This window comes from Artibeus jamaicensis, unplaced genomic scaffold (genome assembly GCF_021234435.1).
Source record: "Artibeus jamaicensis isolate MK-2021 breed Jamaican fruit bat unplaced genomic scaffold, CSHL_Jam_final contig_64, whole genome shotgun sequence".
Taxonomy (NCBI): Eukaryota; Metazoa; Chordata; class Mammalia; order Chiroptera; family Phyllostomidae; genus Artibeus; species Artibeus jamaicensis.
In genome coordinates this window covers 13,709,473-13,781,118 of record NW_026521911.1, presented here as the reverse complement: position 1 = coordinate 13,781,118, position 71,646 = coordinate 13,709,473, and the positions used below count along the sequence as shown (strand labels likewise).

General features: G+C 44.6%; 1 protein-coding gene and 2 long non-coding RNA genes across 3 annotated transcripts; 1 reads left to right on the top strand and 2 right to left on the bottom strand.

Moving 5' to 3' along the window:
* Positions 1–33,207: 33,207 nt before the first annotated feature.
* Positions 33,208–34,964, bottom strand: LOC128628258 (uncharacterized). Its single transcript, XR_008392575.1, has 3 exons — positions 34,668–34,964; positions 34,308–34,393; positions 33,208–33,513 (listed from the first exon to the last, which is right to left on the bottom strand). It is a non-coding gene; the product is annotated as an uncharacterized LOC128628258 (long non-coding RNA).
* Positions 34,965–35,100: 136 nt separating this feature from the next.
* On the top strand, positions 35,101–44,445 carry FZD4 (frizzled class receptor 4). Its single transcript, XM_037142829.2, has 2 exons — positions 35,101–35,778; positions 38,097–44,445. Exons 1-2 carry the CDS (start codon positions 35,494–35,496, stop codon positions 39,423–39,425), a joined length of 1,614 nt encoding a protein of 537 aa, XP_036998724.2. The 5' UTR covers positions 35,101–35,493; the 3' UTR covers positions 39,426–44,445.
* A 1,026-nt stretch (positions 44,446–45,471) lies between these two features.
* On the bottom strand, positions 45,472–63,788 carry LOC128628263 (uncharacterized). The gene is made up of 5 exons (XR_008392581.1): positions 63,699–63,788; positions 60,546–61,984; positions 58,383–58,504; positions 55,641–56,102; positions 45,472–45,634 (listed from the first exon to the last, which is right to left on the bottom strand). It is a non-coding gene; the product is annotated as an uncharacterized LOC128628263 (long non-coding RNA).
* Between the last annotated feature and the right edge of the window lie 7,858 nt (positions 63,789–71,646).

Below are 71,646 nucleotides of genomic sequence, written 5' to 3'. Positions count from 1 at the left end.
TGTGTCCCAATAAAGCCTTATTTACAAAATTAGGTGGTGGTGTGAATTTGGCCCATGGGTCCTGGTTTTCCCCTCCCTGCTCTGGACCATGTGCACCCCTGAGAGTGCCTCCTGGAACTGCAGCAGCCATGGTGTGGCCGGCCCGAGGATGGAGACAGACAGGCACAGAAAGAAACCTGGTTCCTTGACAGGTGTCTCTAATTGTGACACACCTGGAACCCACCGTTACCCTGCGCTTCTTGTCTTGTGAGATAGACAGTTTCCTCTATATTGTGTCCATTTGAGTGAGTTTTTCACTTATTCGTAGCCAAGAGCATCTTAACTGCCATACTTTCTTAAGAGGAAATACTCCCTCTGGTCCATTTCCCTCACTAGCTTGAAGTAGAACACAAGTGGTCTGAAGGCTGGGAAAAAGACAAAAAGAATAATGCCTCCTTGCTGAAGATTTCCTAAAGCAAGAATTTGCTGTTGTAAATTTTGAAACTCTTTAGTAATTGCTATACTGTGAAACACTATCATCAATAGTGTTCCAGGCACGTGTACAGGGGTGTGGAGGCGATTGGGATGTGGCCCCTGCCCTTTCAGAGTGGGATGACTTTACTGAGCCACTCATTTTTAATGTCTTTCATTAGTCTCTTATTGTACGATATGTGTGAATCTTACCTCTACTGCTTTAAAGAACAGCTCTTTTATGGCAGGACGCTTTCTGTAGATATTACAGAACTGGACACTTAACAGTATACAATACATGCATGATTAGCTGACTATCTGAAGGGGTCATCTCATGAACGCATTACAGAAATAAGAACAATTTGGGGTCATTTTAAATAGCCCCAGGATGGCTTAAGATACCTATTTCTCCCCAAGAATTGTGTGGATTCTACCTGGGAAATGTATTTTTTTTCAATTTAGCTAATTTTGAACTTTTATACATTTTTCATTTCTAAGGAGAATATTTTCCCTGTAGAGAACCTTGGACAGTACGGACTTGCAGCAGAGGCACCCACCCTTTCGGCATGTGGTCGCTGCAATCAACCCGTATGCACAGGTTTACCGTTTCCTTCTAAGTTTAACCAGACACTTGTTATCAGAAGTTGGCCTGTAACTTAGGACCTGGGGCAGTGTTCAAACACAGTTGAGTAACATACATAAAAGTAGTAGGCAAGGAGATGAAATTAGATTGTCATGGGGAACAAGGAAAAAGAAAGAAAAACGTCAGTCTAGTTTGGACTTGCCTTAATCACAGCCTACACGCAATGAAACGTGATAATTTCATCCTCGTTGCTTTAATGGTATAATCCCTCTTTTGCCTTAGTAAATAGGCCCCAATTGCCTTTTGTGTGGATTGTTACAAGAAATGTGTAATTCTATCAGAGAGTCTGGTTAAACAAAAGAAGTAGAATTTTAAAGGTAATCTTTAAAAAATGGGTTTTAGAAAAAATTGAAATTCCTAACAAACTCTAAGCACCTTTTAAACAATTACAGATTTATTTTCCTGACTGCGTAAATAATATGCACATACCATAGAAAGTACAAAGAAAAAACTAGACATTATGCACAAGCTCAAAATTCAGAGATAATCACTGTAAAAATTCTGGGGTAGTTCCTTCTATTTCGCTCTGTCTTGAACAGAGAAAATGATAGATGTATTTTAAGATCCACGGTCAAGATCATATTGTACATCATAATCATTTTCCCAGATCATTAAGAATTTTTCACTAAGCTTTGTAGATGATCTTTTTTCTTTTTAATTTTTCTTTTATTTTTTAAATATATTTTATTGATTATGCCATTACAGTTGTTCTATTCCCCCCTTCATTCCCCTCCACCCTGCATACCCCTCCCCCACCATTCCCCCCTTTAGTTTATGTCCACATGTCTCACGTATTTTAGATTCTTTATTTCCCATACTATTCTTGCCCTCCCCCCTATCTATTTTCTACCTACCATCTATGCTACTTATTCTCTGTCCCTTCTCCCCCCTTATTCTTCTCCCAATCCCCTGTTGCTAACCCTTCATGTAATCTTCCTTTCTATAGTTTGCTCCTGATCTAGCTGTCCTCTTAGTTTGCTTTTGTTTTAGGTGTGGTTCTTAATAACTGTGAGTTTGCTGTCCTTTCACTGCTCACCTTTTTTATCTTCTTTTTCTTAGATGAGTCTCTTTAACATTTCATATAATAAGGGCTTGGTGATGATGAACTCCTTGAATTTGATCTTATCTGAGAAGCACTCTATCTGCCTTTCCATTATAAATGAAAGCTTTGCTGGATTGAGCAATCTTGGATGTAGGTCTTTGGATTTCATGACTTGGAATACTTCTTTCCAGCCCCTTCTTGCCTGTAAGGTCTCTTTTGAGAAATCCACTGACAGTCTGATGGGAACTCCTTTGTAGATGATTTCCCACTTATCTCTTGCTGCTTCTAGGATTCTCTCCTTCATTTTAATCTTGGCTAATATAATTATGATGTGCCTTGGTGTGTTCCTTCTTGGGTCCAACTTCTTTGGGACTCTCTGAGCTTCCTGGATTTCCTGGAAGTCTATTTCCTTTGCCAGATTGGGAAAGTTCTCTTTTATTATTTGCCCAAATAAGTTTTCCACTTGTTGCTCTTCCTCTTTCCCTTCTGGTACCCCTATAATTCAGATGTTGGAGCGTTTAAAGATGTCCTGGAGGTTCCTAAGCCTCTCCTCATTTTTTTTGAATTCTTGTTTCTTCATTCTTTTCTGTTTGGTCATTTTTTTTCTTTATTCTGGTCCACTCCCTTGATTTGAGTCCCAGTTTCCTTTCCATCACTATTGGTTCTCTATGCATTTTGCTTCATTTCACTTAGTGTAGCCTTCATTTTTTTCATCTAATTTGCGACTAAAATCAACCAGTTCTGTGAGCATTCTGATCACCAGTGCTTTGAACTGTGCACCTGATAGGTTGGCAATTTCTTGGTCACTTAGAGTTATCGGCTCTGGGGGTTTGAGTTCTTCTTGAGCCATGTTTTGGTCTGTTCGTGCCCCTTACGTCTGAGGAGGGGAGCCTTAGGTGTTCACTGGGGCGGGGCCACCCAGGTCGCTGGTTTGTGACGCTGCATGTGGGGGCAGGGTCAGAGAGGGAGCAATAGCAATCCCCTCTGCTGCTTCCCTCCACTGGGGCCTGCATGGTCTTTCTCACTGCTTGCTCCTTCGCTGGTTTATCTGCGCACAGACTTATGACCACGGTCAGACCATGGGTCAGACCCACGGTCAGGGCTGCCTTGAGCCCTCAGTGGGTCTGCCCATCACAACCCCAAACCTGGGATCCACCCACGGCTGCCTGCGCTTCTGGGTCAAGGGATCTTTTTTGCCCAACCCATTCGGCTGCTGGCTCCGCCCCTCTTACCAGTCTGGCTGAGTGGTTCGTTGTTGTCAGACTTTCGTATAGTTCAATTTTCTGTGGTTTGGCTGCATTTTTTGTTGCCAAAACTTTGTTGTTTTTAAACTTGATTGTGCAAGAAGGTACAGTGTTTCCACCTACGCCTCCATCTTGGCGGAAGTCTGTAGATGATCTTTTTACTTATTTTTCAGTATATTATATCCTCTTCCTCCACTTAGTTTAAAAGATAAGGCACTCATAGCATTTTAAAAGATTTTTAAAATAAAATTATTCACAATCCTAACATTTTAGTAGAAGTAGTCTTGTGTTTCCTATTCCTCCCCTTACAGAGCAGGAGCTCTTTGTATTCTATCACCTCTCAATCTGACCATGGGGTCCTTTCTTCAGACCCCCTTCTATGATAATGGTTCTCAACATGTGGATACTGACCAGCAGCAGCAGCAGCACTTAGGAATTTGTCAGAAGTGTAAATTCTTGGGCTTCACCCAAGACCAACTGAATCAGCCACTGTGTACATGTGTGTGGTACAGGGGTTGACAGGGGAATGGGAGGATGGGGGGGAGGGGGGTGTTGCTGGTGGAAAAAGAAGGAGGGGGAGGAGAAGGAGGGGCAGCAATCTGTGTTGTTGTTGTTTTTACAAGCCATCTGAGCAGTGCTGATGCACACACTACAGTTTAAAAACCACTGTCCTGTGGCATCAACAATCTGCAGAACATCCTCTGGGAAACAATTTGCAAAACTGCCTTTCTGATATGTCTCTGTATTTCCTGCAAGGAAGATACAAACTGCTGGCTGCCTCTGTTTTCTCGGGGGTTAGATAGGGATATTATCTGTCTCCCAGGATAAGAGTTAAATATAATAATGATTAAAAGTGTTTTGTAAACTATTAAGTGGGAAAGTGATAGCTAGATGTTAATTATTGTAATGGTGACCTTGAATTTAAGCCGAAAGATTTGTATTACTAAACTGTGGGGAAGGCCAAGTGGAATGTGGACACAGATGGTTCTTAACTTTCACATATTCAAATTTTATGCAACCCGATTTCACACATTACACAGGCCACCCCTAACATGCCTTTCCCACACCGAATCTGGAATTTCCTACACTTGCGGTTTCGTGAGCAGTCTGAGGAATCCCACGGCTGCACCACCTGCCAGCCCGCAGCTCTGCCTTGGCAGGGCCACATCTTTTTCTACTTCACAGCTTTTGTGCACATTTTATTGCATCTTGCCATCATCGCTTACAAAGAAAACAAGAAAGAAATAGTAAAAGACACAGTCCTCAGCCATGTTCAGTTTCTGTTACATTTCTTTGGCAGTCTTGGGCTAAGGTTGTTTGTGTTTTCATTTTATTCTCACGATAGCCTCTCAAATATATCCTAGCATACAAATTAGTGTTTCTTCCCTGTTCTCCTCTACTTTCTGAGTTATCCCTGCTTCCTCTGGCCGGTTTGTTCTCCTCGGCTCTTCCTAGTCTTGATGTCTGGTGCTCCTTAGATGCCTGGTAATCCCTAGTTGTCTGTTCATATTTTTATGAGTTTAGATGCCTGGTATGGGCTCCCTCTGCAGGTCTTTCCCCTAAAAGAAAGGGCAGCTGTGATCTCTGAGTAGCTAGGGCTTTGACCAAGACATTCCACTGTAAGGACTTGGACATGGGACAGACAGGCAGGCTGAAGACCTCTTACCTCTCCACCCCCAGACAGGGAGGGCTCTCCTCGGCATTGGAGGACGTCAATGAATTTTTTACTTACGCAAAGATGGCTTACACTGTTTATCCCTCCCGAGTCCATTTTGGAAGTTTCAATTTCTCTCTCTCAGCCCTCCACTCCCACACATCATTTTCCCTCCCCAGGTAGAAAGTTCACATCACTTGGAGGGATATTCTCTTGGGTTAACCCAGGGACTATGGCTACTGCTATTTAACCACTCGGTGGTGGCAATGTGGGGAAGTCAGGGACAGGGCTGGCTTTACTCCTCTGGATGTGAGTCTGTAATTAATTATCTGGATAATTAATTATCTGAGGGCCTCTGACTGCTCTTGGCCTCCTACTGCTCAGTCACCCTGGCTGAGCTGGCAGTTTCTTTTCATCTTTTATCTTTCTTTCTGATCCAATCTATTTTTATAGCTTCTTCTAGAACAATAGTTTTTAAGTATAGTGCTTGAACCAGCAGCATTAGCACACCTAGGAACTTGTTAGAAATACAAATTGCTTATCCATAATATAGCTGTAAGCATTTGATTATTCCTAGATTTTTGCATATTACAAATAAAGCTGCTGTAAGCATTCTTGTAGGTGTTTCTGTGGACATATCTTTTTGTTTTATTTTTATCTAAATACAGAACTAGAATTACAGGACCTATCCAACTTGGTACAATCAAAATTCTTCATAATTATGATCTGCTGATGATAGTGTTATAGATTTATTCTTTTTGTTGTTGCCAGATAAATATAACAAGTCCAAAAACACTACATTGGAAACATACTAAAAACATATATTCATTATTTACCTGAAATCCAAATCTGATTGGGTCTCATGTATTGTTTATTCTTATTTTTTGCGAAATAGGCCAACCCTAATTTCTTTTTATTATCATTTACATTATGTTAAGGATATTGAAGGGTGGAAAAAGCAAAACTGACCTGTATAAGCATTCTACCACCGTGATCCAAGATAGAAATTTAGCAAAAACTGATAGCATCATAATCTATTTATCAGGCTGCGGTTCCTGTGTGAAATACCCTGTCCGCACCAGTGATTTTGCAGTCTCATCAGAAAGTCCTCCTTCTTAACACTAAATCAATATCTTGTGCCTAAAAAATGTCATTTCAAGGTGGTTAAGAAAAGAATTTGAGATAAGAAATCAGTTTTAAAAAGAAATATTTTGTCTGTATTTAATGTTTAACTGTTTTCAATTTTTTGAAGTTAATTGCCTTCTTTATTTATTTATTTTTTAATATATATATTTTTATTTAGTTATTTTTCAAGTACAGTTTTTTCAAAATTTTTAATAATCATATATATCATATAAAAAGGGTTTCTATTTTTAATCCAAGATTAAAACACTTATGACATCTCCTAGGTACTTTATAATTTGTCTTAGCTCTTGGGGATAAAATTCCTCACATAAAGTGTAAAGCTATTGCTTGATTTTTATATATTAAATTTTTCATATATATTTTCAGAAACTCATTAAACACAAAAATAGAACTGCTTCCAAAAAGATATAATGAGCAGGAAAACTAATTCAATGTAAGCATTAGGTCCTTGGGCTAGAAAAATAAATATCGAGGTGTTTTATTAGCTTTCTAGCAAGCTTAACCAATTTTCTCAGCCTGCTGTAAGTTTTTACGAGGCGAAGTGTCCTACCTAGTGTAGTTGGTTCCCTCTGAGCAGTTGTGGACGTTATGAGATTATCGTCCATTCTGCCTGTGAGTATTTTGGACTTGTGTCTCTCTGTCCTGTAATTTTTAAAATGTGGGCTCCTTCTACCCCACGGTTTTGGTACAGTTTCTTGTGGTGAGTTGTGGCAGGATACCACCCTGGTTTTGAGGCTTCTGGCAGAACATTCTTCTCGTAGGGCTGTGGTTGCTACTAGGTTATTGCTCAGGAATCATGTCCAAGGCCTAGCTCCAGTTTGGGTTTTGCCTATGTATTAAACACTGCTAGTGGTTTTAGTTCCTTCATTGTTCCTATTTGAGTAAAATGAAACAGGATTTCCGAGGGTGGTGGGAAAAGTTCTAGGTCCAGTAAAGTCCAGGTTACTTGCATAAACTGAAGTGACTTCTCTTCTTTAGAGAGGCAAGAAAAATTCTGCCTCAAAATGTTTTTTTCATATCTGGTAGATACATTAATGATGATAATCAGCATTTACCATTACCAGGTGAAGCATTAGTCTAAAAACTTAGCATGTGCCATGTATAATGTGTACTTTTTTGCCCAAATTTTTGAGGGAAAAATAAGGATGTACATTACACATGGGTATAATAATGGGTATGATAATCCCATGTATAATGCACACAAAAATGTGGGTATGCATTATACACGGCAAAATATGTATTTCTTGCTTGATATGAGTCATAGTCATAAGCACTATAATTTATCACCCCATCTATAAGCGAGATGTTTTACATACATTATTTTAAAGAGAGTCTTCAGAACTCTCTGAGAGGAGTATTTAGAGGTCAGAAAAATGAGGCACTGACAAGTTCAGAAGCATACCCAAGATTAGGCAGTAAGTCATAGAACAGAGGTTTAAACCCAGGCTCTCAACCCTCTTTCATGTAATGCAACCGAATCACTTCTCATACATAAGTACTTGATCATTTACTATCTTATTTCACTTTGACAACAACCTCCCTGGGAAGAACAGAAAGTACTATTATCTTCACCTTAAAGGGAAGAAAAATGACGCATAGAGGTCAAACGGCTTGCTCACTTAACAGTAAAGTCTGCATTAACCTGGCAGAGTCAGCCCAGAGTCCCCACTTTCTGGCCATTCATGTAATACCTTTCTGCTGTCCATCCACCCTGTGCCTGTGTGACATTACATTGACAGAACATAGTTTTCAATCCTTCTACTCAAAGCATACCTTAAGATGGTCATCATCCTTGAATTCTTAGTTCCTACAGTCACTGTTTATACCTAATCTAATCACAATGAGGAAAGAGGGTGTTGTCAAATATCCAAGAACTCAGAGAGCCTTGGAGTTTGTGCCAGCAAACACTGATGTTCAAAGAGTCAGTGTCCTCAACAGTTTTACATTCCAAGCCACACTTTCCAATAAAAATAGTCCTCCGTAACAAGTTCCAAAGTGAGCTCCAGGCCTGAACCCCAGGCCACCAGTTCCATGGGAGACTGTCATCCATAATCCCATGGAAATTCGGCAAGTTGTTCAGACAACCCATGGAGCAGTTGCTCCATCAAGCTGCCTTTGATGGCAAAGCCAGATAGGCTTCTCTGGGCACCAGCTGATCTCCAGCTCACCTGTGCAGGGCTCTCCTCTTCTTTTTCCCTTCCTCTCCTGGTCACCAGTTCCATGCACAAATGCTTCTCCTTGCCAAAAAGATACATTGACTGAAATGGATAAATATGCTGATAATTTATCTTGGCAAATCACTGTTATGTCACTTCAGGTCTCTACAAAATTTCCTCCAACTACTTCCAGTCTTATCCACTTAAAATCAGAATCTTAAAGCCTCTGGATGCAGGTTGAGCCCAGATTCTAATTTCAAATCTCTACTGGCTCACACTTGGGACACGTTCTGTCTTCCATCTCCATCTGGCCCATTCTTGTGCCCTTTCTGCTGGAATAAATGCCTCCCCACGTTCGTCTCCACATTCTTCACACTTGCACTAGTAGAATTTATAGCTTGAATTACAGACTTGCCCCAAGAACAAGCAAAAGGTAATTGGGTTCAAGGCCTGCCTACTGGGCAGGAAATAGCCAAAGCCCCCATGTTTTACATTTTTCCCTCCTTTGCCCTCCTTCTCCATTTGATAGACTTGCCTTCTAGTGGTCTCTGCTTAACTTTTCCGGCACCCAGAATTTGATCACTGCCTGGTCAAGGCTCAACAAAAAATGTCTAAATGAGATTTTGGCAGCAAGCAGCCAGCCTTGGCCAGGGCTGCTGACTTTACTAAAGGCTCCCAGGGAGGCAGCTGGCCTCAGCTTGCTGTTTGTGATTTGTTGAGCAGCCCCAGGCCCAGCACTGGCACCAAATGTGAGTCTGCACTAACCTAGTAGACACTGCTCATCCCAGCACAATGACTCCCCGGGACTCTGTCACACCCAGTTCACATGCTACCCAGGGATCTTTTGGCAGCTGTACCTTGCAGGTGGCTGGCCTCAGCCCATGCTTCAGACTTTCCTGGTAATTCTCAGGGTCTATGGGCCCTAAGCACATAGCAGCCAGCCTCAGTATGCCTTGTGCCTCTTATTGGGCCACGCTGGCCCAGTGCTGGTGGCAACTGGCCAGCATGGTCTCTTCTACATGCCTCTGGGCCCAGCACAGGCAGCTACTAACCACAGATCGCTTTGTAGCTCTAACCAGGTGACCCTACGTTGGGCACAAGCAATGGCTGGCCTTGGCCTGCACCAGAGCCCATTCCAACACACCCAGTGGCTGACTTCAGACCACAAGTATAACACCTGATTAGTTCTACATATGGCATCCCCAAAGAGTGGTCTCAGCAGGCACCAGAATCTTGTTGGAGCAAACCCTTCTCAGTGGGGTCAGTACCCACACACTAGCTCATATGATGTGTGTTTGTGGCCAATCCTCAGCCAGTCAGCCTGAGAGTGAACCCTACCCTCTGGTGTGCCAACAGCAATCAAGGCTTGACTGCAACAGGAGGGCACACGCAACACACACAGGGACACTCCAGGAGCACCCAGTTCAGATGATCAGGGAGACAGAACCATTCAGTCTCCCACAGAATACCTACCATATAAAGACCACTCTGCCAAGACTGAGAGAAGTAGCAGATCTACCTAGTACAGAGAAACAAACACAGAGGCAGCTGAAATGAGGAGGCAAAGAAACACGTCCCAAATGAAAGTACAGGAGAAAAACTCCAGGAAAACAAGTAAACAAAATGAAGGCAAGCAATCTATGGATGTAGAGTTCAAAATACTAGTTATAAGAATGCTTGTTGAACTTAAAGGAAAAATAAATGAACTCAGTGGGAACTTCAACAAGGAGACAGTAAACATAAAAAAGACATAGAAACTGTAAAAAAGAACAAGTCAGAAATGAAGAATATAATGACTGAAAAAAATTATACTAGAAGGATTCAACATCAGATTAGATCAAGGGTGTCCAACACATTTTCACTGGGGGCCACATCAGCTTCACAGTTGCCTTCAAAAGGCTGAATGTAATTTCAATTCCTTAACAGTTAAGGAGTAGTTACATTTATACAATCCTAAAATTACTTCAGTCTTTTGAAGGCAACTGCAAGACTAATGTAGCCCCCAGTGAAAATGAGCTTGACATCCCTAGGTTAGATGAAGCAGAGGACTGAATCAGTGATTTGGCAGACAAGGTAGAGGAAGACACTCAATCAGTACAGCAAAAAGTAAAAAGAATTTTAAAAAATTAGGATGGTTTAAGGGACCTCTGGAACAACCTCAAGCATAACAACATCTACATCATAGGGGTACCACAGGGACAAGACAGAGAGCAAAGGATTGAGAACCTATTTGAAGAAAAAAGACATACAAATCTAGGAAGCATAGACAGTGCCAAACATGATAAACCCAAAGAGACCAACACCAAGACACATCATAATTAAAATGCCAAAGATGAAAGACAAAGAGAGAATCTTAAAAGCACCAAGAAAAAGTATTCAGATATCTACAAGAGAATTCCCATATGACTGATAACTGATTTCTCAATAGAAACTTTACAGGCCAGAAGGGAGTGGCAAGAAATATTCAAAGCGATAAAAATCAAGGACCTACAACCAAGATTACTCCACCCAGCAAATGATTCTATCATTTAGAATCAAAGGAGAGATAAAGAACTTTTCAGAAAAGAAAAAGCTAAAAAAGTTCACCACCACCAAACTAGTATTACAAGAATGTTAAAGGAGCTTCCTTAAGAAAAAGGGCAGGGGAAGAACATAAATATGAATAAAATGGCAATAACTACATATCTATTAATAATCACTTTAATTGTAAATGGATTAAAAGCTCCAATCAAAAGACATATGGAGGCTGAACGAATATGGAAACAAGACATATGCACATTCTGTCTACAAGAGACCCACCTCAGATAGAAAGACAGACACAGACTAAACACAAAGAGATGGAAAAGAATTTCATGTAAATGAAAATGAAAAATAAAGCTGGGGTAGCAACACTATATGAGACAAAGTAGACTATAAGAAAGGACTATAATAAGAACAAAGAAGGACATTTCATAATGGTAAAGGGATCAACCCAACATGATGATATAACCCTTGTGAACACTTATGCATGCAACATAGATGTACCTAAACATATAAAGCAAATATTGATGGACAGAGAAAGTGACAGTAGTGCGGTAATAGTAGGGGAATTTAACACCTCATTGTATTCAAGGAATATATATCTTCCAGACAGAAAATCATCAAGGAAACAGCAGCCTTATATGACACATTAGACCAGATGGATTTAATTGATATTTTTAGAGCATTTAATCCCAAAGCAACATAATATACATTCTTTTCAAGTGGAACATTTTCCAGGATAAACCACATGTTAAGCCACAAAACAAATCTCAATAAATTTAAAAAGATTGAAATTATATCAAGCATCTTCTCCAACCACAATGATATAAAACTGCAAATCAATTACAAGAAAAATATTGAAAAACACAAACACATGGAGGCTAAATAACACTCTACAAAATAATGAGCGGGTTAGCAATGAGATCAAGGAAAAAATTAAAAGATACCTTGAGACGAATGAAAATGAAAACACAATGACCCAAAACCTATGGGACAGAGAGAAAGCAGTCCTAAGAGGGAAATTCATAGCCATACAGGCCTGCCTCAGAAACAAGAAAAATCTCAGATAAAGAATCTTGCTTTACCTAAAAAAAAAAAAAAAGAAAAAGAAAAAGAATAGCAAACAAAGCCCAAAGTGAGTAGAAAAGGAAATGATGAAGATCAGAGCACAAATAAACAAAATATAGTATAAAAATAACACAAAAGATCAATTAAATCAACAATTGGTTCTTTGAAAAGATAAACAAAATAGATAAACCTGTAGTCATATTCATTAATAAAAAAAAAAAGAAAGGGCCCAAATAAATAAAATCAGAAATGAAAGAGAAGTGATAACTGACACCACAGAAGGATGGTAAGAAAATACTTTGAACAATTATATGTCAAGAAATCCGGAAGAAATGCACAAATTCCCATGCTTTCCAAAAATTCCAAAAGCATATACTTTTCCAAGACTGAATCAAGAAAAAAAATCTAAACAGACCAGTTACTATAACAATATCAAATAAGTATTCAAAAAACTCCAAACAAACAAAAGTCCTGAACTGAATGTCTTCACAAGTGAACTTTACCAAGCATTCAAAGAATTAACACTTATTCTTTCAAACTATTTCAAAAAAAATTGGAGCACAGCATTACCCTGATTCCAAAAACATACAAAGGCATTACAAAAAAAAAAAAAAAGGAAAGAAAAGAAAATTGTAGGCCAATATACCTGATGAACATATATGCAAAAATCTTCAAAAAATATTAGCAAACTGAATTCAGCAATACATTAAAAAAATCAGCCTTCCGCCAAGATGGAGGCATAGGTGGAGACGCTGTGCTTCCTCACACAACCAAGTTTAGAGACAACTAAATATTAGCAACAGAAAACACAGCCAGAACACAGAAAATTGAACTTTTCAGAAGTCTGATAACAACAAATTCTTCAGCCTGACCGGTAAGATGGGCGAAACCAGCAGCTGGCAGAGCAGGGTTGCACAGGAAAACTCAGTCAGACGGACTCAGGCACACAAAATCCAGGTGCAGGGTTGGACCTGGTGGGCAACTCAGCAAGCGACCGCGGGGAAACAGCGAGGGAGCAGGGCTGCGGGTTCACTGTGGTCGCACATTCATGCGTGGATAGACAAGCGAGGGAGTGGGCGATTGGACAAGAGCCAGCAGCCCCAGCAGCAAGTGGCTGTGGAGGACGCTGCCATTTCCCAGCTGTAACCCCGCCTCCACGTACAGCGTCATAACCCAGCGACCTAAGTGGCCCTGCCCCGGGGAAAAACCTAAGGCTCTGCTCTTCACCCACCTGCGAGAAACAGCAGAGGGGGCTGCCATTTCCCCGCTTTGACCCCGCCTCCACATGCAGAGTCACAACCCAGCAACCTGGGAGTCCAAGGCTCTGCTCCTCAGACTTGACAGGCGCAAACAGACCAAAAATGGCTCAAGAAGATCTCAAAGCCCCAGAGCCTATAAATCTAAGCGATGAAGAAATAGCAAAACTCTCAGACGCACAGTTTAAAACACTGGTGATCAGAATCCTCACAGAACTGGTTGATTATAGCCACAAATTAGACAAACATATGAAGGCGAAACTAACTGAAATGAATGGAATTGCACAGGAAACCAATAGCGATGAAAAGGAAACTGGGACTCAAATCAATGGAGTGGACCAGAAGAAAGCAAATAATGGCCAAACAGAAAAGAGTCAAGAAGCATGAATTTAAAAAAATGAGGAGAGTCTTAGGAACCTCCAGGACATCTTTAAATGCTCCAACATCTGAATTATAGGGGTACCAGAAGGGGAAGAGAAAGAGCACGTGGAAAACTTATTTGAACAAATAATAAAGGAGAACTTCCCCATTCTGGCAAAGTAAATAGACTTCCAGGAAAGCCAGGAAGCTCAGAGAGTCCCAAAGAAGTTGGACCCAAGAAGGAACACACCAAGGCACATCATCGTTACATTAGCCAAGATTAAAATGAAGGAGAGAATCCTAGGAGCAGCAAGAGCTAAGGGGACAGTCACCTACAAAGGAGTCCCCATCAGACTGTTAGCAGATTTCTCAAAAGAGACCTTACAGGAAAGAAGGGGCTGGAAAGAAGTATTCCAAGTCATGAAATCCAAAGACCTACAACCAAGATTGCTCTATCCAGCAAAACTTTCATTTAGAATGGAAGGACAGATAAAGTGTTTCTTAGATAAGATCAAATTCAAGGAGTTCATCATCACCAAGCCCTTATTATATGAAATGTTAAAGGGACTTATCTAAGAAAAAGAAGTTAAAAAAACATGAACAGTGAAAGGACAGCAAACTCACAGTTATTAACAACCACACCTAAAACAAAAGCAAACTAAAAGGACAGCTAGATCAGGAGTGGAAACATAGAAATGAAGATCTCAAGGAGGGTTAGCAACAGGGGAGTGGGAGGAGGAGAAGGGGGGTGAAGGTACAGAAAATAAGTAGCATAGACAGTAGATAGAAAATAGATGGGGGGGCAAGAATAGTATGGGAAATATAGAATCTAAAGAACTTGAGACACATGGTCATAAACTAAAGGGGGGGTAATGGTGAGGACGGGGGGGTAGGGTGGAGGGGAATGAAGGGGGGAATAGAACAACTGTAACAGCATAATCAATAAAAAATAAATTAAAAAAAAGAAAAAAATCATACACCATGATCAAATATGATTTACTCCAGGGATGCAAGCCTAGGTCAATATCTGCAAATCAAGTAACCACATTACACCACATAAACAAAATGAAGGATAAAAACCATATGATCATATCAATAGATAGAAAAAACATTTGACAAAGTCAAGCATCCATATGCCAAAAAAAAACTCTCAGAAAGTGGGACTAGAGGGAATATAACTCAACATAATAAAGGCCATATATGACAAACCCACAGCTAACATCATACTCAACGGGAAAAAGCTAAAAGCATTTTTCTTAAGATCAGGAACAAGACAAGGATGTCCACTGTTGCTGCTTTTATTAAAAATAGTATGGAAAGTTTTAGCCACAGCAATCAGGAAGGAAGGAAGAGATGAAGGAAGGAAGAAAAAGCATCCAAATTGAAAAGGAAGAAGTAGAACTGCCAATATTTGTGGAAGACATGATACTTATATAGAAAGAACCCTAAAGATGCCACACACACACACACACACACACAAACTATCAGAACTGGTAAATGAATTTAGTAAAGTAGCAGGATATAAAAGTAATGTTCAGAAATCAGTTGCGTATTTTTACACCAATAATGAACTATCAGAAAGAGACATTAAGAAAACAATCCCATTGATAGTTATGTAAAAAAAAAAAATACATGGGAATAAATGCAACCAAAGAGGTAAAAAACCTGTACTCAGAAAATTATGAGACAGTAAGGAAAGTATATACCGTATTCATGGACAGGAAGCATTAACATTGTTAAAATGTCCATATTACCCAAGGCAATCTGTACAGTTAATGCAATCATTATCGAAATACCCAGGGCATTTTTCACAGAACTAGAACACATTTATTTGGAACCACCAAAGACTCCATATAGCTAAAGAAAGACTCCCTGAGTTTGTCAGGTTTCATATGTGGCCCCTTTTTTCATCCATAGACGTATTAATTCTTTTAGGGCACTAGGGTGTAATTAGGTAAATCGCTGCTTATAAAATGAGCTGTGAAATTGAGTAAGTCTCCACTCCATCACACTAAATGGCAGTGTAGATATCCATTAGAGTTCACATGACTTCTAAGACTTCTGGAAAGTAACCTGAGCAAAGAGAGAACCTCATCAAGTCAGTGGCCCCTCAGCCATTTCCTATTTTATAAAAGCAGATGCTTTGGACTCATTTACTCATTCTCTTCAAAATCCTTTGTGCTCTGCTCAGGGCCAAAGGATGAGTTAGATGATGAGGGTACACCGGGTAAACACAAAATAAAATTTCCTACCATAAGACTCCCAGAGCCTCAGCCAGGATTCAAGCCTCAGGCTCCATGTCTATTTCTGGCGACTTGACCTGCCTCTACATTACTAAGGCTGGAAAAGTGCTGTCCCTCTCTTCCCATTTAATTCCCCACCCCCTATGACAGTGAGGTAGAAATGAGACAGACTGGGAGCAAATTCTCCTTCCCACCTAGTATTTGTCATTTCTTAACTCATAATCATCTCATTTACCTTGTTTGTAAAATTGCAGGCAATATTTAATGTCCATTTTCCCTGGGGCAGAAAGAGTAGCTATTTTAATAAATTGAATGAGATACAATAGTTGTCTAATAAGCAGTACCTATTAAAATGGTAGTTCTTTGTGTTCAATCCCAGACTCATAGGGCTTGATAAATCAAAGTGAGGGTTAATGGATGTGAAGAATCATTTTCCCTGGCTCCATTCTCTGTATCATGCAAACCCTGTTTCTGCAAGCCCTTCTGTTCTGTCTTAGGGAGTTCAGGGTGTGTCTGCTCCTCAGCCTGGCCAGCTTCTACCTGCTGAAGCTTCCTGTGCAGCCAGAGGTCAAGCAGTTGGCAAAGTCAAGCCAGCCAGCTGCTGCGAAGTGATACTTCTGAAGGAAATCCTGGATCGGTCCCGCAAGGGAGTAGCAAACTGCAGCCTGGATTAATGCAGGCTGTTCATCAGTGCACTTCAGCTGCTCATCCACTCTCTGCCGGGCAGCTGGGCAAGAAGCTCCAAGACTGCCACTCCCCACTGGCCAGAATAGCCAGAGGGAACTCTGGGAATTCCTAATCAGTGCATGCTGTCTTTCCCAGAAAAGGGATTAAGCGTGCCCTGATGGAGCTTACTCTTTCATCAATCTGTCTTGGGGAGTGCAGTGGAAGAGAGAAGGGACCCGAGCAGTCCATTCCTCACCTCCTTAAAAATTCTTTCAAGCCACTCCAATCTGCCATCAACACTGGCTTTGAGCAAGCAGTCTATGGCATCCACTGTGTCCGTGTGCTTGTAAAATGAGGGAGATAATGCCAACCTCAGAGGGTTGCTATGAGTAAATGAGAGATCACACATGAAAGCTATTACCAAGCTGCCTGGGTTGTGGTCATACACAATACATGCTAGTTTTCCCTTCTTAATAATTTTTTGTGAGGTAGTATTACATAATGTGCAGAAAACAAGCCCATTAGTCTCTATCGGAACTCTCTCATTGTAGGTGCCTGAAAACTGACTCGAACTAGATTAGGAAAATGTTTTAAAAAGGAATTTGTTGGCTCATGGAACTCATGGGCATGGCTAGATCAAGAGACTCGCGGATGAAGTTTTCAGGACTCTGTTCCTCTTTCTCTGTCTCTTAACCGGCTCTACTTGGTGCTCATTCTTCTTGCTATTGACTTCCTTCACTCCGGGCACAGACAGCCTCTCCCCACGTGGGAAGGAAGACAGGCATGAGAATCGTGATCCAAAGAAAGAGGTCACACTATCTCTCAGTGTCTACGAATTCAGTCTCATGGCAGGACTTTGACCCTGTGTGGGTCACATGCTCATCCCTGAGACCAGGAGTCAACAAACTATCCAACAACAAACCAGGGCCCACAGGCCAAGTCCAGTCGATGTCTCCTGCTTTAGGCCTGTACATGGGCTAATAATAAGTGGTCCTGCCATTTTTTAAATGCTCAGGAAAAAAATTTAAAAGACGGTCATATTTTTAACACTTAAAAATTCAAATTTCAGTGCCCATAAATTTCCCTCTTATGGGACACACAACACCCATTCATGTATGTATCTCTGTCTGGTTTTGGCTACAAAGGTAGAACTGAGTAATGGTGATAGGGACTATATAGCTCACCAAGCCTAAAATACTGCTATCTTGTCTTTACAGAAAAATTTTGCTGACCCTACTCCAGACCAATTGTGGTAAACTCGAAGGCAGGGCACCCTGGCCAGATGTGAGTCATGTGCCCACCCCGGCAGCTAGGAGACCGGTAAGGTAAAAAGCACAATACTGCTGTAATCACTTCATTTGAATTAGTTTATTTAATTTTTGCAGGAACCTTTATAGTCCTCACTTGATAGACAAAGAAACGAAGGCACAAAAGGCTAAGGAGTCTGTCCAAAGTTATACAGCTAATAAGTGGTGAATCCGAGATTTGAATCGAGCTGTCTGGCTCCAGAGTTCACTCTCTGACTGCTATAGGGTCAGTTCTAGCAAATTGTTGGGGGTCAGGGGGTGGGCAGGATGGGTTTTCCTGGGGAAAGAGGGTGCTGGGGAAAATAAACAACAGATATCCATAACACTGTCAGATCAACATGAGTCTGAAAATCTTTTACTTAATTTCTTAGGACCTTAATTTGTTTCATCCAGTGTGAAATAGATAAGATCTGCCCTTCGGGGTGGTAGTAATAATAATGGCTAACATTCATCGAGCGAACAAACTCGGGGCTAATACTAAATACCTTATGTACATTGTCTCACTAAGGAAACCAACCAAAGGTTACACAGATTGCCCACAGTTGCATGGTGAGCTCTGCCAGGGCCTTGGTCAGACGCCAGGTCTGTCCACTACAGAGCACTGTCTCGCATCAGAGAGGATGAAGAGAGATAAGATGTCAGAGGGACTTAACAGAGAGCCTGACACATTGTAGGCACTCATTTAAGCTTAGTTTCCTTTCTCCTTTGCTGACTTTTCCCGTTCACATTATAAAGATTTAAGTGAGGAATCTGTGTGTCTCCTTGAAGAGTCCTATTGCCTTTATCTTTTATGTAAAACAATGTTTAAAAATCTCCGTTTAATCAGTCTTGCTGTCAGAAAGGCAGAGCAAAAAATAGTAAAGCTTCAGAGGAGGGCACAGGGAAAAGAATTTGCGCCATCCATGGCAGAAGAGTGTGCCATGCAAAGAGGAATTCCAAACCCCGGGACATTTCATTTGGAAAGGAAAGCTCCCAGAGACATGATGTTTACAGTATAATACGCTGACGACAGGTATAGGAAAGGCTAATCAAGACTCGGTATTTACTTTTGCCCCCCCAAAACACAAGAGCCAGACTGTTGAACTCATTGTGTGATAGCCATGTCACCTTCCACTTTGGAACACTATCAAAGTGAGTTCTCCCCTCCCTTCCTACTGACTGTGGGCCAAACCACACCTTCAGTCCCTGTCAGTACACAAGTCGCTGCACTCTATATGTACCGTTCAGAACCTGACGGTTTTCAGCTGGAAGGTGCAGTGGGGCCCCGCAGTCCAGCCTCTTGGCGTGTACATTAAACTAAAGCCCCGCAAGGTGAAATGATTTGTCCAAATCTGCATGATAAACTCATGGAATATCTAGATTTAATTTGGCCATGGGGTCAGAGGAACTAGATTAAGGTTCTGCTTAGACCTAAAAGACCTTTCTAAGACTCAGCACTCCCCCTTTTTTCTGAAATTTTTTAATTTAAGCTATTGTGGCGATACTGGTCAATAAAACCGTGCTGGTGTAGTTGGAGAGTCAAGTAATAAAAGTGGCCTGATTCTCAGTCCAGGGCTCTGTCCTCTTAAGTCACTCTGTTCCTTGGAATAACCGATGTAGGAAAAAAGTGCAATGCTCAATTGTAGACTAAAAAAAAGAAGAAAAGAAGGAAGATGCTGCATCCCTCCCCCTTTCCTTCCCTTCACCAACAATAAAGTACAAAGTTCAAAAGAAAGCAACTTGAAAATGGTGAATGCTGGACTTGGAGAGCTTGCCTGGAGTGAAACCTGTGGTCAGATACTGGCCAGGGCAATCCTTGAACAACTTGGTTGCCATCCAAGTCTGTTTTCAGTGGGGAATAAAGTTCATGTTTTGGAGGCAGTATCCTTGACTTTTTATCCTGTTATTCAAATATTTCCTAATAATCTTCGGCATTTATACACTCAAGAGACCTTGAAGGAAAAGGATGCAGGGCTCCAACTTTTTTTCCTTCCTTTTGCTAATGAATAGATGTTTTCTTTCTGACTTCACTGGCCCGATCACCCTATTTTTTTCATACCCGAATAACCCTACAAACAGGAGGTCAAACGGCAAGCAAAGAACTGTAAGTGACAAAGTTTTAGGTTGGATTTAATGCTGCGAGTGCCTTGCAACCTGAAAAACATCTAAGTAAAGAGGAATTGAAATGTTAGCAAATACATACATGAGGCATAAATTTCTTAGGATAACTATGGGTGTTTCTGGTGCCACCTATTGGTCACACTGTAAGGTTGAGCTACATGCAGTATTGTTGGTCGTGAAAATGAAAATATGCTGTAGCAGTCACAGTGATAAATTTCAGCAGGCGGACTGAATGTTGAAAGAGGGTGACTGTTGTTGTAACATGATCTTCAATCACAGCTATTTAAACATGCAGGACCATTTCCCCCCTGATTTTTCGCTTTGATTTGCTCACTGGTTAAATGTGTAGAAAGGAATGTATAAAGAGGCATGGGATCTCTGAGATTAAGGAACCACTCAATGATCAGATTCAAGTGACTTTTGTGCCTTAGGGTTCAGAACTGGTGTGGTGGGTGCCCTGCCCAGTCTTTGGAGCTGTTGCAAGAGTTGGCCAGTACAACTCCCAGCTACACCCTTTGCTGGAGAATTGCCCTTGTCTCAGAGGAAGCCACTTTGACCAGGAGGCTACCTGCCACAGCCGGTGGCCAGTAACTGCAGCGGTGGGTACAAATGGCCAGTCCTCCTAACCTTAAGGCCAGATTAACTCTGTGGTGTAATTTGTGCTCCAGAACTCCCCACGGGATCAAGCTAAAGCTTGATCTTTGCTTCCTGCTACAGCCAAAATCTTGTGGAGTGCCCTTTCCCTGCCCTATCGCCTTTCTCTTACTCTTCTTGAAACCACTCAGTAAGTCACTGAAACACAACTCATGTCAGGCTCTGCTTCTAAGGAATCTGACCTGAGATAAGAATGATCCTATGGAAAACTGTATCTTCGGAATGAGGAAAGCCACTGGAGCAAAACAGCCCTTGCATGTGGGGGTCTGTGAATGTGGGGGTCTGTGAATGTGGTTTCCTCGGCATGCTTGGGGGGAGGCAAACACTGGGCGAAGCAAATTTTCTCCATAGGTAACAAGGCCCAGACTGAAGGAGAGCAGCAGTCGTACCACATTATGGGCCCGCAGACCTGGGTGATGATATAAAATAGATCCTTGAAATGGCATTATGCCTGAGTTTTCTGAGAAATGCATTTAGCTTCAAAATAGAATATCCGTGCTGGCATTAGACCTAGTACTCCCAGGGGCAATGAAAAACAACCTGGAGTTGGAGGGCTTGAGGCTTTACACATTTCTACATCAGCTAGAGGAGCCAGGCCTTTGTAGCTTATGCCAAAGGAGAACCCAGGGGAAAGAAAAAAACTCTGCCAGAGGACAATTCTGGAAATCTCATGAGGATTGTTAGTTGATTTAATTGGGTTTTGATCGTAGAAGTTCCAGCTGGTTCTCTAGGAGTAGCAGCGCCAAGTAAGAAAATGGGAGCTTTGGGTCTAGTCAGGCCTGGGTTTGAATTCTCCTCCACTTACTCAGTTTCCTTATCTTCAAAATGGGGATCATAATATCCACCTCCCAGAGTTGTTGGGGGATGTTGTTTGGGGGATGGCAGTGGTTCCAAAGCAGTGTCGGTTCAGCCCCTGGTATATACGAGTCAGTGAATAAAGGGTAACTGTTTTTCTGCACTAGAGCTATAGCATCTACTGATCAGTCTAATCTCTGTCACTCATAAAGGTAATATTTTTGGCTAGTACATTCATTCATTCATTCATTTAGAATCCAGTGAGAAAAAGGATGCTGTTTAATTAGGACTTTATTGGGGACCCCAAAAAAGCAATTTTAATTTTTTATTAATATGCAAAGTACTATGATGCTCACTTGGTAAAAACCAACGGACAGGTGAATATAATGTAAGGCCATCCTATATGGTTGAGCAGATTGTATTGTATACAAAGGTGTCCCACTGTGGGTAAGTGGGGCTAAAATATAGCCTTGCTTCTCTCACCTAGCCATGAGCCCTATGGTCAGTGTCCACCTAGAGGGGACGATTTTACTAGTTCTCACAGAAAATGGGCTAGAAGGAGCCCTGACATTGTACATGCCCTTTTGTTGAGGTTTAAGGTCCCTCTTACAGGCAGAGGGGATTATGAGTGAGAACCTGCTACAGAGAACACCTAGGCATCATGCTCTCTAGACCTAAATTCTCCCAACCACATGCCCTACTTTTCACAGACAAAGCCTGACAAAGGCATTTTAGGCCCCAGAAATTAGCTGGCAGGGGTATCCTCAAAATATACCCAGCTCAGACATTCTGATATCACCAACACTCAGAGTGGGGTCTGAAAAATTACCGACACTATTACTTGGGGTACTAGATGGAAAATGCATTTCTTGAGCCATACACCTGATCTTGTAGATTCTGCAATCTCTGGAGGTTAAATTAAGGAATAGCTGTTGAAATGATGTTTATCACTTCCTCACAGGCTTGCTGACCATAAAGAAGAGTTTCTTGGTCAAGGGTTCCCTTCATTTACAAAGTCTGCATGGGAGCCATGGTAGGTGTCCACTGTTCCTCAGAAAGGCTCTTCCTCTTGAAAGAAGCTCAAAGGCACACATGGCTGTGAACTTCCTTTCCCTTTATAACTTCCTTCCACTCCACACCCCATTCTTCCAACATATCACAAAAAAATTATGTCTCATAGGGATTCTCCTCATCTTTCCCTTTCTTGGTTCTGGTCTATGGTACATAGACAACCATGTCCTCCAGCAGGCAGAGGCAAATAGGTGATGGCTGTCTATTCTTAAAAGTCTTGTTTACTTTTTAGAATCACATTTAGCATTTTCTACTGCTCTTCCCAGCATCCTGGGTTACCCAAGCCCTTCCAAGCAGCCTAATTCTGTCCTTGGTGGCAATCCTGACCATCAGGAAATGTCCACGTGATAGATTAGTCATTAACTTAATGATGCCTTCAATGTAGCATAGTCTTTAGATAATAGTAGTTCATATACAAGCACATCACCCTCAACATAAGGTTTCTCAATCAAAGAACCAATTGAGGTTTCCTATTACCAATAACTATGCTATGAGGTACATCTAGAGTGTGTCAAGTTCAGTTTGCCCACTTTCAAGTTAACACCCAAATCTATTAAAAGATATAGTCTAAGTCACATTACCTGAGCTAGAGATTAATTAAATAGGGTCTCAATCTTCAAGAAATTCACAGTGTAGAAAAATGCCTATGGAAGCACTCCGTGACAAACAGACTAAAGCACTTAACAGATCATCCTTACTAAGAAGAAAGTCTTGTTCTACAATTTAGATGCTGAGAAGAGAACTAATATTTACTTCCCACCACTAAATTTTCACAGCTAGCCTACTGGCTTGATGGCTGGGTCAGTTATAAGGCCTCCAGATGCAAGAAATAGGAAATCCAAGTGAAAGCGGCTTAAACAAGAAGAACAATGCATTATTTCACTTAACCACAAGTCCAAACATAAGGACTACTGGGGTCAATTAATTGAGTAGCTCGATCATATCTGCAAAAAACCAGACTGTTTCTGTTTTTCCAGTCTCTCATTGTATGTATGTGTGTATGTGTGTGTGTGTGTGTGTGTGTGTGTGTGAGAGAGAGAGAGAGAGAGGGAGAGAAAATGATGAATTAGTATGGAGCCTGACCGCAGAGTAAGTTGGCAAACTGATGGTGTAGTTCCAGTCTGAAGGCTGACAGTCTTGAGACCCAGGAAGAGCTAACAGTTCGGTACAAACATGAAGGCAGGGGAAAGAAAAGACCAACCAATGCCCCGGCTCGAATGCAGTAGGCAGGAGGAGTTTCCTCATCTCAGGTGAGGATCATCTTTGTTCTATTCAGGCCTTCAACTGGTAGGATGAGGCCTATCGACATTAGGGAGGGCAATCTGCCTTCCTTGGTCTATTGATTCAAATGTTAAATTCAACCAAAAAAATATCCTCCCCGAAATACTCAGAATAACATTTGACCAAATATCTGGGTGCCGTGTGGCCCAGTCAAGCTGACAACAAAATTAATCATACATTCATCCCCAGCATTGGGTAGTGAGAAGGCACCAACAGTTCCAGTTGTCATATCTTCATACAACCGAGAGCTGCAGGAAGAAGAGGTAAATCTTAGGGAGAACATGCCAAAAGATGAGCTTTTCAAACCTACACCCCATTTCCACTTCATCTCTTGGCTGGAATTGTGTCCTATGCCCACTCCTAAACCAATCAATTGCAAAGGGAAAGATTCATCCCTTTGCCCTAGGACCGTGAAAGAGCTCATCTTCCTCTGAAGCATTGGACATTGATACATTGTTGTTACGAAGGAATAATGTTTGGATTGGGCAAGTAGGGTGGAAGGAGGCTATTGGCTAAACAACTGAGTGTCTGTCATTATTTGTGTTATCCTCATTTTAGAGATATAGACACTGAGGCTCAAAGAGACAGAGTTGGTCAGCATCACATGGCTAGTAAACTGTCAAGTTAGAATGTCCAATCAGATCTCTCTGGCTTAATCTGTTTGCTCCATTTGCAGGTCTATTTGTGGCTAGACCTAACTGCACCCTGTACTGTTACCTTGGGCAAGCGCCTGAGTCTCTCCACTTCTTTTCTGTCACTGATAAATAGACATAAGAATAGTCCTCCCCTTTTAGAGTATCATATTGACTTAGGTAGTGTATGCAAAGCACTTTTGCTGTTATTTGCTGCCCTACTACAGTATAGTACAGCTCCAGAGGGCACTATCCACCTAGAATATAAAATGAATTTGTGCCCAGGAATTTCACCATAGCATCACCCTTACTAAGAGGCACAAAAATAACCTCTAGAGAAATCTTGGATTTAAGCACCACAACACAGGCAAGTTTTAACTCAATGCCACAACAGGTGAAGGAAAGTTAATAGAATTTTCCATGCCCAGTGGTGAAGACCTTCATATCTGTATCTCTTTAATCCTCACAAATGCCCTAGGATAATAAAGAAATTGTCAGTGCTTTTGTTTTTCCAAGGGAGAGTTACTATGGTAGGGCTCAGTTCTAAGAAGGAAACAGAATTTCCTGATTTACTTGCTGGAAAGACGTTGTCCATCAGTCAGCACCCTTTCCTGGCTCACTGTGTGTTCTGAGTGCCCAGGCCTCAGCATGACGGAGTAAGTACTGATCTGCCAAGTCAGAGGCCTGTGCTCCAGTCTTGCTTCGGTGTCTTCATGTGTAGCTAGTATTGTCAAAGTGGAAAGTCAACTAACATTCCCTTTTCTCTCTGCATCCACATGTATCTGCAAATGAAGCGATGAGGCAGACTCTTTGGTCCTTGAGACTATCTTTCAGCTCCGACTTTCCCTGAGCCCCATAATCCCACCGCTCCAGCCTGGTGGGGATGTGAGGGACGCCTTGGCTTCATTAGTAGGGATGCCTTGGCTCACCCCTCAAGGGAGGCTTAGGCAGTCACAGAAGCAGAAATGAAAAGTAATTTGATATAGCTTTTCTGAAATACAGTGTTTGGACAAGAAGGAGGGAGAAATGCAATGGCTAAAGTAGGGGAGGAATTGGCAGGCGAGGCAGGTCTAGACACTCGTAGTGTGTGAGTGGTAACGTGTGGCAGTACTATTGAGAAAGAAAAAGGGCCTGGTTAGACAGAACACTCTATGACCTCGCTCCCTGTATATGCGGTCCAAAGCCTCGGGTCTGATTAATGGGTCTGCTGCTGTTTACCCATAACCTGGTTTCTACAGCAATCCTGGTTTCCCAGGCAAGGGAGACACTGTGATGTGGTGGGAAAAGTTCTGGAGGCCTGGTAAAGGATGTCTAGTTTTAACCCTGACTTGGGTGGTATCTCCACCCATTGGGTCTTGGCTTCTTTATCTCTTACGTGGTTTTGCAGTAGATGATCTGGAAGGTTCTTTCCTGGTCTCCAGTAGTCTTACAGATGCTACCACCTGCTATTGTTTCTTTGCAAGTATCTGGAAGTTGTTTTCTTTTTTCTCTTTTTTTAAATATATTTTATTGATTATGCCATTACAGTTGTCCTATTCCCCCCCCTTTATTCCTCTCCACCCCTGCACACGCCTCCTCCACTATTCCCCCCTTTTGTTTATGTTCATGTGTCACAAGTTCTTTAGATTCTATATTTATTCCCCATACTATTCTTGCCCTCCCCCCTGTCTATTTACTACCTACCGTCTATGCTACTTATTCTCTGTACCTTCTCCCCCCTTCTCCTTCTCCCACTTCCCTGTTGCTAACCCTCCATGTGGTCTTCATTTCTATGGTTCTGCTTCTGATCTAGCTGTCCTCTTAGTTTGCTTTTGTTTTAGGTGTGGTTCTTAATAACTGTGAGTTTGCTGTCCTTTCACTGTTCATCTTTGTTGTCATCTTTTTCTTAGATAAGTCCCTTTAACATTTCATATAATAAGGGCTTGGTGATAATGAACTCCTTGAACTTGTCCTTATCTGAGAAGCACTTTATCTGCCTTTCCATTCTAAATGAAAGCTTTGCTGGATAGAGCAATCTTGGATGTAGATCTTTGGATTTCATGACTTGGAATACTTCTTTCCAGCCCCTTCTTGCCTGTAAGGTCTCTTTTGAGAAATCCGCTGACAGTCTGATGGGCACTCTTTTGTAGGTGACTGTCCCCTTATCTCTTGCTACTTCTAGGATTCTCTCCTTCATTTTAATCTTGGCTAATGTAATTATGATGTGCCTTGGTGTGTTCCTTCTTGGGTCCAACTTCTTTGGGACTCTCTGAGCTTCCTGGCTTTCCTGGAAGTCTATTTACTTTGCCAGAATGGGGAAGTTGTCCTTTATTATTTGTTCAAATAAGTTTTCCATGTGCTCTTTCTCTTCCCCTTCTGGTATCCCTATAATTCAGATGTTGGAACATTTAAAGATGTCCTGGAGGTTCCTAAGCCTCTCCTCATGTTTTTGAATTCTTGTTTCTTCATCCTTTTCTGTTTGGTCATTTTTTTCTTTATTCTGGTCCACTCCCTTGATTTGAGTCCCAGTTTCCTTTCCATTACTATTGGTTTCCTGTGCATTTCCCTTCATTTCAATTAGTTTAGCCTTCATTTGCTCCTCTAATTTGTGACTGAAATAAACCAGTTCTGTGAGCATCCTGATCACCAGTATTTTGAACTGTGCATCTGAAAGGTTAGCTATTTCTTGATTGCTTAGATTTATTGGCTCTGGGGCTTTGAGCTCTTTTTCTGCTTGAGCCATAATGTTTTGGTCAGGTCTCGCCTATTACATATGAGGGGCGGAGCCTTAGGTGTTTACCAGGGCGGCCGCCAGCCAGCCCAGGTCGCTGGGTTGTGACGCTTATGTGGGGACGGGGTCAGAGAGGGCTCAATGGCGTTTGTTCCACTCTCTCTCAGGTTTCTGTCTCCTCTGTTGCTTCCCAGAAGCAAATTGGGCCCTTCTGGTGCTGGTTCCTAGGTGTGTGGGCTTGTGCACCTCCGGGGCCCTGTGGGTCTCTCCAATGCACTCTCTGTGAGCCTGGGAGCTTCTCCCGGCACCTTAACCACGAAAGTCTTTCCAATTGGTGCTTTCAGGCTCTAATTCCCTATCACTGGGGCCCTAGCCTGAGTGGTCTGTCTCACTGCTCCCTCCTTCATTTGGTTTATCTGCATGCGAATGTGTGACCACGGTCAGCCAGCTGCCTCGCATCCTCACTCGGTCTGCCTATTGCCACCCCACGCCTGGGATCTGCCAACCGCAGCCCGCACTCCTGCGCTCCTGAGCTCCCAGGTTGGTCCGGCTGATCCCTCCTGCCCCACCCGGATCCGCAGCTGACTCCACCCCTCTTACCTGCTGGGCTGAATGGTTCGTTGTTGTCAGACTTCCGTAAGTTCAATTTTCTGTGTTTTGGCTGCGTTTTTGTTACTAAAACTTTGTTGTCTTTAAACTTGGTTGTGCAAGGAGGCACAGTGTTTCTACCTACGCCTCCATCTTGGCCGGAAGTCTGAAAGTTGTTTTCTTAAAAGCTTCTCCTTCTCACTTTAGAATAGAAGCAAAACCCTAATATGGATTCTGGAAGACATAAGGAGAAAAACTAAGGTAGGGAGGCTTAAAATTTAGTCAAATTCCTAAAACTAAAAAATTGAGGGCTCTGAAGAAAAAAATCACAAAAAAATGCAGGCATCTGGAAATTCCCAGTATGTGAGAAAGAAGTCGTCCTTAATGTCTGTCCTGTTTGGGGGAGCAATTGAGTTACCTTAGCGGTGCATAGTATAAGCACTCAATAAATACATAGTTGCCAACTGATTAACTCTAGTGAGTCAGCAAGGAATGAGCTGTTACAGGTCTAACGCCCTACGATGCACTTCCCACCACAGGACACTCATGGAGGCACTGGAGCCGGCTATGGCAGGACGCCTGACGGTCAAAAGCACAGACAGTGGAATCAGGGACCCCTGTGTTGGATTATCAACCCTGCCACTTACTGTGGAACCTGAGGCACGTTTCTTAATCCCTCTGGGACTCTGTGTTCTCAACTGTAAAATGGGGAGAATAACAGCAGATATTACATGAGTGTGTTCATTTAACAAATATTGACTGAGCACCAAGGCACCAGGGATGTGTTAGTAAATAAGATCACTAAGACCCTGCTTTCGTGGAGATTCTTTTTAGGCAGAAGAAAGAAAATTAATAAATAAGCACATAAATAACCGAGACAGTGACAGACCTCGGTGAGTGCCATGAAGAACGTAAACAGGGCTAAGGGACTGAAGGGAAGGCGGAGACATGAGTGTTCTGGGAAGACCCCTCAGAGGACATGACATTTGTGCAAAAGAACTGCCAAGGGGAGAGGGGGAGAGGGGTGTTCTGCTCAGAGGTGAGAGCAGAGACCCTGCGGCAGGAATCAGCTGGGCGTGCTTTAGGAATAGAGGGACATTCAATGTAGCTGAAGTATGGTGAGCAAGGGAGAGAATGGGAGGGTGGATGGGGTCAGATCTTGCAGGACTTTGTAAGCCTTATAAATTTTATTCCAACAGCAATGGGACACTCCTGATAGGTTTCCAGCAGGAGAGGAATATGACATGTGGAAGCTAGTTGGACAAGGTCCCTCTGGTTGTTGCATAGAGATTGTTAACAAGCAGTGATGAAGCAATGAGGCCTGTTAAAAAAACAGTTGTCCACGTGAGGGCTTGTGAGGGCTGGACAGTTGGCGGTGGAGATGGAGAAAAGAAATTCAGATTTAGGATGTGTTCTGGAAGGCATGTGGAGTCAATGGGGGGGGGGGGATCTGGGTAAAACCCCAGTACAGAGCCTGACAAACAGGGCTCAGTTAAGTGTTTGCTAGACAGTACAATCTGGGGTAGTAGGCCCATCACAATTCCATAAGTCAAAGAGGAACCTGGCAAATACTTAAGTCACAGAACAGGTTAGCTAATTCACTCAGCCACTCATCATTTATGTGCCACTAGGGCAAGGCATAGTCAGGGCCTCAGTTTCCCCATTCACAAAATGCACAGTGGACCAGACGAACTCTAAGGCAGCCAGCAGAGCCAACATTCTGTGAAACTTAGTATGGGCTATGTCAGTCAGGGTTTGATCAGAGAAGCAGAGTTGCTACGAGTGAGGTGAAATAAGGGATTTATAACCACCCAGTCTGTAGTATCTTGTTATAGCAACCCAAATGGACTAAGACAGGCATAAAACAATAACGATCATGGATTTTGTGTCAGGAATTGGAAAAGGGCGCAGCAAGGATGGTTCTATGCCCCACAGTGTCTGGGCCGAGAAGACTCACACAGCTGGGGGTAGGAACCGCTGGCACCAGAGGACCCACTTCCAAGATGGCTTTTTCATTCACACTCTGACACTTGGCCTGGGATGGCTGAAGGGTAGGCTCGGCCCATCTGGGACTATTAGCTGGAAAGCCCTTATGCAGCCTCTCCAACATGGTGTCTCAAGGTAGATGGACTACCTACAAGGCTGCTCAGAGCTCCACAGAAAACTTCCCAGAAAATAAGGAAGAAACTGCATGGCTTTTTATGTTGTGGCTTTGGAAGTCACCTAGTGTCACTTCCACTGTACTCTCCTGGTTGAAGAAGTCATGAGCCCTCCCAGATTTGAGGGGAAGGAACATAAACTCTGCCCTTCAGTGGAAGGAACACTGAAGAATTTGAGGCTGTGTTTTACAACCCCCACCTGTCACTCTGCCTCGTCCAGTTCATACCTACCCACAGGAGGTGGCTAGTTCGCCCTGTGGTCATTTTTATTCCTGTTCATTCTCACCTGTATCAACTGATGAGGGTGCTGCGTATGAGAAGATTATGACCACTGTCTTTTTATCCATGCTTCCCCAGGTCTCTTGGAAACTCATGTGCCCCTCATTGCTAAGCTCACATTCCAATTTGTCTACACCTTACCACTTACGGATGATCTTTTGGCTTGTAACTCCTTGGCTGAAGGCCCCTGCTTACCACCTGGCTTGCAGCATATATGATTGATTCCCAATTGCATCAGCTGACAATTATGGGATGAGTGGTCAAGTAGCCAAAGAACAGTGATATGAAAATGTCTGGGTTTGATTCATAAAGCAGAAAACAGGCCTTGAATCTAACAACAATTGTGGCCAAAATATTGTTTCACCTTAAAAGATTTAAGAATTGATCCATGATGAAAAATAAAAAATGAAAGAAAATTATTGGTAAATATCCAAGTTTGGAGGGAAGTTGAAAGCTATCTTGTAGGGGTGGCTGATTGAATAGACTTGACCTTCATCCTGGAACCAATTCAGCTGTATTTTGGTGGCCACCTACACCAGGCACATAATGAAGCCTCTCTTTTTCTGAAGAATTAGAGGATTCAGAGCCTGAACCATTCACTTATTTATTCAACAAATATCTGTTGAGTACCTTCTATGGATCAGGTAGTATTGTTCTTTGCTGTTCAGGAGAATGAGGTTGAAGAAGATAGAGCTTCTGACCTCAGAAGATCATGAAGGAGACCAAACAAACAAACAAAAACAAAGCCCCCCAAACCAAACTTATAATACAGGCAGGGAGCCCAAGAGAAAGCACTTAAGTGTAAACAAGCTTGTTTCATTCTTCCTTTCATGTCTTAATCTCCTCGAATGTGACTGTAAGTTCCTTGAAGACAGGGACCACCTTTTATACGTCTGCATACATCCCAGTACTCAGCTCCGTGACATGTCTACAATAACTTATCACTACGCATTTGCTAGTGGTTGACTGATAAATATTGAAGTGAAATGAGGTTGTGGAGGTACAAAGTATGTTTGCATTATGTTTTGCCTCCTGCACAGGCTTGTGGTTGCCCATCTATATATTAAACCATCACCACTAATAAATAAAATGTCTTATGTACGATCTAATGCTTGGTAGGAGGAACAGGGCTCTGATTTCTTGACAGGCAAGAGCTCTGTGGTGACTGGATTCTTCTCTGCTGGCTAGTGATGCAATGGATAAGAGGAGGGTTTGGCTCTGCCCCTTCAGCACTGTTACTTAACCTCTTCGGGCCTCATATTCTTCCACTTCAAGCAACGTATTGTTCTCTTCCGCTTTACCCAGTACGCACGTTCCTGTTTTATAGCTAGTTTGGGTGCTGCAGAAGATGCACTACCCAGACTTTTTGTAAACTAATGGTGTGTGGCTGGCTTCTCCCCATGCTTCTGTTTTCCACAGTAAATTGAGTCAATCCTATGAGGTTTTAGTCCTAGGGAATTTTCCCCTCAAAAACCAAACAGGTTAATAATGAACCACTTTCTTGTGTTTTCTATGAAGACAGCTCTTTGTAAGTTCTAAATGTTCTGTCCTGATTCAAAGAAGCTGGTTTCTTCATGAGTGGTTGGAATAAGACTTTTCTTGGAAGCTGCTGAATATGGATTAGTTGGATTGTTTCACAAGGAGAAAAAAATATGCGGGCTCTGGGGTGACTGCTTCAGCACTTAATTGGGTTAGCAAAAAACTGCAAATGAGAGGTTTTCCTTGGGAAGGAAAGGATGTTTACAGCACACCCCCCACACCCCCCTAGGTGGTGGATTTTAACCTAAACGCTAGTCTTTAAGTGCAGCCTTTAATTTAGGAACCATTACAAGAATCTATTAGAGCAGAAAATGTCAGGTTGAAAAATTAACACATCACAGGAGTTAATTAGAATCCAGCCTCTCATTAGATGCAAATGGAGAGCCCTCCAACTGCCCACCAGGCCCCTGAAGTCATGTTTGTTGCAGCTCCAGCGTGTGCTGCGTGTGCCTTTACCACTCAGAGTGGATGGAGGAAGCTGGCCAGGGCCGCTAGGGACCCATGGCCGGCCCTGTAGGTTAACAGAAGGTCCCTATCTTCTACTCCTTTCCTAAATGCTCTGCATGTCACAGGGTGGATAGCCCTCTGCCTGAAGTGTTTTCTGCAACAAAGACAAACATGCCATGCCTGTCACCAGGAGCAGACTGGTGACTGTGTAAACCACTCTGTGAGAGGCAAGCCGAGGGGCTCCAGGCCATTCAGACTTAGCTCTAAGTTGTGGTCTTTGTTTTCTTTCCACATTCAGACTGAAATGTGATTCCCCTGGCTTTCTTTTTTGGAAAATACCTGCGATCAGTTCCATGCAGGGAAAGAAAAGCTGTTGACAGGAAAAGCTTCTGACAGGGAAGGGGGCTCCTTCTTCAAGTGTTCTAAAAGGAGACAGTTACTTCAAGCAAGATGAGGGATGTGAGGGATGCCAGGGCCAGGTCTGAGGCCCAGAACGCAAAAGGGTCATCTTGAACTGTAGAGAGGCCTGGGTGTCAAGAGTTTCCTCTGTGAGAGCAGTACCAGGCACTGCACACAGACTTCTGGGCTAAGCACACATGCATCCGAGGCCTTCTCTGTCACTTACTGTGCGATCTTGGGAAAACTGCTTAGCCTCCCAGAACTGTTCCTCAAGCTGTTGTGCAAAATAAGAGATAATATGCGTAATCTGGCACAACATAATCTAAGTTGTTATTGATTTGATAATATAGTGTTCCTTCACCCAACACTAATGGTGGTCCCTCGATGTACCTGGCCCTGACTTCCTGGAGGTCATTGTTTAATAAATCATTGGAGGTCACTGTTTAATAAACTACATACACATATCTTTAGTGAGAACCCAACCCTCCTACCCTCACTGGGAGGGAGGTGACAATTGCACACTAACTCTGCTTTGCTGAGTGGCTCAGAATCCTGCAGTCACCTTCCTTTGAGCAGCCGTCTAGACTTAGCTGCCTTTCGTTTACCCAAAATTCTCTCTGTCCATTTATTACACTGAGTTACAGATGTGTTTATGTTTTGTATCCTCCTGTGAGTTACTAGAGGGTAGGGATTATCTATCTATTCATTTGATTCATACATCTAATCATTATTCATCTCTGTAGGCCAATGGTCTCATGCCTTACTCAGCACAGGCATGCAGAAGATTCACCCCTACTGTTGAGTGTGTAGGTTTCCCACTAGAAAATTTTCTGGAGAAACAACTCTTTCCCCATTGTTGAAAGGCCGCCTTTGAGTCCTTGGTTTGACTGAGCTTTTATTTTCTAACTATCACTTTTGTTCTAGCCTCAGTTTCTTCATCTCTTTAACAGGCTACTGGAGTCGTCTTCCTCAGGAGATGATGACGATGGCTGGAGACAATGCAGCTTCTGTGTGCCCAACACTGTTCTGGTGCAGTGCCAAATATCAGAAAAATGTTGATTCCGTCATCTGCCTCAGCCAGGTCTATTTGCCAATATAAGAAAACTAAAAATACAAAACAGAATGTGAGCACCACAGTAGTGGTAAGACATCCAGCTTGAATCCAGACTTTGCCATATGCCAGACTTAGCTGAAGTGGAGAGATACCAACACACACAGGAAAGTGATCCCTGTCACCAGCCCCACTGTCACCAGAAAAGCATTGACAAGTGCTGGACGACAAGATCTCACAGAGAGAGTAGAAAGCCGTCCACCCAGACCCTTGGACCTGGGATGCCAGAGGTGTCTTTGGGCGCCAAGCTGGGAAGCAGGAGGCTGTCCCACAACAGCAATAACCAAGGTGTTTGGCACTTACCTAGATGCTGTGCCAGACACTGAGCCAAACCATTTACAGGCATTATCTCATTTAACTCGTAAAAAAAAACTGTGTGTAATAGACACGAACTTTCTCATTTCTCACAGATGGCCACGTTGGGGCAGGGACTCACAGTGCTTCGACCAGTTAAGCAAATGTTTTAAGAATCCACCTGCTGAGGGTTTCACTCGCCCATAGAAAATCTGAGAGGGCAAATTGGTCCAGAGCCCCGACCAGGAGGTGGGGGTGGGGGGTGGGGGCGCCGGGAATGAGAGAGGGGTTATGTTGGATGGAAACACGGGTCGCAGGATTCCGCAGATCTCCAGGACACTACGCAGAAGCAGAGTACGTTAGAAAGAGCTGCAGGCTGCAGCGACGGATGCCCGGGAGGCTGGAGGAGGGGGGACTCACTGGTTGTGCGCCTTCTCACCCCCCCCCCCTCCCACATCGAACCTCTCCCCGCCTGCCCTCTCACTCTCCCGACCTTATTTAGAAACCGTGTCCCGAGACAGGAAGGGCGGCGGGCTGAGAAGCACGGAGCGTCCCGGCCTCATTTCCTTTCGAATCCCCCTGTGGAATTTCATTTCATACGGTGAGGAAATCGGAGCGCGAGACCCTCGGCTGGCCGGCTGCTCCGGGGCGCCTCCCCCACTCGCGGCTGGAGGCCAGCAGCTCCCGGGTGCAGGTCGGCAGAGCCTGGCGGGGCTGGGGGCGCGGGGCAGGGAGAGGGGGCCGGGCTCCAAACCAAGCAAGTTGGGAGTGGAAATAGCTGCGAGCTCGGGCTGTACCAGGCACCGTGCTAAGCGTTTTACGTATTATCACTAATCCTCCCAAGTCTCCTTACGGATGAAGAAAAAGACGCCTAGAGGTTGAGCAATTTGCTCAAGGTCACACGGCCGGGGATTTAAAGTCACAGTCTTCGTAAATCCAGATCCCCTGTGCTTTGCATACGTTTCTCTGCCGGATGGGAAGGTGGCCACGAGCCGAGGTGACAGCTGGAAGAAGGAAAGGAAAGGGAGCCGACTCATCTGGGAGCACTTTTCACCTGGGAGAGGAGGGGGCAGGCTGGCCAGGCCGGAGTGACTGGCTCCATCCCCGCCTGGCCCCCAAGTGCGGGGAACCTGGTGGGAGGAAAGTGAGAGCAGGGAGGCAGGGCGGGGCGCTCCCGGCTGGGAGGCGCGGAGGGAGAGACGGGCGGCGGAGGGCCGCGGGCGGGCGGGGCCTGACCCCTCCAGCCGCAGAGCGGCCACGCCCCCCACTGCCCACAGCGCCCAGCCATTGGAGTGGCCCGCTGTCCGTCCCGCCCCGCTACCGCCCAGCGAACCTCTAGCGCCGGGGAGGGCTTGGGCTGTGAGAGCGAGGCGGCGCTGTGTGCTGGCGGGCTTCGTGGAGACCGGGCTGCAGACGCTGCCAGTGCTGGGTTGGGGGCACACCGCCTGCAGCCATGACCCTCGCAGGGTGTCCCTCGGCCTCGGCCCAGGGAGTCTAATATCCCGCACAGTGGCACGTAGCTACTGGAGAGCCGACCGCTGCAATCTCGTCGCCCTTGGCGCCTTATCACTCTCCCTGCCCTGGAGCTGGGAGCAGCGCGGGGAGCCAGCGAACCCCGTGCAAACTGGGGGTGTCTGCTGGAGCTGCCCCCGCTGCCGCTGCTACCCCCGGCTCTGGCCATGGCCTGGTGGGGAGCACGGCCGAGCGTCCTGGGGGCGCCCGGGGGCGTCGGTCTCAGTCTGCGGCTTCTGCTGGTATTGCTGCTGCTCTTAGGGTCGGCGTGGGGCTTTGGGGACGAGGAGGAGCGTCGCTGCGACCCCATCCGCATCTCCATGTGCCAGAACCTGGGCTACAACGTGACCAAGATGCCCAACCTTGTGGGGCATGAGCTGCAGACGGACGCGGAGCTGCAGCTGACAACTTTCACGCCGCTCATCCAGTACGGCTGCTCCAGCCAGCTGCAGGTGGGCGCCCCCCATCCCTAACCCCTGGCGGGACCTCTGGGCAGGGACACCCCAAACTAACTCCGTGGAACCCTTACCATGTCGAGCCTCCTGCCTGCTTCCTAGGCTGAAGGGTGTAACTGTCCTGAAAAACTGATTTTTCATCCCCACCCCCACTTTTCTGTCCTTTCTCAGGGACTGGAAGCCAAAATGTTGTGTAAGTCATCTGGCCTGCGAAAGAACCCACTCTTACACCCCGCCCTTCCGTTTTTCTCCCCTACCCACCCGTGTCTGGCCAAGCCCCTAACCCCAGTGGAGCTGAGGGTTATCTTTGCCAAGGATTCTGGCCGCCGCTGTTCAGTGGGCGAGTCCCCGGCGGGGCAGCCAGCTGCAGCTAAGACTTGGAAGGAGAGATGAGGAGCTGGGAACTTCTCTCTCACCGACCTGATTTTTACCCCATGTTTTTGGGTGACTTATTAAATGAAACACCATTGCCCTGTTTTCTGCGGAATGGCCCCTCCTCGTGTCGCCCGCATGGTTTTAGAGGTCATGCAGGAAGGAATGGTTGGGTTGGCTTGAGTTCGTTCTTATCCTCAGGGTTGAGGGCAGGTTAAGTACTTTGAGGCAGAGAAAACACAGCTTGGGAAAAAAAGGGGTGGTATGGTTAAGTTCCAAGAAGGTAGTTTGTATATTAGAAGATGTTGTTATTGTTGTTTTTGCAGTCATTGAAAGTGTTTAAGCTTATGTATGATACAGAAAATTTTCCTCCTACAATAGTAAGTGAAGAAATACTTTGCATATACAAGCTGATTTCAATCTTAGAAAAACAACAGCCACTTCATTGGAAAAGAAAAAGAATTGAAAGAAAAAATTAAAAAGTATTAACAGTGGTTGTTTTGTTTGGTGAGGCTATGAGTGGTTTGGGGGAATTTAGAAGAGAAATTGGGGGAAAAATAGGAGGTAGTTGTCCAGGGTAAAAGCTTTAGAAAATCTGTGGTCCTGGTTGTAACTTCTGAGAGATAAGAAACAAGCAGACAACTTATTTACTAGGTGCATGTTTTTATATAGGTCATTTTAAAAGTTGGATTGTGGTTTCAGAAAGATGGTTGGGATTAGACCCGTTGCTGGTGAAATGTCCCTTTGGAAGTTTCAGAACTTCAGAACTAGGTTATAAAAGCTTAAAAAATGATCCTCTAGCTCTCGGTTTGGAAACAGCACATATCCTGACATCAGTGGCAATTTTGTTGGAGAAACAGCTTTTGCAGGGATATATATTTTTAATTACATGTATCCTGGGGAAGCAGCCAAGTTGTTTTGAAGGACAGGACTGGATCCCTTTACATGCTGGAAAATAGTTACTTGTAACTCTAGACTTCATAGACAACATCTGTAAGGAGCCAGGCAGACTGTTTATCAATGCTGGAGGAATTGAGGACAGCAACTGCACTCTCCCCTGCTGGTATTGCAGTGTCAGGGACTTAACATTTATATTTCCCTATTGTGTTTCATTTTTATTCAGTGTGAAAACCTGGCCAAACAGACCTCAGGTGACTGAAGACCTCAACCAGCATCCCATTGTTGGGTCTAACTCTATCTTAATTAGGACAGTTTCTTTCCTTCTCTTTTTAAAGATTTTATTCATTTATCTTTAGAGGGGAAGGGAAGGAGAGAGGGAGGGAAATATCAATGTATGGTTGCCTCTCATGCGTCCCCTGCTGGGAACTGGCCTGCAACCCAGGCATGTGCCCTGACTGGGAATTGAACCACGGTTGTTTGGTTCACACTCCACTGAGCTACACCAGCCAGGGCAGGACAGTTTCTGTTTCGATATAAGACTGATTAAAAAATGATTTTATGGGATAAAGTAGAGGAAAGAGAGAATTTTCACAGGAGAAAAGGTAGCTCTTCTACTTCTTCTACCTTTATTTTTTATGGCAATAAAGAAATTGGAATGAAAATAAATTGCCTATCACCAAAATGAGTCCTTTAATGTCTGTTCACCTCTTTCAAACAGCTGAAAGGGGAGGGAGACTCGAATTCCGTCTTTTAGGTTTATTTTTTAAGTGTTGTCCAAAAAGGGATTATATAATTCTTTGGGTCTGTTTTATACATTTGTTTATTTATGTTCTCCAGGAAGGGGTTACTAGACCCAAAAGAAGAAACTGTGTAAGTGATGGGTTATTAGGTTTGAGGTCGGTGTAAATGGTCAGATTCCCTATAGGCAGGTTTTAAAAGTAGTTATGAACTTTGCCTGCAAGCATTCACAACTCAGCTTTGTGCAGGCGTTTGGTCATACTTCCAAGTCACTGTTTTCTTTGTTCACTTCATTACTTTTCCAGTTCTTCCTTTGTTCTGTGTATGTGCCAATGTGCACTGAGAAGATCAACATCCCCATCGGCCCATGTGGTGGCATGTGTCTTTCAGTCAAGAGACGCTGTGAACCTGTCCTGAAGGAATTTGGATTTGCCTGGCCGGAGAGCCTGAACTGCAGCAAATTCCCACCGCAGAATGACCACAACCACATGTGCATGGAAGGGCCAGGCGATGAGGAGGTGCCGTTACCTCACAAAACCCCCAGCCAGCCTGGGGAAGAGTGCCATTCCGTGGGAACCAATTCTGATCAGTATATCTGGGTGAAAAGGAGCCTGAACTGCGTTCTCAAGTGTGGCTATGATGCTGGCTTATACAGCCGCTCAGCCAAGGAGTTCACCGACATCTGGATGGCCGTGTGGGCCAGCCTGTGCTTCATCTCCACCGCGTTCACCGTGCTCACCTTCCTGATTGATTCTTCCCGGTTTTCCTACCCTGAGCGCCCCATCATATTTCTCAGTATGTGCTATAATATTTATAGCATTGCTTATATTGTCAGGCTGACTGTGGGCCGGGAAAGGATATCCTGCGATTTTGAAGAGGCAGCAGAACCTGTTCTCATCCAAGAAGGACTTAAGAACACAGGATGTGCAATCATTTTCTTGCTGATGTACTTTTTTGGAATGGCCAGTTCCATCTGGTGGGTTATTCTGACACTCACTTGGTTTTTGGCAGCCGGACTCAAATGGGGTCATGAAGCCATTGAAATGCACAGCTCCTATTTCCACATTGCAGCCTGGGCCATCCCTGCAGTGAAAACTATTGTCATCTTGATCATGAGACTGGTGGATGCCGATGAACTCACTGGCCTGTGCTATGTTGGGAACCAAAACCTGGATGCCCTCACGGGCTTCGTGGTGGCTCCCCTCTTCACTTACTTGGTGATCGGAACTTTGTTCATTGCTGCAGGTTTGGTGGCCTTGTTCAAAATTCGGTCAAATCTTCAAAAGGACGGGACAAAGACAGACAAGTTGGAAAGGCTGATGGTCAAGATTGGGGTCTTCTCAGTCCTCTACACGGTTCCTGCAACCTGTGTGATTGCCTGTTATTTCTATGAAATTTCCAACTGGGCGCTTTTCCGGTATTCGGCTGATGACTCCAACATGGCGGTTGAAATGTTGAAAATTTTTATGTCCTTGCTGGTGGGCATCACTTCAGGCATGTGGATTTGGTCTGCCAAGACTCTTCACACTTGGCAGAAGTGTTCCAACAGATTGGTGAATTCTGGGAAGGTAAAGAGAGAAAAAAGAGGGAATGGCTGGGTAAAGCCCGGGAAAGGCAATGAAACTGTGGTATAAAGCCAGCCAGCCTCCACGCTTCCCAGATTTTGAAGGAAAAACCAGCATTTCTGTGCAAATGCTACTAAAGGTTTCATGCAGTGAATCTCAGTTTGAATAAACTAGCCACCCTGAAGTGACCCCCATAACCCACCGACCGCTCTCTCCCTCTCTCCCTCGACATCATAAAACTCATGATTTTGCTGCAGACTTTGGAATAATCCAAAATGGAAAAGCCAGGTAGAGGCTTTCAAAGCTGTGAAAAATCATAACATTTGATCACTTTAGCAGGTCGCAACTTGGAGCGTGGAGGTCCTGCCTGGATTCCAGGAGGTCCAGGGCGGTGCTGCTTTTCCCCAAGGGGTGGGATTTGAGCTGTGAGGAGGTAACTTGCAGGGAGAAAGATTAACTTTTTTTTTTAACTCTTTAAAATTTAAAATACTAACTGGGTCTTTCAGATAGCAAAGCAATCTATAAACACTGGAAATGCTGGGTTCAGAGACGTGTTACAAGAGTTTTATAGTTGGCTGATCTAACATAAACATTTTCTGTGGTGCATTGTCTGCTGTTTAGAACTTGTGGATTGCTCTCCCAAGAGGTGGTGTCAGAATCTTTCAGTGCCTTTGTCATAAAACAGAATTGTTTGAACAAACAAAAGTACTGTACAAACACACATAAGGTATCCAGTGCATTTTTCTTCTCTGTCTTCCTCTTAAATTTCAACATGTCTGTTCGAGGCTGCTGCTGTTTCTTTCATTTTACATTAATAACTCAAAATAGGTATTTTTATAGGAATTTTTGCACTGCAGCATGCCTAATGAGGGGGGAAGGAAGGGTGATTCACTCTCTGACAATCACTTAATTCAGAGGAAAATGAGATTTACCAAGTCGACTTACCTTACCGACCCCAGAGACCTATTGCATTGAGCAATGAGGACTTAATATATTTTACTTCGTGTGATTGCATCTATGCAGACGCCAGTCTGGAAGAGCTGAAATGTTAAGTTTCTTGGCAACTTTGCATTCACACAGATTAACTGTGTAATTTGTGTGTGTCAATTACAATTAAAAGCACATTCTTGGACCATGACATAATAGTATACTCAACTGACTTTCAAACTGTGGTCAACTTGCATTCTCAGAATGATAGTGCCTTTTTTTTCCCTCTTAGCATAAGAATGTTATCAGAAGAGTCTGGTCTACTTACAACAATGGAGACTTTTTCAGTTTTGTGGAGGGAACCAAGGACAGCTAATCCAACTACTTGGTGCATAATTGTTTCCCGGTAATTGGCAAGGCCTCCTTATAAGATTTCATTGGAGGCAGTGTGGCCTGGAGTATTTATATGGTGCTTAATGAATCTCCAGAATGCCAGCCAGGAGCTGATTGGTTTGTAGGGAATAAAGTGTAGACCATATGAAATGAACTGCAAACTCTAACAGCGCAGGTCTTAATTGCCTTTTGCAGAGGTATCCAGAGCTTTTAAAATTTATGCTTTATGTTCTTTACAAGGGGGTACCCCCTAGCAGCCTCTCAAAAGTTGCAGTTCTTTTAAAATTGTAACTGGCCTTTCCTTAACCTACCTTAGGCCTTCTAATCACCAGATCTCTGGGACAAATTGTGGACACTGTTCACAGGTTGCTCTCCTTGTAACTCTTACCTGTCTTTGCTTTAGCAACTACTTTGCAATGACTCGCTTATTTATTTATCCATGCCCCAACCCCTTTTTAAAAACAGGTAAGAAAGCTCTTTCATCACATTTTTTTTTTTAGTGAGAAAACATCTCTAGGGACTCAAAATTCCAAAAAGCGTGACTTTTTGTTTGTTCGAGCTTGATGCCCATGGTTTGACACTTTCCTTCCTTCTGTTTTTGTGTGGCTCTTGAGCTGTCTGAGATGCAGTTGTATATAAGGTCCATGGCAGGTTCTGGAAGGAAAAGTCTTGGAGCTTTGGGGACAGTCCCTAAGTGGGCACACGGGGCCCCTGCTGTGTGTGCCACTGAAGCTGAGCCTGAGTACCTTGGCTGGCTCCGGGGGTCAGGGCTTCAGGAGCATGAGAAAGGATCCTCAGAAGGACCAGTTGAACTCCATTTGAGATTACATTGCCTATGAAATGTACAGCGTGAACTCCCGTGCTGCTTGCAGACAGTTCCCAGAGCTGGCCAGGGCCCTGGAGCATGCACCCGGGGGCAGAGTCTGCCCTTACTCACGCTCTGCTCTAGTGTCTTGGGAGTTGTGCAGAGCCTGTGGTCCAGGCAAGGGAAAGACCGTGCCGCTGGGCACTAGGGTTTGTAATACAATTTTCTTCGTAATGTTTGGGGATTGTGTGACCAAGGCAGCACCTAGCAGAGGGCCAGGCACACAGTAGGTGCTCAATATTTGTAAGCGTGAAATAATAATACTAACAATATGGATACTTGAGTGAACCAAGTTCTGGAGCTGGTGCCCTGACATTTTGGGTTTTAACCTGTCTCTCCTACAAATCTCTCACCTTCTCAGGGGAAAGTGTATTTGGTCAGAAGTGACTGTGGGTGCAGGCCCATTCGTAGCCTTAGCAATGCCACAGGGTTAGAGGCCTTTCCCTCCGCATTCCAGACAATGGAGAGTGTTTATGGTTTCAGGAAAGGAGCTTGTGGCTGAGTCAGTTACCAATTAGCCTGAAGTGACTCCATCGCCTCTTAGCTTGGTTATGTTTAAAAAAAAAAAAGTCAATTATCCACATGTTGCTTAAGTGCCAACGGTGCGTAAGGCGCTGTGTTGGGCTCTGTAGCAGATGCCACGGACCATGAGCTCCATTCTCCCTGACCTGGACTGGGATGCCCCTGGGCCTGCAGAACTTTGCTGTTCATTTTGGAAAGGTGCGGATGTCTCTGAATTGCCATCTCTTTCACTGTCTCCATCCCTTAAACCTCTTCTTGGTCTTATACCATCTTTAATGCATCTCCGATTCCTTCCCAGAATTCCCTGCAATCAATGACAGGGGTCCTGCCGGAAGGCATCAGCTCTGTCTCACGATGGTCTTGTGGGAATCTTGTAGGAAGACTATGAAGATTGGCTATAAGGACGTGAGCTCCCACATCAAATGTGGCTTTGGGGCAGGCAATTCCCAGCTTGGGGTGTTCCATGTGATTTGCCCAGGTACACTTGTGGACAGTATCTTGCTAGGAAAAAAGTTTGGGTTTTCTTTTCTCTGAAGTCTAGTGTAAGTATAGATGCTTATAGCTTCCTGCACAGAGCCCTGGCTTCCAGAGATTTTATTCAGCAGAGCCAAAGGGCACATCTATCCAGCCTCCTCTCTGGCAAACTCCTTTCTCCTTCATGAAGGACCCCTCCCTGCCCCCGCATCCCAGGACCAGGGGACATGCAGTAGGGTGGAACTGGCCAGAACCATCTGGTTGAACTATTTGGTTGATTCCTATCCTTTTTCCTCTATGGGGACCTGTTTCCTGATCTCTGAGACTGCTTCTGAGCTGGCAGCTTGCTCGGGGACCTGAAACTGGAGAAGGGGTAACACTTTTCATTTCCCTGAGATGCTCTCTGACTTTTCTTGCCTGGGTCACTCCCTCACTCACACTCTCCAAACCCAGAATGAGGGAAATATTCTGTCTCCATTTCTGAACTGTGACTTTACCAGCAGCCCCGGCTCTGTCCTCTCTGGCCCCCCTCAGCCTCCTGGACACTGAATCCAGTGCTCACTGTGTTGGGATCCACGCTGGAACCTGAGGGCTCAAGGAGGAACTCAGCCCTGGAAGGCACACTCAGTTGCAAGTGACTTTACCAGGATGGTACAGTCTTTGGCTTCTGTGACTTCTGGTGAGGTGCCCTCAGCAGTAGCCAGGGAAGAGAACCACCCAGCACATCTACATCCTCACATTCGTTCTGGGAGGGAGGAGACTGGGGAAGAGTTGCTGTGTCAGCCCCTTATGTTAAGTCACTGGACTTGGGCAAGTTTTTTTTTCCCTCCTTTATTTTATTTGGGTTCAGCGTCCCTCGCTGGGTTTGTATCATGTCTGGCAAAGGACCCAGGTTATCATTTTTCCTCTGGGCCTAGGCCCTGTAGATCTTGGAAACTCCTGGGAGGGCACTTTGCTCCTACCTGGGATCAGATACCAGAGGCTTAAATAATGTATTTCGCTTCACCGTGGCCTGGCCAGAGCTTTCTGCTGCGGCTTCTTGCCACGCACATGTGCAGTTAGTGGCAGCTGGGAAAGGGAGGTGAACCCAGGATTCCCCCCAACAGGACTTGCCCTTTGGTAAGCCAGTGGCCCTATAGTAGCTTCCTTCTGTTTCCAGTTTACCTATTTCCCTTCTTCTTTGCACCAGCACATTCTCAGTATTCACCCAGGCACTTTGTAGTGGGCCTGTTTGGGATCCTGTATGAGCTTTGTCCTTCAAATTTTGTAGCCCCCTGGTCCCCTAGGATGTTCAGTACATGATCAGCACCATCCCAGAAGGCTTCCGAGAAGAGGGCCCGGGGCAGCTCTGCGCTGGGACAGCCAGGTCTGCCTTCTCTTCCAGACGTGCGCCTTTCCACGCTCTGCTGACGGGCCCGGGCCCTGCCTCGGCTGTGGGCGTTGGGAGGGGCATCTTGGTGGTTCTGAATTTTTTTCTACCTCACAGAGATGTTGTAAGGCTTTAAGAGGTCTGAAGGTGAAGGCCCCTTGAGCTCTTTGTAGAAAGGGCGGAATGAATAGCAGCAGTGATCTGTGAAGAGATGAAATGTGACTCGACCTGCTCGTGCCGCAGTCAGGCCTGTGCTCCGGGGCCTCTTTCTGGACCCCTGGCCACCCTGCACTCCAGCCACCTTGAGGCCACCCTGGGGACTTTCAGCTGTTCGACATAGAGGTACCAGGCAAATCCCTGCTCCGTGTCCCCTAAACAAATTGCTGAACGTTGAAGGAAATGGACCCTGCTTTTAGGGATGTATAAACGTATGTCTGCATTGATGTCTGTACTGTAAATTTCTAATTTATCGCTGTGTAAAAAAAAAAAAACTTTGCTATTTAATTTTTGTATTAAAGAAAATAAACTTTTGTTTATTACCTTGTGTGTGGTTGGAATATTCCTGAAGGTGTATAATAGCCCTGGGAAGTACATGTACCCAGCAGTGAAAAACAGAGAATTCTACTTGCAGGGCAGATGGAGAACCTCCTTCTGAGAGCTTCTTTGTTTCTTTTTGCTGGTGCTGTTTTTCCCCTTTGGGTTTCTCCTGGGTCAGCAAACCCCCAAGGTCCCAGGTCAACAGAATCTATCATGACTGTGGTCGTCACTGACACACATGATGCTTTGGACAGAACTGTAATTCTCAAGTCGTCATGCATGACACCTCTTATTGGCATTCCCAGTGTGTGTGAAAATCATTTTATATACCTTCCAAGTTCCTTTGACTTCATCTGGTGGCCTTAAAATTTTTTTCCCTTTCACTGCTAGAGTTTCAGTCCTCTTACCAAAGAGAAAGGGACTTTTCTCTTTTAAACTGCAGGTTTAACTTTTTTTTTCTGGCTATACAATGCTATGGGGGCATGTCACATCAGTCAACCAGGAAAATGTCATTTTTAGCTGATTTTATAAGTTGGGTGTTCCCATACCGAGAAAAGCCATCAGACAAAGCAATTTCAAAGCCATTATCAGGGCCTTGTCGTGGGCCACACAGAGGGGAGGGGAGTCACTGCCACCGGGGATGTCTGCTGATGGCCCAGAGGAGAACATTCCCCTTCTCGGTTTGCCTTTTCCATTGCTTTCTGCCCCTTAGTTTCACCTAAATACCACCCTTATCTGTGTGAGTGAAAAGCGCAGGACACAGGATCTGCACTACTATTCTCCCTCCGCAGATTGCTGTACTTTTATCTCAGAGCATAAATGAAGGGAAACATGTAATTTCAATTATTTTCCCTGTAAGGCTGCGTTTCTCATTTTATTACCTACTCATTAAGTAGTTATGGAGTGAAGGAAAAGTCAACACGGTCTGAAATGAATTTATAATAATCCCTTGCACTTGTAGAAATACTTTCCATATAGAAAATATGTTTTAAACATTATTTTATTCTCTGTGAGTAAGCGGGGCAGGAGTTGCTTTGCTTTCACAAGGAGGACTGAAACTTCGAGAGTGCCGGGGACCCTAATGGGGGGCAGCGGGCTGGATGGCCAGGTCTTCTCACGCCTTGCCCAGGGTTTTGGTTTTGTTTTGTTTTGTTTTGTTTCATACTCCACTATGAGTTGAACTGTGTCCACCTGAAAGACATGTTGAAGTTCTAACCACCATGCCTGTGAACGTGAACTCACTCAGAAATAGGGTTTTTACAGACATAATCAATTTAAGATGAGATCATACTAGATAAGGGAGGGCCTCAATCCAATGACTGGTGTCCTTGTAATAAGAGGGAAATTTGGACGCATGCACAGGGAGGGAATAGCATGTGAAGGCAGAGGCAGCGGTCAGAGTGATGTCGCTGTAGGCCAGGCATGGAACACAGGGGTTGCCTGCAACCACCTGAACCTAGGAGAGGGCATCCAATAGGAGCCAACCTTAGCAAAACCTTGGTTTCAGGCTTCTAGCCTCTTTTCCTCTGATTTCTTTAATTACTATAAATATTGTAGTTCATTGGAAATTGGTAAATGTTTTAGCAGACAACTCTCTCAATAATAAGACCTGGCCACGAGCTTTTGTTTTTTTAAGGATTGTCTAGCATAATTGCTCTGGTCAGTTTCTTTATCTGTAAACTGAGCACCTCCAGAATAAACCCCATGATCCCTGACACTCAACTGATTGGAGCTGGGCTGGGCTGGTCTCCTGCCCACTGGCCCCGGGGCGGGGGCGCTGGTGCAGGGCGGGAGCCTGGCCTGGAATGTGGCCCAAGGGTTTTTAGCATTTCTGTTCTGAGAACTGATTTTTTTCTCTTTCCCATTTTAGCTTTCACATGCAATCATAATTTTAAAGTTGAGCTGACTCTTGACTAAAAGGTCAGCCTTGGCCTCCTGTCTTCCGAGGTTCTGTGAACAGAAATAAACCCCACTCCGAGAAGGGCGTTGCCCTCTCCTTGGTTTGCAGCTGGGGTGTAGGACCTACAAAGGCTGGGTCCAAAAAGGCTTTTGAAATAGACCTCGGCCCCACCTGAAATTCCTAGAATCACCCTGAACTCTTCTTCTGTCTCATCCTTAGGCTAAGGGAAACCATGGACTCATCTGTCTACCCAACAAAGAATCCCAACTTCTCAAACACCTAAGAAGAGAGAATAAAAAAAAAAAAAAAAAAGGTTTTACATTTCACATTAATTGCCTGATTTTCACCAGCCTCCCACATGGTTTCCCATAAGCACCCAATCCTGGTTTCAACCAAGAACCTGCTTAATCTCTTGACCAGCCCACCTTATCAATGCCCTTCTTTTTAAGAGATTAAGTGATTGGCTATTTAAATATTCTAAAATGCCTGAGGGTTAACGTCATTTCACTTGCACTGAGGTGAATGGTTAGAATATAAAGCAATGAGATGAAATTGATAAGTCACACAGGAAACCTAGTTCCATTGTTTTCCTCCCATTCCCTTGCCTTTTGGTATGTTTCCCTTTGCCCGGAAGCCCCTTCCCTCTTTCTTCATCTAGGTTGTATCTAATTCTTCCTTCAAGATTGAAGTCTCAGGTCCTCCTTCCTGGGAAGATGTCCCTGACCCTCCCGCCCGCCACGTCCTGTCTCCTTTTCCTTCTTGCTGTTGGTATGGTTACGCCTCTGTGCTTTCCACTCTGGGAGCTTCCGCTGCATCGTTTGTAACGATCCATTCATAGCTCCATCCCCTGAGAATCCCTCTGAGCACCCCAAGGTGCCCACCTGTATGCCCTCTAAACGTAAGTTTCAGGAGTGTCTTTGGAGACCAGAAAGGTAGGTTTAGGAGAAAAGGAGGTTTTTTGCCTTGTTAAGTGGGGAAACTGAAGGGCTTTGGTGACAAATGCAGCCAGCATAGGAAAGTAACCAAAGGCGACAACAACTAGAGCCATTACAGAGGCAGGAGTTTCTGGAAACAAGATTGGACAATAGCTTCAGAGAAAAATTCTCTGGCCTCAAAGATGGATTTCAGGATGATCCCCGACCCACTGTGTTGCTTTTTGTTACGTTACCTCCTCCTCCCCCAACCAGTATTTGCTGGGAACTTATTGGAGGTGGAATACTGGCTTGGGAAGGGAGAGAGGGGTGGTTATAAAAAACCCGGGCAAGACTAGGTCCAGCTCAGAGTCCAAAAGTGCAGATGACAGAGAAAGAATCCAGCTGTTATTAACAAGCCTAAACCTCCGTGGAAAAACAGATCCTCTACTGCAAGTAAATATTTGTTGAATAGCTGAGTGAGGGTCCATCTTGTGACAGCCACTGTTCTGGGTGGGGGGCACTGTAGAGGACACCAAGGTAAATAAGACACAACCTTCCCCTGCAGAAATTTATGGCAGCAAACCATGTGCCCATCCCCCAACCCCATAAAGGATCAGTGCTGCTGGTCCTATCACATGTGTGTCTGTCATTGCTTCCTAACGTAAGTTCCAGGGCCTTGTTGGTTTACCTTGGACAGAACAGCTTCTGAGTACCGAGCACAACAGAAAAACATTTCCTAAACTGTCGTCATCTCACCATTTCGCCTCTGCAAGGACACATCTGCCTCAGTGGGTAACTGTGTAGTGGGGATCTGGGGAAGAGGGAAAAGGGAGGAGAGACCATGGCTCTTTAAAGGCTTGATTTGCTCACAAAGATTGTCCTCTGAATTCAATATGCAGAAAATTAAAATTAAGGTTTATTCAGGTTGTGTCACTGGAGGCATTTAACCATCAGACCAACTAAGTGCCCCCTTCTGAACATCTTTTCTAGCACACGTGTCGATTTATGACTCCTGCACCGGGTAGGCGGTTTGTGTAGGTGTGTCTGCTTTGTATCCTCTGGGCCTCGTTCTCTCACTTGTCTCTTGTCATAATTCTGTACATCTAAAGAGACTGCTCCACAGAAGCTAAACAAAGTTATGTGGTCAGACCTCATGTCCTCAGTTACCCAGAGTGAAAGGAATAAATGTGTGATCAACTGGACTGAGAACTGCCTGTGGGGAGTCTCAGGGCAGTGAGTCGTTCAGTGTAACTGGAGCCTGAGATTCTTGGAGTGGGACAGAAGGTGGGCCAAGGCCAAGTTACGGAAGGCCTTGGAGGTTGTTCTCGCCTGTGCTGGGCACAGGGGAGCCAGCCAACGTCCGAGGGCAAGGAAGGCTCTCATCCCTTACAGGGCTCGCCCTGGCTGTGGCCTGTGACTGCAGAGAAGGCAAGCTGGAGGCCAGGCAGCTGCCAGTGTGGATGCAACAAGACGAAGGCCGAAGGAAGCTGGTGGCAAAAGGATGGAAAGGAGAGACTGGTTTTCAGAGAAACCACAACAAACAAGCGTCCTCCATGGCACTGTTCAGTGAGCTGAATCTTTGCTTTCTACACTACTAGTGTTTCAGAGGGAGGGGTGTTATGTTTGCTCTATACACCCAATACAGCTCACTCCCTACATTGCAAGCAGAGATAAGTAACAACCTCCTCAGCACAGGGCAGAAGCAGATTGCAACCCTAGCCAAGCACCCCTGGAGAGATAGGGTTTCCCCTAGTGAGTCTCTTTCCCTCACAGTCCTCAGATCAGCATGACACCATTTGTTGGTGGCTGGAAGGGACAGGGTCCTATGGAGGAGAGGGTGGTGTTTAGTTGTTTATGCAGTGCTCAGGGGCCCCATCGCCTCTTTCGGTCTCAGAGTTCGTTTCCTATCAAGACATAATTCCTAGAATAGCTGAGACGAATTCCATAGTAAGGGCGTAGTTGAGTGCAAACTTAATCTCAGTCACATCTCCCATCTAGATTTTGTTTCTTGACAGTTTTGTTTGCCGGCTACTGTTTTGTTATCAGTAAAAGTCTGGACTGCCTAACTGGACCCACGGAAAAAGGTATCACGGGCACGCACATTTTTCCTAGTCCTCTTCCTTTTTAAATCAGAAATTCTGTATAACATTTTCCATAAGTGAAAGAGAGAACCACTTCCTAGCTCTTTTGGTCCCCCCGCTTTTTTCTTTTTTTTAAACAACAGGCCTTCCTTTTGGATTTACATCAGCATTTAGCTAACTTCCTGAACACTTCACCCATTTCCTGAACTTATTCTGAGGAAGGAAAAACATCCTCCTTCAGAAATAAATGCAAATAATCGCAGAGATTATTTTTATTAAATAAATGGTGTAAATGCAATGGAATTTCCTGTACGATATGTGTTTACTATGGATATTGCAACAAAAATCTATTTGTTGTGATATTGTTGATCTTATTTGCTGGTAGTCTCAGGAATTATAACCATTAGGTAGCTGCTCGAGAGATGAGTTCTGAACATTTGCAATTTTTACTTTTAAAAATATCGTTAACTGAAAAATCTGAACACAAGGGGAAATTGCTTTCTTCAGGTCAGCAGTTTTGAAGCTTTTTTTGTTAATGAGTTTCTTCTGACACCTACTGGTGAATAAAAGGAAAACATATTCAGGGCCCCGTGGTGACTCCACAGAGCGTAACAGTGATAATTAGAATTTTTTATTTTGCATTTGGTTAAGAGAAAACACACCCTTTCCAAGCACTTCTTAATTCCTATAGGGCCGCGACGTCCGGAGGAGTAGTGACGTCGAAAGAGCGGCCCTTCTGTGTTTCTGGGCATGCGCTCTTGTCTTGCTTGATTAGTATTTCCTCAGAGCCGGCCCACCACCCAAGGCTCAGTGGGTTCATTTTTAAGAATGAATGAAAAATGTGGGACTTTGTAGAGGAAACCCATCAGTATATTAAGCTGGGATCGGTTTTTAAATTTTTTTTAAAATTTTAAATGGAAGTTATTTCTCTATATTGGTGAGAAGGCCTCCTCCCATGTAGCCATCTTAGTGGAGAAGAATGGTGTTTTGCTGGTAAATAAATCTCATTGACATCTTAGAGATACATTTTAGGCCGATGGCCTGTCATTTCTGAATGCTTTACAGGACCCTTCTAATGTTCTCTAGTGTTTGGCTGCGGCTGATAGGGATCTCGGAGAGTCCGCTTGCTCTCCTCCCCATGCCCACCCCCACCCCCACCCGGCAGAGGGCCAGCCGGGACAGATGGATATCTGGCCTCCTTGCACCATCCTCAGGAAGAGACTCCTTAATCCATCACTCGGGTTGACATTCTTCCTTGGGTCCAGACCCCTTAGAGTGATAGCCACGGCCTCCAGTCTCTGACCCCCTCCCCAGACTTCCAGCCTCACCTCCCCGCAATTCCTCAGACACAGCCTGTGCTGAAACTAATCCCAACCACTTCCAGTTCCCCCTGTGCCTCCTGCTGTCTCACCCTTCTCTGCCTTTGCACGTGCTTGTCTCCTCAGCCAGAAGAGTGTTTCCCTCGTGATCCTGCGCTCATTTTTCAAGACCCTGTGTAAATGTTTCCTCTCCTGGATCTGTGCCTCATGCAGCCAAGTGGAGCTGCCCTCCTCTCTGTCACCTCCCAACCTACAATCTATAATTGTACATTCCACATGACAGTCTATTGTATCTATGTGTCTCTCTAGACATGTGAGCTCTTCAAGCACAAGAACTTGTGCCTAACACCCTGGCTTGTCCACGTGCTCTGCAAATGTTCACTGACATCCTGATTCCAGCCACTTGTGGTGTCAGGTGTCCCACCTGGCTACGGTGTTTTGATAGGAGCAAATTAGGAGTGGAGGCAACTAGGTGAATGGCGGAGTTCTCCATCAGGAGACTAGGTCTTTGAAAATGCATAGAACCATTTATTATCCTACTTGACTTTAGCCTTTACCCTCTGAGAAATAAGATAGTTTCATGAAAACAATCTCTTAAATTTCGGTTTTGGTCTAACATTGTAGAATTCTATAACTGAGGGACCTATGGTCTAAAACAGGGCTTTTAAAATCTGGGGTCCATACAGGGATTCTATAATTGTGTACAAAATATTTTATGTACACATGTGTCTTTTTTTCTGGGGAGGTAGTCCATCCTTTCATAGGTGGGTCTATGATCTCAAAAGATTAGATAGCACAGAATAAGAATCGCTGGTCAAAAGAACAATCATCATTTCTACTAGGTCAACAAGAACTGACACTTTCTTGAGAGCTACAGGAGGGAGGCTTATAAACCAGCCAATGCAAAGCCCTCCTTGCTTTTTCTCCACTGCCTTTTGTCAGGGCACACCTTCCGGCCGTGGCTGCATGATAGTGTACATGGAAAATCCTATAGACTCTACCCAAAAATTGCTCAAACTAATTAATGAATTTGGCAAAACAGCAGGATACAAAGTCAATATCCAGAAATCAAAGGCATTTTTGTATACAAACAATGAATCAGCAGAAGCAGAAATCAAGGAAAAAATCCCATTCGATATAGCAAAAAGAAAAATAAAATATCTGGGAATAAACCTAACCAAAGAGGTAAAAGACCTGTATGCAGAAAACTACACAGCACTGAAGAAAGAAATCAGGGAAGACACAAACAAATGGAAACATATACCGTGTTCATGGATTGGAAGAATTAACATCATCAAAATGTCCATACTACCCAAAGCAATATACAGATTCAATGCAATACCTATTAAAGTACCAATGGCGTATTTCACAGACATAGAACAAACACTTCAAAAATTTATATGGAATCATAAACGAGCCCGAATAGCAGCTGCTCTTTTGAGAAAGAAGAACAAAGTAGGAGGGATCACAATACCTGATATCAAACTGTATTACAAAGCCACTGTAATCAAAACAGCCTGGTACTGGCATAAAAACAGGCACATAGACCAATGGAACAGAACAGAGAGCCCAGAAATCAACCCAACCCTCTACAGTCAATTAATATTCGACAAAGGGGGCAGTAACATAAAATGGAGTAAAGATAGCCTCTTCAGCAAATGGTGTTGGGAGAACTGGACAGCTACGTGCAAAAAAATGAAACTTGAGCACCAACTTACACCATACACCAAAATAAATTCAAGGTGGATAAAAGACTTAAATATAAGCCATGACACCATTAAAGTCCTAGAGGAGAACATTGGCAAGAAAATCTCAGATATTCCACGCAGCAACATTTTTACGGATATGTGCCCTAGAGCAAGGAATATAAAGGAAAGAATAAACAAATGGGATCTCATCAAAATAAAAAGCTTCTGCATGGCTAAAGAAAACAGTATTAAATTAAAAAGACAACCAACTGTATGGGAAAACATATTTGCCAATGATACCTCAGACAAAGGTTTAATCTCCAAAATATACAAAGAACTTACACGACTCCACTCTAGGAAGACATCGAACCCAATTAAAAAATGGGAAAAGGACTTGAACAGACACTTCTCTAAAGAGGACATACAGAATATCCAGAGACACATGAAGAGATGCTCAATATCGTTAGCTATCAGAGAGATGCAAATTAAAACCACAATGAGATACCACTTTACACCAGTCAGGATGGCTATAATAGACAAAGCAACAAACAACAAATGTTGGAGAGGGTGTGGGGAAAAGGGGACCTTAGTTCACTGTTGGTGGGATTGCAGACTGGTACAACCATTATGGAAAACAGTATGGAATTTTCTCAGAAAAATAAAAATTGACCTGCCTTTTGACCCAGCAATTCCACTGCTAGGATTATACCCCAAGAATCCTAAAACATCAATTTCAAAGAACCTATGCACCACAATGTTCATAGCAGCACAATTTACAATAGCCAAGAGTTGGAAGCAACCTAGGTGCCCATCAGTAAATGAATGGATCCAAAAATTGTGGTACATATACACCATGGAATTCTATGCAGCAGAGAGAAAGAAGGAGCTACTACCTTTTGCAACAACATGGATGGAACTGGAAAGCATTATGCTGAGTGAAATAGGCCAGGCATTGAAGGACAAATACCATATGATCTCACCTTTGACAGGAAGCTAAAGAATAAAACAAACAAGCAAACAATAAAAATAAAGACGCTGAAATAGAGAACAAGTGGGCAGCGACCAGAGAGGAGAGGGAAGGGAACTTAAGGGGAAAAAGGGGGAGGGATTTTGAGGAACAAGTATGAAAGACACAGAGATGAGGACTGAGGGGGGGGGAATGGGAGGGAGGGGGGAGACCGGGCGGGGGGGTGGGGTGGGATGGGAGAAATAGATTAAAAAAAAAAATGTACTTGAAAAGAAACTAAATAAAATTTAATATTAAAAATAAAAAAAATTTAAAAAAAATTTTTCCTACAAAAAAAAAAAAGAGGCTGAGTGGTTTTAGCTTTGTTCCATTTGTGATGCTTTAATGTCCTCCCCCTCAGGTTATAAATGTAAGGTGGGGGGTGCAGTCGGAACCCTTGTCAGCAGGTGATTATGCACCTCTCTCCAGGTAAGGTGTTCCTCCTCGGGGGGAAGCTATCTCAGTGCCCACAAGTTCCGCCCAAGTGGTCCACACTGGACCTACTGGGGAACATCAGGAAACCCGTACTTGAAGCCTGCCCATGGAAAACTTCTGCCACTGTGGCCTGGGCCTGCCAGTTGCTGGGATGCTTTTGCTCCATGACGGAAGATGCCATCTGCAAAGGGAATTGTGCCTGGCAGGGCGTGCCACCTTGGCAGTCATTTAGGCCCCATCCTTAGAAAGACCTTTTGCTTTGTGTAATGTTGCCATGCTGAAATTCTTAATCATTTTTGAACAAAGGGCCCCATATTTTTACTTTGCAATTCGTCCTGCAAATTCGGTTACCAGGCCTGAGTAGCTGCGAGTACCTGAAGCAGCACTGAGCCACAGAAAGCGCATGAGCTTTAGAGTTGACAGCTGGGGATTCATATGCCAGATCAGCAACTGCCTAGCTGTGTGAGCTTGAGTAGATTCCTTAACCTCTCTGAGCTTCAATGTCCTTACATTAAAAATGGTTATCATAATATGGAACTTTTACAACTGTCGGTGCTATTAAACAGCATGTGATAAAGTCATTGGCATTTGCTCATAATGACAACAATGACTGGAAAATAACTAGTCAAGAAAATATGAAATGTATTAGCATGAAAAGCAGATCATAACAAAGCAAACAAATAAAAAGCCATGCATACAAGTCTTTTAGGGAGGGGAAAAATCCTAAAGAAAAGCTTCTAGATCGTTTCCGCCTTTGTCCTTCCACCGTTGTCACTTGGCACATAGTGCCATAAGAGCACCTGAAAATATTGTTGTTATTTCCCTTTAATACTCATATTTGTCCCCATTAAACCTTGAGATCCCCTGAAACCAGGGACTAGTTCTATCCTTTCAGAAAAATTTTCAGTTTCTAACATAAGGCCTGTCACAAAATAGATGCTTAATAAGTTTTTGTTGAAAAAATGAACTAGTTCATTATTTTATTTTTTAGTTGAGAAAGCTGAGGCTCGGAGATGTTAGGTGAGCTGCTCCAATCACAAAGCTTGTCCTTGGCAAAGCCGGGGCTGGAGTCCCCTGTTTGTTTTAAAGGGAGCGTGGCTGGGGGCCCCATGTGGACCCAGCCCTTAGAGCTATTAAACACATTCTTTATATCTCGCTGAGTTGCAATTATCAGATTATCTGGGAAATGTCTAAGCCTTTTATGTTCATGGGTATTTATTTATGTGGAGTGAACTGTCGGAGGGGAAGCTTGGCCACTGGAGCTGGAAGGCACTGCTGACCATCCCGAACTGGTGGAGAAAGCAATCCATCAGGCCACCTTTCCCAAACTCAGTCCTGCACCACTCCCCTTTCTGCTTCCCCAAATCCTCCCATGCATGGGATTATCTTCTGTGATGCTGATGTCCTGCACGTGATTGATCACCCAGCACTATCTTGGGGACCTGAGAGTGACCTTCTGGATGCATTTGTAAGGAACCAGCTTGGAAACAAAAACAAAAACTTGAAGGCGTCCTCTGGTCAGCCTGAGATAAGGGGACCTCAGAGTCTTTTTTCATTAGCCTGGCAAAACAGTCCAAACAATAAAAAAAATCCATAAGAAAATATTCTGCTTCCAGGGACTTAAAAGAGACTTTCATTTCAGCCACCCGTCAACATGATACCATCCCTATGTAGGAAAACAAATGTGTCTGTGAGCAGAGAGGAAGGGCAGAAAGCAGAGAAGGAAAGGAGATTAATAGGGAACGGGAGGAAGGGGGAGGGAGGAGAGGCGCATGCAGGGGAAAAGGTGAAGGAATAAACAAAGCCGGAGGGAAACGGAATGTAGTTGGAAAGAGATGGGGGGCTAATATTTACCTGAATAATGCCAGGAGGCTGACTCGAATCATCAGGACAGATCGGCTCAAGTCACGTCAGTAAGCTCAGCAGGTGTGGTGGGGATTCCGGGCTGGGAAGGGAACAGCGGAGGGGCCTGGGTTTGAGTTTTGGCTCCGATGACGATTTGCTAACGTGAACGTGGACGTGTCCTTTCCAGCCCTCGACCTCAGTTTTCTCATCCAGAAGTGGGGGAAAGAGACGAGATGAGACATACGGAAGTAATTTGAAAAAATAGAGAAACACAAGCAAACACAGTCTCAAATTCACACTCAGGTTGGAGCCATTCCACTTAAATTAAAACAGGCTTGGACGCGCCTCCAGCTCTGCCGTTCAGGGGCTCGGCAACGTTCTTGCCTCATGTTTTTAAAATAAATACATAATTCAGTGATCTCGTTACGTCATTATGCCCAGGTGAACTCATTCCACCTCATGGATACGAATCTGAAATGATATAAAAAGAAAAAAAGACACATGGGTTTACCACCCCACCCCACTGAGCGGAAAGTGGACATCTGGTTAGGAACGCCACTTGCTCCAGATGCCAGTTCTGCCACTGGCGAGCTGTGTGACAGTTTCTCACCCACTCTCACTCTTTCCACTTCTGATGTGGAAACCCCTCCCTCCTGGTGTGGAAATAGCTCCCTCCCTGTGTAGGCCCCTCCCTGTGCTGTTACTGCAAGAGCTAGCGCTTAGCGCAGCTCCTGGCGTCTGTGAGAGCTTTTGCCTCTGCTGACCATGGCCGTATCCTCAGTCCTAGCTGGGAAATACATAGTCCTTTCCCTCCGCTCTTCCCCTTTTTCACTCCTCTTACCTCAGCCCCAGCCCCAGCCCCACTCGTTCAGGTGTCTTTCCGTTGCTCCCAAAGTAAAGCCTTGGACTTGAGTGTCTGAGCTACCATATTCTGCTGTGTACAACATGCACTTTTTTGCCCAAATTTTCAAGGGAAAAATAAGGATGCTTGTTATACATGGGCACAATGATTGCACACCATGAGGTATGATAATCCCGTGTGTAATACGCACAAAACATGGGTGCACATTATACCCAGGAGGTACCTACTGCATGAGAGCTGTTCTGAGAAAACGTCAAATAGGAAATGAAGCCACTCCTTTATGACTGGGTGTCTGTCTGGGTGTCAGCAGTAAAGACAGACTCTAGGTAAGTTATTAGAAAAGAGAATTTATTGGAGGGATATTGGAGCATAGAGAGAATTAGACTAAGAAATGGTGGGGGGGTGGAGAATTAGTGGGATGTTCTTGTGCTAGGAAGGAAGCAGTGAGGAGAGTGAACAGGTCTGGATTTGAGTTTTGAGGGGGACGATAATTTGTTGTCATTTCAATTCCTAGACCTCAGCTTTCCCATCCAGAATGGAGTCAGAGGCCAAGGCCAAAGCTGAGTCACAGCAACGTTGCCTTGGCAGCAGCAATTGGGTCAGCAGGCTAGTTCTGCTGCTTTTGAGCAAATGACTTCCAGCTGCCTCCACGGATAACCACCAACTACATCCCGTCCTTCTATTGCTCCCTGGAGACTCCCAGTTCCAGAGAAGACCACCGGCTGGGCGAAGCTCAAGTCAGTTGTGCATACTCAGGTTGTGCCAGGGCTGAGGGTGTGTGTGTGTGTGAGAGAGAGAGAGAGAGAGACCCTTTCGACGTACAACGTGGAAGGTTGGTTCTACATCACACCAGGAGAAACCAACCCTTAAAATAGAAAGAGGGCTTGGGTGACAGATAGTGGTAATAAAATTATTACAAATGTCCACTGCAGCTCAGAATGAGATCTTCGACTGCTTCTGGAGCTCATGGCATCTAAGACCTTGCCTTGGGCAAGGATGCCTTCTATTTGTGCACAAAGAGCCCAGGTACAGCAGCGAGATGTTTAGTGTTCATTGGTGTGGATAGGAAAGATCCAGCTGTGTCTGCTCAAGGATCGTGGTTGGGGGTGGGGGAATCAACATTAAATTAAAGGAAAATAATGAGGAATTTATTATCTATGAAAACATGGAGTAAGTGAAATGGTGAGTGACTGGCGATTCAGCCGGTTCCTGGCGGACTTCCGCACAGCTGTTGCTCCGAACCCGCGTGCACTCAGGCCGAGATCCGAGCAGCCCACGGGTGTTTCCCACGCACTCCCGGCTCCAGCTCACTCTCCCGAACTCTGGGTGGCCATGTCACTGATCGTTAGGGTTCCTGCCTCGGGAACTGACAGTCTGCTTCCTTTCTTCTGTGCCCTTCAAACACTAATTATTCAAAAAAATAAATTCAAGACTCAAGCCCAGCAGCTGAATGTGTTTTTTGTTTGGGAAAGCCCAGTTTTCAGTAGAAAACCATCCCTGGTCAAAGCAGCTCCTGCCCCCCTGCTTTATTATTTTTTTTTTAACCCCAAGATCAAGTGTTCTGATGAAACTCAGCAGCCATTGGATTCATTTCCTGCCAAATGGTGACAAATCAACAAGGAGATTGTGATTAATCACCCCCAGCCCTTCATCACACACAAACAGGGCCGCCCCCGGGCAGTTCCGATGGCCCCCACTTACCTGCAGCATTTGATGGGGAATAAGTTAGACTAAACCCTCACTTTTGCCTGGGGCTTCACAGTTTGTACAGAGCTTCATGGTTTGCCCGGAGCTTTGCAGTTTGCCCTCTCATACACAGGTTTCATTTCATCCCCAGGACAGGCCCCCGGGAACCGTCGCCTTTCTCCTGGATTGTTGCAAACACCTACCTTTCTCAATGTCCACCCTTTCTTTTCTCATTTTTATTGATGTATATTTAATATACGATGAAAAGCACAAGTCTTGGTTGTTCGCTTTGATGAATTTTGGCGGTTGTACCAGGGTACCTGCCCTACACAGCAAAATATAAAATGTTTCCAATACCCCAGAACGCGCCTTCATTTTTCTTTCTAAATGTCCCTCCCCCCTCCCTCACCCCGGCAATCACTTCCTGACTTCTACCACTATAGCTCACTGTTTTTGTACACGAATTTCATGTCACAGCAATGAAATGATACAGCACGTTGATTTCTGTGTCATGCTTTCTCCTCACAGGTGTAAGAAGCATCCATTTTGTGTGTCTCAGAAGTGCCTCCTTGTTTAGCGCTCAGTAGAAATCCATTGCATAAATACACCACAATTTGCTTAGGAATTTATTTTTTGGTAGAAATTCGTGGGTTTCTGGGGGCATCATTTTTGCTATTACAAATACAGCTGCTATAAAAATTCTTGTACAAATATTTGTGTGAACATATGTTTTCATTTAGCTTGCATAAATAGCTAAGAACGAAACAGCTGGGTCATAGGGTAGGTGCATGTTTAACTCTGTAGGAAAGCACCAAATGGTTCTCCAAAGCAGTTTATCAGATACGAGTTGTCAACATCCACTCCTGTTCCCTCCCGTCATTTCTCCCCACAGGCTCCCGAGCAAGCTATTCAAAACACAACCTTGATCCCATCACTTTTCTGCTTAAACCCTTTTAATGGCTTCCGACTGTCCCTAGGATAAAGTCCACATTTCGTAACAGCCTACACGATCAGGCCCCCCGCACTGTATTCAGCTACCTATTCCCCTTTACGCCCTTGGATCTTCACCACAGTCACAAGATGGGCGCGTGCTTCTTCCCCAGGGCTTTTGGACATGTGCTCCCATTTCCCAGACAGCCCTCTTCATCCTCGTGCCACGCTGCCCTCTTACCCCTCAAGTGTCCACTTAAAAGTTACTTCTTCAGGGTCCACCACTGCAGACCACGTCAGTCCCCGCCCCCACTACCAGTTCTTGCAGCACCCTGGACTTTTCCTTCTTCACATTCATGGCAGTTGTTTTTTTTTTTAATTACATATATTCATTTCAGCTTTTGATTAGGTTATAAATTCACAGGATCCAGTAATTCTCAAAAGACATATAGTGACAAGTTTTATTCCCATCCCTGCTTCTATGTGCAAGTATAGGTTCCCAACTACATTTGTTACCGAAGATCCCCTTATATTGTTTTTTAAAAATATTTCTAGATTTAAAAAAATTGCCCATACAATATTTTGCATACACATACTATGTCAATTGTAATACTGCTAGTAAATTATTTTATTGTGTTAGCGTATCATTAATTCTATTTCTATTACCAATACCATCATCAGTATGACGTTAACAGACTCCCACGCTTGGCTCTTCCCACTCCCCGGCACGTCTTGGTTGGCAGTTTCCCATTCCAGAACTTAGTGAGCTTCCTCCTTGTCTGTCACTGATGCCCACCCGGTGTTTTAATCAGGGGCTTATCCAGGCCTGTTGACTATTTAAGTGATTCTTAATCTTTTGGTATAATAAACAATGCTGCAAGTATAGCAGTCCCTGCATGTGAATTTTTATGAGCATGAGAACATCTGAAAGATGATTTCTTAGAAACAGAACCGCTGCTATAAAGGGTATATGAGTTTGTATTTTAACAAATTTTGGCAGAATGCCCTCCCTGGGGCTGTACCCCTTTCTGTTCCCGCGTGCAATGTATAAGTGTACCTGTTTTCCCTTGGTCTCACCATGTGCGTGGCAGAACGTGTGGACATTTGGCAGTCTAAGAGCAGAAAAATATTACCTCAGAGTAGTTCATTTTACTTTTAATTTCTTACTTGAGAAACTAAGCATATGGTAGGATTTCGTACAGTTAGTCACTTAGCACGGAGCTGGCATATAGTAGATATCCAATCTATTGATATAATAGTAAACATATGTATTATATATATCAATACATAACATGATGTGTCATATGCTAGTTATGTATTTCTCATGATTTAATATATAAGCATATGTATTATATATTTATATGTATTTGTTAAATGGATTAAAACACTGAATGATTAAAGAGGTTAAGGCAAGTGATTTGGGACACACAACTTACAAGTGAAGACCTTCTGTCATCAAGTACGGGGTGCTTTCTGTTAGTCTCCGCATCTGCACAATTCTCGGGAGCCCAGAAAGAGAAAAGAAAAGAAAAGAGACGCCACTGAAAAGTGAAAGGAAAAATCTTAGCCTTGCCCTGGACAGTGTGGCTCAGTTGGTTGGAGCCTCATCCCATGGACCAAAAGGTCAGAGGTTGGATTCCCGGTCAGGACACAATACCCAGGTTTTGGGTTCAATCCCCGGAGAGGACATGTACTAGAGGGCAGCCAATAGATGTATCTTTCTCACATCGATCTTTCTCTCTCTTCTTTCTCTCCCTCTCTCACTCTCCCCTTTTCCTCTGCTTCTAAAAGCAAGGAAAAATAAAAATGTCTTTGGGTGAGGATAAAAAAGAAAAAATCTTAGCTTTGCTTTCAGCATTACTGTTGAAAACATTTATATGGTACCAAGCACTCTATTCAAAGCCAACTGAAGAACACCCAGTTTAGGGTCACCTTCTGGGGTCTTATAACTCTGTCTTGGTTACAAACCTGACCATGAGTGTCAGTCCGACCTGGGTATGAAACTCAGCTCCGATATTGGCTGTGACCGTCTTCTCCCTAAGGTGCAGCTAGATGACAACGCCTAGCTGTAATAGAAACCTGGAGGCTTCTGCTTAGCCTCAATTCTCTTCCTCCAACAACTCTCTTCTCTGTTCAGACTGGGTGACTCCAGGTACCTGGCAGAGCTGATTAAATCCAAGGTGGACTAGCCTAGTTTGGGCCAGTCAGAATCTCAAAGCAAGTTGGGAAAGAACCCAGAGTCTCTGTTAATCCTTGACCTGGAAAGTAGGATGAGACCACCCACTACTGGCTGGCCCCATGTGACTGCACAATGGAGGCCCAGTGAGCACCGCCTCCCCCTTTTCTGCCTCGCTTCAGAGTGAATTGAGGGTGGAGGAGGTTATGGGAGAGGAAGAGAAGTACATGGGCTTTTTATAAACATGGCTTAGTGTGGCCTTGCAGGACCCCAGTGAGACAAAGGCTGCAGAGGCAGCTGGAACAGCTGGTGGCTGGCTCACATACATAGTGAAGGGAGATTGGGGACTTGTCTGAGGGGCTCCATGGAAGACAGGGAGGAGAAAGGGGCGGAGCTATGAGTGCCTGGCCCTTTTCCCAAATTCATCCACCAAAGGCTGGGAAGGTAACCCTACCCGGGTCCTTGTACTTGGAAATAAGGAGGGTCATTCGTACGTGGAGATGCAGAGAGAAGCAGGACTGACAGCTCTCACCCGAGAAGTAGCTCCCGTTGTCTGGGTTCTGATTTTCCAGCTTCTGCTTCTCGTCCCTCTTTTCAGAAGTCCAGCCACATTTCTTGCCCTAAATTTCTCCCAGATATATGGCATTCTTCATAATGACATGTCCCCCTTGATTTAATTATTTCATCTGGGTCCTGTTACTGGTAACCAACAACCATTTATTAGGACTCAAAGTCACACAATTGTGAAGTTTAATAGAGAAGGGAACATAGGGTACTTGGTTTGGTGGAATCAGTATATGTTCAGTTTTATCTATGTTTTGATAGGGGAAGGGATGCGGCAAAGCTCCGAGCCTCAATCAGTCGGCTCATTTTCAATTTGAACATGACACCAAAACAAACTCCAAAGTCTTGAAATTTCTACTTGAAGGTCAAACATCCATTAAAAAAGTAGTATATTTGCCATGAAAACGTTGTTGAAGACGCGTCTGCCAGAGGCTGGGAGGCAGCCCGGGGTAGTAGCTGGAGCCAGACACACTCAGGTAGTGATTCAGGCTCCAACACCCACTAGCTGGGAAGCCTTACAAAAGCCATCACCGCAGTGAGCCTGAATTTTTTCAACCACAAAAGAAAAGCCCAATTCGTGTGCTTGTCTGAAATACTAAATGTACTCCTGGCACATAGTGAGCGCTCAGTGAATGGTAAGTGTCATTATAATGTTCCCAACACTCCCCCAAAGACCCTCCTTGCTAGTAGTAAGAGCCACCTACCCGATTATATTTCTCTTTTTACCTGCAGTTCAGGATCAAATTTCACACTTAGTCATGGCAACCCTGTTACCATTAAAGGTGCCATATTATAAACTCTGTTCCCTGACTCTTAATTTTTTTTTAATTCTGAAGCTTATCAAGCAGTGGGATGAAGCTTATCAGCCTTACCAGTCACGGGCATGTGTACCTGCGTGTGCTCATACACGCACAAGTTTCAGTTAAACGGTTATTTTTCAAGGGAATTCCCACTTGGGTAACTCCCTGCCAAAAGAAAATGTAAATCACTTTTCAGTCCAGCATCCAGGGGCTCTGAAAGCTAGCCCAAGAGAAATTTAATCTTGGTCTACATAACAGACACCGGGCAGTCGGCCAACAAACTTTTGTTTTGTGTTTTAAGAAAAATGGAGAGAAATGCAACATGCTCTTTGTCAAGTGATATCTGTGGAGATTAAGCACAGCCCCACTGGGCTAAGAGCTCACCCCAGGAAAGAATGGGGTGGGGGGGCGTTTAGGTGGGTTGAGCTAAAGGAGGGCCTTGCAGGGGGGTCAGTTCCCATGGGCGACTTGAAGGCTGCAGAAAACGCTGAGGAATGAAATGCTGAGCCTCCACATCCTGGATGTTGGTTCTAAAAGTGTCACGGATCAGAAGCTGCCAAGGGTGGAGCGGGGGGTGGGGAAGCAGGGGGTGGGGCAGGAGGGGAGCTGGGCCAGATCGCAGCGGGAAGGGAGTTGGAACCTTCCCCCAGGGCTGTGGGAGCCCCCGGACCACTCACAACTATGGTGTTGTCTTTTCTGTTCTCCACCTCAAGGTGGATTGGACTGGGAGTCAGGAGTTTTCTCATTATCATATAATTACTATAACAATACTTGGAGGTAGATTTTATTACTTTTCCCTTCCAGTTGAGTAAGCAGACTCAGAGGGCAGTGAAATTGCCTCCATTATACCTGGCTGGGTGGAGCCAGCAACACTTGAACCCGAAGTCCAAGAACCTTCAGACCCAGTCATTGCATTTTCCAGTGTGGCTCCAAAGCAAGGGCAGTATCTTACTTATTCGTCATTGTTTTTCTTATCCCTCCCCGCCTGCTCCCAGCTTTCCAAAATGTAGTCGAGTTTGGGGGGTTGAAAAAGTCAAACATGACCTCACCATTTTTTTCTTTCTTCAGCAGGCCCTGGAAGTGGCTGTAGAAACCGGGAGGCTGAGCGTGCTCTGAGCCCGGAGGCCCTTTTCTCCCCTTCCGAGCACATCTCTGTCTCTGGGAGAGGAATTTGGCCCGTGGGAGCTGTCTCAGGTGCCGACTGCTCCCCTGACCTTTCCGTGCCTCCCTAACACATTCCTGCATCTAAATCAGAACTGGTCAATGTTTCACTGCCCGCCGCCCTCCCAGGCCTACCTTCTGAAGCCGGTGAACAATTAACCTCCAGCAGTTCTTGATCTTCTCTCCTCAGAAGCCTCCCAGCACCTTCCTGCTGGGTGTCAATGATCTACCAAACCTGACAGGCCACCAGAGCTCCTCCTGTCTTCCTCTTACATGCATTTTTACAACGATTCTGATGATATATCATTCTTCCAAGGAAATACATTTTAGGGACGACTGAGCTGAAGCACCCACGGCAACTTCCTCTCTTGGAAATTCTTACAAAGAACTAGAGAAGAGGGGCGAAGTTCTCTTAACTTGTGCAGTTTTCTCCTTCGTACTTTTCCAAAATGAGGTGCATCATTCTTCTCTTTTAAATGTATTTGGCAAATTAAATGACAATGTACGTAGAACTCTTTAGCTCATGGTAGCAATGGAGAAACTGTAGCCTAGCGTTTATAAAGCCATTGAATGTGGGAACTGGAAACACCTGATAGAGCTTCACATCTTTTTCACAAGTGAGGAGGCCCCAAGAAAGAAGTCTGGGACACGTCCAGTGATCTTTCAGCCAGTTGGTGGTCTTTGGCTAGTTGAGCTCTGTCTAGTACAAGTACAACATACGAGCTATGCACGTAAGTTGAAAAGTTCTAGTAATCGCACAAGAGAATACAGAAACAAGCAAAATTAACTTTAGTAACACTTTATTTAACCCAATATATACAGTATATTAATGGTCATTTCATGTAATCCACATAAAAATTATCATTGAAATGTTTTACTTTTCTGTACTGAGTCTGCACTTTGTGGTGTGTATTTTGCACGTATAGCACAGTTAAGTGAGACCAGCCACACCTCAAGTGTTTAAAGTGGCTGGTGGCTACTGGGTTGGACAGTGCAGGTCACGTTCAGTTCAAGTCAGCAAACATTTTGTGCACTTGCTATTAGATGCAGGGATCCGAAGGTGAACAAACGCAGCAGGCAACTGGGTTGACAGCCCTGGAAACCACAAACCATAACCCGAGGCAGGGTCCCTCCCCTTCTAGGCTGCTGAATTATACTCATCCACGTGTGGTTGAGCAAGTCAGTAAAAAAAAATTCTCTAGGGAAAAGATCTACTTCTCTAGGGACTTTTCCTCTGCTCAGTTGTCAGAGCATAAAAAATATTTATTTTCACTGAGCTACTTTGTCTTAGACACTGTAGTCTGCACCCAACAGGTTTTGTCTGATGTATTTCTCGTAAACTGTGTAGGGGCATTATTTTGTCCATTTTACAGAACAAAAAGTTGTGGATCTGACTTGTAATTTGTAATTCTTAAGTAATCTGTCCAAGGGTCATACTGTTTATCAGAGGTAGAGCTGGTTCTCCATCTCATAATGCGGGCATATGCAATCTGGTTAATGTCATTTATAAGCATTCCCGAGGCTTCCCGAATAAAGGGACCGGAGGTTTATTTTAATAACAACTTTCCATCTCAGTAACCAATGATCCCCCTGCCCGTGGTTGTTGCTGCAAAGGAAGAGCCGAGGATGTTCCATTTCTCAGTTCCTCAGCGGCTGGCAGCCACTCCATGCCTTGCAGGCCCCGTGTTGAAATGGATCTCAGCCTCAAGTTCACCTCAAGGAGGGCTTACCTCATTTCAACTGAGCATGCTGTGCACAGCTTCCCTCTGCTGGGCTGCTGAGGGGCCGGGTCGTGAGCAGCTTTCCTTTCTCCACTACCCGGGCCACTGCTTCCTGCTCCTGCCCACCTGGCAATTGTGTTTGCTGCTTAATAAATAAATAAATAAATAAATAAACAAACAAACAAACAAATAAATAAATAAAAGCACCCAGAACGTGAATACCCCTGAAACTGGAACATGACCTGCTGCGGCTTCATTGTTTCCTGAAAGAATATCAGCTACCAGAAGGGACACAGATGATGAAGTTTGGGAACCCAGAGTAATCAGGAGAATGAAGTGTTCCGAATGAGGTCATCAGTGTGATTTCATGGGGGAACCTCATAGTAGGGGAGACCAGACAGTATGTGTGTGTCTGTGGGCGGGGGGACCAGTCCCTAGAAAAGGGAGGGGACTGGGTGAGGGCTGGGAAGTCAATCTAACAAAAAAGAAAAAAACCTAATGGGCATGGACAACAGTGTGGGGATTGCAGGTTGGAGGAGGGTGCAGGGGGGAAATGGTGATGGACGGAGACTTGACTTGGGGTGGTGAGTTCACAGCACCGTGTACGGATGATGTGTTGTGGAATTGTGCACCTGAAACCTGTATGATTTTGTTAACCAGTGTCACCCCCATATATTCAACAAAAAGAAAAAGTAAACAATTCAAAATTAGATCACATCCTAAAACATGGAGCATGTGACACTCTGTGAGGCTTACCTGGCTCAACGTGAACTGGATTGACTCAAGCATTTAATAAAATAAGATAAAACCACAGGTTTATTCTGCCATCTGAAACAATTTGATTCTTTATATTTCACTTCATTCACTAGGCACTGCACTAATCATTACACACACGAGTTTAAAGACAGTAAAGACGGAGCTCCCGGCACAGGGCTCTCTCTCTGGCAGGAGGCAGGCCTGAGGAAAACTGATGCCAGGGAAGGCCACCCAACCCTCGGGCAGAATTCCAGGTGAGACCCAACCACCTGGGAAGGCTGGATTTAGAAACACTCCAAAGACCCTTACTTTACAGATGAAGAAAATGAGGCACAGAGACATCATACGATTTGGTTAAGATCATGTAGCAAGTTAGTGGCAGAGCAATTACGAGAATTCAAGTGCCTTAACCTTGGACCGGACAGGACCGCCTTCCCCCGCTGCTCCTGAGATGGCACTTGGAGGCAGGATCAAGTTGTCTCCACTGTCATTCAGTGAAGACAATGGCTCTAGGTTGGATAGAGAATACAGGAAAAATGGAGAAAGAAAAATAGAGAAATAGTAGCTGATATATAATGTTTAACATCATGCACCTGAATGAGATTCTGTAGGTGGAAAATGAAAAGGAAATCTAAGACTGAGCACCAGAGATCACGGACAGTTCGTGCCGGGCAGAGTGGGAGAGGCGAGGGGAGGCCAGCGGGAGCAGGTGGTGGACTAGGACGGACCCAGGGGGTCCGGCTTCCTGGAACCCAGAGAGAAGGGGCTTCAGGAAGGGAAGAGTGCCTCCCTGTGGCAAATGCGGCGAGAAGAAAAGTAAGACAATGACACCAAAAAGGCTCACTTGGACATGGTGTTAGGATGACGTCGTTTAGTCACAGTGGGGTGGCAGCTAAGGCAGGGTGCGGTGAACTTTGAATAAGCGGGGAAGTGAGCGTGAAGTTCGTTCCTTCGTAAAGGCTGGCCGCGAAAGGCAGCAGAGAAATGGGGTGACGTCCAGAAGGAGATGGGTTTGAGTCAAGGCAGGTTAGCTTTCCTGTAAAATAACACTGAATGTCAACTGTCGTTGAAAAATAGAAAAAAATAAATAAATTAGGAACTGAAGGGAGTTTTGGTTTTGGGTTTTCAGGCAGGGCACTTAGGTTGTGTTCATGTGTCCAAACTCACCCCGTTTGTCCTTCTGGAGTGCCTCATCTGGCAAACTTGTCCCCGTTCTGTCATATCCTAATTTAAGTGCCCCGTCCTCTACCAAAAGGCCTTTATCCAGGCCCAGTTAGATGTCCTTCCTCAGGCCCCAGGCCCTTCGTTCTGTGCACATACTGTCTGTCCTAGGGCTTATCTTACCGCATGCAGGGGAAGGCCGTCCTGTCTCCTTCTCACTGTACGAGAAGAGGGCAGGGACTGTGCCTTCTCAAGGTTGCATCACTGGCACATGTAGGTGCTCAGAACCTGGGCCTAGGAAGGTGCTCATTAACTATTGGATGAATGAATGAGTAAATAAAATGAACGTACTATAAGTCTGAAGGCAGATTGGTGGCAACTTTATTTTATGAATGGGAAAACAGCGGCATAGGGCACTTTGGAGTTCGGTCACGTCACAGATCAGGAGGAGGTCTGGGAAACCATACACGCCCCCGTCCCACCCACTTCGCTGTCCCCAGGTCCCGCTCTGGAGCCGCACTGCCAACCCAAGACACCTGGGGCTGAAACCCTGGAGGTCACGTCAAACCTGGAACTTCCCCACAGGCCATCACGCCGGGTCTGTGGTCTATACATTTACCTTGATTTTAGCAGCGTCTGCAGCTGGGAAACAGCCTGTGAACAAAAGGTAAAAGCACTTTTCTGAATCTCACAAGGTGCGAAACTGATGGGGGAGGTGGGCGAGGCAGGGAGATTTGGTTCCTCCGGATGAATGCCTTAGGATGTGGTCTGGAAAAAAATCCGAAGCTCTCTTAAGGGGCACCACAAGGTGCCGCTGTTGATCCTGTTACGTGGAAAATTATTTGGGCCCCGGACTTAAGAAACACTTCAAAAGATCTTTATTTTGCAAATGAAGAAACTGAGGCATACAGAAGTCACATGATTTGGTTAAGATCACGTAGCAAGTTAGTGGCGGAACAATGATGAGAATTCAAGTAACTTAACCCTGGGACCAAAATGACCACCTTCCCCCACTGCTCCCAGGGCGGCACTTGGAGACAGAATCAAACTGTCTCCACTGTCATTCAGTGAAGACAATGGCTTTAGGTTGGACGTAGAATAGAGAAAAAATGAAGAAAGAAAAAAGAATAGGAAAAAACCCTCAGCGTTCATTTTCACATGTGCCTTATTCAAAGTGTTCGGTTTAGATGCCATTGCCCACAATGGGAGTGCGGCGCACGGGGGCCTCCATCCACGGTGCGGTCTGAAGAGCTGAATAGAAAGGTATCAGGTAATGGATTTCATCCTTTTTATGGCTTCGAGTTAAAAAAGGTCTGGTTCCCAAGGAAGACAAGAAGCCAAGTTGCTTCAGCAAAGAATTGGTTGAAACCTAAGTAGGAACCAGATTTAACAAAAACAAAACATTTGCTAGATAGGAGGACGAGGATAAGTTTCTGAGCCCTGCTGTTTGGGGAAGCCGGAGCTGCAGAGCAGGAGGTCCTTTGAGAGCCGACGACCGCGAGACCAGCTGTGGAGTCCAGTGTCTGGATAGAACCAGGCAGCAAAGGGAGGGACTCTGTTCTACCCCCCGCCAGGTGTCTCATGGGGTGTCCCCCGCCCTCCTTGGTCTGACTCCACCCTGCCTTTCTGAGCCCGTGGTGGCTTCTAGGTTACCTTTCCCTGCCTCCCAGGTAACCTTTATTTTTAACCAGAAGAGCTTTATTGTTTTCTTAAGTAATATCGATATAGGCTCATTACGAAAATTCAGGTGCCAGGTAGCTGAGAGAAAAAAATAGAAAAGATCTGCACCCCCCCCCCCCATTCATAAAGAATCACTGCTGACGCAGGGTTAGGAAGTCAGTCTGTGGGGCTCCTCCCAGGGGCCTCCAGCATGAACCGACCATGCCTACTGCACGCTGGCGGGGGGAGACAGGCAGTCAGTTTTCAAGGAGGAGCAAAATACATAGAATGTCGATGGTTAAGTTCTCTGAAGGCAAGCAAACCAGAGAAGGAGATGGAGATTTAAGTGGTGGTGAAGCAGTGAAGTGGATATTTTGAAAGTGTGGGAAGGGGAAAAATTCCCCTTTCCCTCCTCTGGTTCCTAGGACTGGCTGCATAATCAAGTCAACAGGAGGCAGACTGCCAAGAGAAAATCAAGTTCAGTGTCACGTACATGGGAACATCATGCACATGGGAGTCTGAGACCCCGCATGCCCGAGAGGTTCAGAGATGGGAAGGGGGACTGAGGTGTGTGAGGCATCCTGGGCCAGGGTGGGCTAAGGAGGCTGCGGGGGCTTCCAGGGTCATTCATTGTAGGATGACAAGAAGAACAAACATATAGTAAATACAAGTTTGCCCTGCCCTAAAGATAGGTCAAAAGAAATGACCTCTTGATAATCTCTTGTTATGGGCAAGGCCTTTAATTCAAATTCTTCTAGGTAGTTGAAGGGTGAGGGCAGAAGTTTCTCCTGCGCCCGAAGCTAAAACTGCCTTTAGCTCAGAGTAATCTCAGTACCAGCGAGGTACGCCTTGCGGTGGCTCATTTTGGACACCCCCAAAACTGATGTTTTGGACCTGAGGTGGATGAGGGAGCAAGCCATGTGGGCATCTGACGGGAGACTCCTTCCCTCCCATTTCCGGGGCCTATATAATAATGTAATTATAACATAAGCAATATACGATTATATCCCTCATGTTAAAAACGTCAAATAATACAGAGCTATATGGCTAACATCCCTCTTACCCCCCTACTATCACCTTCTTCTGCCTCCAAGTAAACCCTTTGACACTGGTGTCCCTTCCTGAACTCTCTGTGTTTATATTCATTTCTGCATATATCACCCACACATTTAGTTCTATTTTATTTCCTACACAAATGAGAGCACCCTTTGTGGAGATGACTCCTGTTTATTTTCAATGGACAAGATCTTCCTAATGTTTCTTCAACTTCAGAGCTGTATGCGACCTATGGGCCTCATTACTGATATGAAATAGCCACATTTCAGGGCTAAGTGTAGGTGGGTATTTCACTTCTTCCCCTGGGCTATTCATCTAGTATTCAGTGCACTGTATTGGAACAATTTATTTCTGCCCCTGTCTTTTCTACTGTCACAGTGACTTCTTTGTGGTCAGAGATTATGTCTTCTCATCCCCAAATTTCCAGTGCCTAACACGTGGTAGGTGTTCGGTAAATGAATGGGAGATTAATTACGCTTTCATGTTACCATGGCAGGCTCCCAGCATCGGACGGGATGTTGGCTGAGGCCACTGCCAGGGTCTGTCCTAATGGGAGCCGGCCACTCCTACACGGCTCAGCCTGTCACTGTCGGATGCAGCCACTGTGGGACAGCAGCCAGGGCGACCACGGTCAGATTCTTTAAATCAAGTAGTCCGATGTTAGCGTTAGAATGAAAAGGCCAATTAATGAGAGCTACTTTTTACTCTCTTTGCTGAAAGAAAGTGAACGCTTATTCAGTAGACAAAAGTGCTAAGGACTTTACAAAATGCTTCTTTCAAGGCGCAAAAGGACCCAGTGGGATTGATGTTATTATGCAGATGAAGAAAGCAGGAATCAAAGAGGTTAAAATGGATATTATGTGGGGTCTATTCACGTACCCACCATCCAGATTTCTCTATCTTAATATTTCCCCATACTGGTTTCAGACTTTCTTCTCTGAGAGTAAAGCGCCACGTGTAAATACGCCCTGGAGGGCTCTGTTCACAAATTTAATCGCCAGCACTGGGTAGGACATTCAATACAACTTTGCCACTTGGTCAGCAGACGTGAGCTGAGTCTCGGCCCTGTGATGATAGAGAGGAATGGAGCACAGTCCAGAGGTGCTCGCTTTCTAAGGAGAGAGGGGTGGTACAAAAGCTTTCATAGTTGAGAAATCGAGGTTCTTCCAAGGGACAAAGCCAGACTCTGAGCCCCGGGACCAAGGGAGACACGCACAGCGCACCTCTGCCCAGGGGTTAGCAGAGCGGCCCCTGCGCAGACATGTCTCCCCGCCAAGTGGGACCAGCTATGAGGGAGAGCTGGTCTGACACTAACAGGCAGAATTCGTGAGACACACTCATGGGGGTCTTTTCTCTCTCCACCAAATTTTGCTGTAAAGAATAAAATTCTTTCCTGGTGACATACACTTCCTGTCAGGATGAGGCACACCCAAGCAGTCAACACCACCAGGACTGAAGAAAACTCCTTCTAATTCTTCTAGGT

What these genes read in the sequence shown, in the direction of transcription:
- FZD4 (XM_037142829.2), top strand. Translation starts at nt 35,494, where the DNA reads ATGGCCTGGTGGGGAGCACGGCCGAGCGTCCTGGGGGCGCCCGGGGGC. An exon ending in GCTGCTCCAGCCAGCTGCAG is followed by an intron (nt 35,779 to 38,096) that starts GTGGGCGCCCCC and finishes TTACTTTTCCAG; the next exon opens with TTCTTCCTTTGTTCTGTGTA.